General features: G+C 51.7%; 2 protein-coding genes across 2 annotated transcripts; one reads left to right on the forward strand and one right to left on the reverse strand.

Annotated features, from left to right (window-relative positions):
* Positions 1-31,624: 31,624 nt before the first annotated feature.
* On the reverse strand, positions 31,625-34,240 carry LOC100898632 (probable E3 ubiquitin-protein ligase makorin-1). The gene is made up of 7 exons (XM_029110500.1): positions 34,128-34,240; positions 33,573-33,659; positions 32,971-33,114; positions 32,594-32,912; positions 32,286-32,468; positions 31,927-32,208; positions 31,625-31,798 (listed from the first exon to the last, which is right to left on the reverse strand). Exons 1-7 carry the CDS (start codon positions 34,160-34,162, stop codon positions 31,625-31,627), a joined length of 1,224 nt encoding a protein of 407 aa, XP_028966333.1. The 5' UTR covers positions 34,163-34,240.
* Positions 34,241-34,922: 682 nt separating this feature from the next.
* Positions 34,923-38,562, forward strand: Gdi (GDP dissociation inhibitor). Its single transcript, XM_003739846.2, has 4 exons — positions 34,923-35,047; positions 36,513-37,260; positions 37,435-37,838; positions 37,950-38,562. Exons 1-4 carry the CDS (start codon positions 35,003-35,005, stop codon positions 38,088-38,090), a joined length of 1,338 nt encoding a protein of 445 aa, XP_003739894.1. The 5' UTR covers positions 34,923-35,002; the 3' UTR covers positions 38,091-38,562.
* Positions 38,563-60,292: the final 21,730 nt, after the last annotated feature.

Here is a 60,292-nt window from a genome sequence, read left to right on the forward strand (position 1 = left end):
ACCGTGGTGCATTTTCGACTTCGAAACAGAAATGATTAGAAACAGAAAAAATTCAGATTCGGTCGGAAAATGTTGAATTGCTATAGCAGAATAGTTCTCAATCCGCGCGGGGGATCGCGAACCGCGGAAGATCGTGGCGAAATCTTCATCGGTCTCTCCATTCTGGCTGTCGCCCGCCCGATTATCGCGTGTCGGACAGAAGAAGAAATTCATGAGGAATTCCGCTACACGAGTGGCACAGTGGCTTCGGCTGAACTCCGGAGTGACGCAATTATCAGGTTTCTTCCGATGTGGTAGCGAAGAGATTCGGGAACACTTGTTTCGCAAGAATGCTCTGAGTCTGAGCGCCCCCTGACGAGGTGCGAAGAACGTTTGATCGAGATCATCGCAGTGAGATCACTCGAGGCTGATCAGCGTAAGTGTCGCCTGACGCACCCTCAATCTTTCGCTTTATTATGATGGACTCTCAGCAACCGATCGAAAATGAAACGCCGTCAACGCCGTCTCATCGCGCATGCGGCTCCCCTTCATGCTATGCAACATCACGCATCACGCTTAAGTCAGCGAGTTCCGCATCTGGTTCCGCAGATACGATTCTGCAGCGAGCGATCCGATACGGACGCTACTAGTAACGAACGACACGTCGATGTATCTGCAATAAATCGATGATTCTCCTCATTCCTTGCGATTCTTCATATGGCCCTCTAGAAAACGATGCGCGAGGCGCTGGTAATCATGCGCAGAATCAAACCTTCTATCACAGGCATACCTGCCTTGTTCTTGTTGGAATATCGAAACTATCACAACATCGTGTCAGAAACACAACTGATGGTGTCAGACACCTCTGCAGTAACGATCGTTCAAAGTATCCGGCGCGAGTGAAGCCGATAAGCGATCATCAGAACCGCCTCACCGTGTGGACGCCATGGACCAAGCGTTTCCGAGGGTTCGCAAGACCACCGGAATCGTCTAGCAACGAGCGCTGCTCATCGGACATGCACGAGATCCTCGCTTTGCCGAACTCCGGATGTCGATCGTTTCAGCTCGCGATTCGGAAAGGAAAAATTCCACACAGGTAGTGTCATGAGTCATGGCTCATGGCCCTACACTTAGTGGTAGTGGAACGTATATCCTATGATCTTTCCTGATGCTCAACAACCAAGTGACGTTAATTTTCTCGTGCTGTCCTCCTTCGACAACTCATCGATATCGGTCTCCTAATTCAATCTTTCTAGTGATTTCTCATCGATATCTTCCACCGATCAAGGTATCGAAAAAAAACGGTTGTTGTTTCGTTGTTGTTGCTCCTACATATCTGAGAGATTTCCCTGTCCGACACACTCTATAGCAGTTGCTACAAAGCTTGAAAGCACAGGTAACTTCATCAGAAAATGTCTCACCCAAGAACTCCGCCATACGAGCTGTCACTGTCTTGAGATCCCGAACGAAGCACAACCGATCACATACGCTGCAACTGTGCCCGAAATCGTTCTCGGAAAAGACCCTGCCAAAGTATGCAGATGCCCTTTTCCAAACTTGTGCACGTCGGGGGTTCGGGACATTTTCGGGACTGAGCTCTTGTTCGCCCGCAGTGAATTCTGTCGGAGTCGCTTCGGATGACCCACACGTATCGGCAACCAGATGGACCATATCCCTTAGTTCTGAGTTCTGAGGAAATCTCTCTGGCATCCCGTCGGCGCTTTCTATGCAGCGCAACACTTCCCTTCGAAGTTTTCGGTTCCTTTGCCGGCCGGCTTGCTGAGCTCTTCAAACCGCGTTCACGACGTTGCAGAGTTGACACCTTCGGCCGCATGTTGAACTTTGAGGAGGGAGTGAAACACGAGAAGGATGACAAAAAAATGTCTCGTACTCCTTCGTTGTCACGGAGGGGGAGGCATTACATCTCAGACAGCGATGCTGGTCGACGCACGGCCGTGGGTAATTGCGACTGATTACAGATTATGTCCTCATTGCGAGTGAACCCCGAAGTTCTCTTAAGTATTTCGTATGAAGATGAGCATGACAGCGCAGTTCGTCTTCAGATGGAGGCCGATCGGGAACGATTCTATCAAGATACCTGTTTGATACTGGACAATGAGTCACTGTGCTGAGCTTGAATAAGATTCCAAGTTATTCGGCATAACTGTTAGGTAAAATGATAATCGCACGAGTGATTATGATTTGAGTGTCGGATTTCCATGGGTCGGATCCGGGGCCGGCATCTTCGATCCTCGAACAGGGCCGTTGGAGCGCCTCTAGTGCGCTACATGGGTGGGAAGGGACCTCATCAAAAGCCAGGGAGGTGTAGATACAATGAGAGTCGCTGCCACAGTTTCCGAAGCAGACCCGATGAAGTACCACATTGAAAAGCTGTGTCAATAAAACATTCTCTAGTGAATCCATTTTGGCGAACATCGAGGTCTGCGGAGTACAAATGCGCACATGTGACATGGCTGAGTGTATCTCTGACCAAGCAAGGCGTCGGAGACCGATGCGATCGTGCAGTACTCGGCGACATCAAAAGTATTTTATTCCTTTGTGTAGGGGCGTAAGGAGCGAACGGCGAAACGAGTCTGAAACCTCACTGTCGGCGCGGCGTGAGGACGGTGGGATATCGGCTGGCGGGCTGGTTCCCTGGTCCGAGCTCAGAAGTTCACTTCCTCTAGAAGAGTGAGGGGTCCACTCAGAGAGTTTGCGAATGCTCCGCAGATAGATGGCTCAATTTCGCCGCGACGGACTCACTCAGTCTTGAAGTCGTTACAGTTGGTTCTCGTCACCATGAACACCGATCTCGATGAATCCTCAGTACAACGAACGGATTTTTCTTTTCCTCCCCCTCCGTTTGCCTCGGCACAGAAATATTCTTGGAGAATATTCGTTACAGCGAATACAGTCAAGTCTTCCTAAGTTATAATTCTCGGGAGACCGATTTCGGAGAAAATTATAAGTTATAAGTTAGCGAAGGCTCATGTTTTTTCCTGTTCTCCCTTTTCCAGCGATATTTTATTAATATTTCTATGGTGAAAGTCTATGTTATAAGTTATCGGAACGCTGCTGGAAATTGGTTCAAATTATAACTTAGCGAGGGTTTTTAATTTAGGGCGGGTTCAATTTAGGAAGACTTGACTGTATTCATTAAAACATACGGATCTCGCCGGATCGCCGCTACAACCTCGTGTATCACCGAAACCCGTTCGAGAAGGGAGCTCACGTTAGGATCCCATCGATCTCCACAAGAATAGTCTGAGCTCTTAATTTCCTCGTGACTTATCACACATCTAGCCTCTTGTTAGATGGAAGGATATCCACTTACCGCCGAATTCCCGCGCGAAGCAAGACAGCCCCCCCCCCTATCGTTGATCGGACGCGATTTCGAGTTGTGATCTGGAGTTCAACGAGCTTAAGTTCACAGCAAACAGCAAAAAACTCCGACTTCATTTTCCGATCCCGTGATGTCAATCGCTGGTCGTGTATGTACTCCTTCGGTTATATTCTTTTTGAAATCGATTTCTTCACCCGGAGATCGAGGGATTGTGGCGCTTGCTGGGGCCCGGGGGCACCAGCAATCACGTGTCGCAATCACGTCGAGAATGTAAGTTCGTGTTACAGTGCAACTCTATCGTATTTCCTACCTAGGGATTGGAGGGGAGGATATATCCCCTCCAATAGCCAGATACGCCACAGGGGGAGCCGTCTTGATTCAGTATTTGCCCTAGATTACGGGCAAGGAGCGGAAGAAGGTAGGCTTTGAGATCACTATCAGCCCTGTTCTTGCTCACCGAACGGTCCGCGAGCGTCAGTTCGAGTTCGGCCCGGAGGGAGTTTCCCGAGAATGAGTGTTTTCGTCCCTCAGAACAGTGCTGCCGAGGATGAATTACAGCGGGCTTTACAGAGCAATCGTAAAGCTCTTTCCTGCAGGGTCCAAACTGTTGCGATTAACGATTCGTCAGATTCAACGAGAGCGAAGTAGAGGCTTCTCCGGAGCAACGGAAGGCCCTGTGAGCGCATCCCACTTCCGCTTGATGATGAAGTTTCCCGTGATGATTATGATAAATTATAATTTCCAAAACGACGTTATTAATAGCTGCGAAACCCCTCGATTCGCTGGTGGACTATAAATGTCTCGAATGATTCCTGATTGTTCAGAGTAGGACAGGGGCGCGCACAGGATTTTTTTTGGGGGGAACAACCAAAAATGATGACGCGCCTTCTCGGGGTCCATACTTTAGCATTGAAACCGAAGAATTTTGGTAGGGGCCATGGCCCCCTTGCCCCCCTCTCGCAGCAATCGGTAGCGGAGTGTATTGTGTCTTACACAGGCCCAGGCTCTGTGTTCTGTGTAGCTTCAGCCAAAATATCGAGCAACATTTCATGGGAGTCGAATCCGAAAGCGCCGTATCTTCCATATGCAGGGAATATGGAGACGATTCTTGATCCTTTGTCTGATGCTCTCTGACAATAATTGTGAGAGGTCGCAATCGGGGGACTTATCCCCATGCCTTCATGTTTCCTGCTCGTGCAGCGCGTCAGCCGAGGAAGACAAGCAGGGCTCCATCGGAGGGGTACGAGTCCACTCGCCGTCGGGACAAGCGGTCGCCGGGCGGTGATCGGTCGGCAGCGACGACTGGACACCGGGCGGCAACCGGGCGGTAGTGACAGCTGGACGCCGGGCGCCAATCGGTCGGTTGTGACAACTGGTCACCGAGCGGCAATCCGTCGGCAGCGACGAGGAGTGGACGCCGGGCGTCGAGCGGTCGGCAGCGACGTATGGAGCCGGCGACATGTAAGGACCAGGCGCAAGTGGGCGTCGGGCGACAATTCAATGCCGAACGACTGTCACTCAGAATGTGGAAGCGCAAGCGTCCCAGGGAGAAGCGATTTGAGTTATTGAGAGAGATCAAAAGCCGGTTCAGTTTCAATCCCTCATGTATCAATGATTAGACTGGAGCTTCAACGAAGTTATTCGTGCGGGATTCGCCTCTCAGTGTTCTTTGATAAACATTACGATTGGAGACGGGGAAGCTTAGCTCTCGGCGTTGCTAGGACCCGTCTCCGCTTATGAATCGAGGGCGACCGATATATGTATATCTGTATATATATATCTAAACATGTAAAAACAAATGTATGTATGTTTGTCATGGTCGCGTATGCTTTTGCTTTCATACGCCGCGTCCGATAGGTCTGATTAGCTGGGATTAAGAGCGCGTCGTATCGGGGAAGGACAATAGCACATCAGCTTTCATCAGGATGGGACGATTCTCATTATTTCCTCTTTTGTCTGATAATATTGGCCTGACATCTACGACGATAACGATGCTCAGTGTCTTCAATGATAACGATAACGACGTTATCTGGATATACGATATGCCCAATCGATTCAGTCTCCGACGATACCGAAATTGAGTTTGTTGTCGTCGTTTGCGAGAGGCCATGCCTCCGAAACGAAGCTCACACGGACGCTTGAGTCGACGAGCTACGGAACGTAAGACATCGATAGCATCTGAGACGGATCATTGAAAACAGATGCGATCAGAACCAGAACGAGACAGACGGAGGCATTCGGTGGCACATTTCAATGAAACTGAGGATCGGCGAATTTCTAGGTTGAAAAGTAATCGTGTTCAGCTCTCTTCGCCTCGGCCCCGGGAATCGCTGGAACGAAGGATGGTGAGATTGGAGGAAAACCGACGGCGCTCTCCACAGGCGCATTTCGTCGAGACCGAGTATGAGAGGTCGGTAAGATTGTTTCAGAGCAAACTGCGGAGTTGTCGCTCGAGACTCGAGACAACAGGCTCGGCAGGATCTGAATTGCGTAGCATTTGAGTATGATCCTGCTTATAAGGCGCATGCTGTCGTTAAGACCGGTGGGATGAAAGCTGTATGTAAGTTTAGTCGTGCATTGTTTGCGAACGAAAGTCCAGGAATGTGTTTTGCGGGGGAAGGTCGAGTTACTTGAACTACATCCACCGCCTGAGCCTTTATCAACTCTGATGGGCAAGCAAACGAAGGAGTCGCAGCACTTTTCAGCCGAAATTCGCATGTACACTTCATGTCTCCAAATGACATCATTTGGTGCGACAGAAATCATACGAGAGTCCTTATGCCGACCTTTAAAATTCGCGGTCGGGTGTATCACCGACATTGATCGCCCTTGCCATTGCCGGAGGCCGATCATCAGTTCCTCCTTCATCTTATGGGTAACGTGTAGGAACGGGTCGATCAACGATGTCGCATCCATACTGGTACAGATGGGGAAATCGTCGCTTCTTTACAGAAGCCTTCCCATCAGCACGAGAAGATGGTGAAGCTATCCACGATCGCTCTTGGGCGCATGCCAGCTGATGATTATGAAGTTGTCATTAGAGCGGACAAGCATGAACTCCTGAAAGTCAGTCAACTCCGTTGCTCTCCTGGCACACAAAATCGTTTCCGGTAGAGCTCCCGGGGACATCCGATTCCGCCTGAACGCGAGAGTACCTCTCTGCGACCAGTCTCTCACCGTACGTCTGCCTAAGGTTTGGCAGTCCATACCGCGTGATATTCGCGGATCAACCCGAATGCTCACCCGAGTATTCAGGAGATTTTTACTAGAGTAGTACTGGAGTAGAATGCAATTCTACGGTGTATATCGACTATCCTCACAAAATTGTGGGAGTACTTGTCCTTAGCTTATCTACATTCATGTACCGTGAAATACCTACATATGTATATATAAGTATTTTTTCTTCCATGAGGGCTCTAGCAGTTTACTCGCAGCCCCGTCAATACACCAAAACCAAAGCAATTGAAGGCCGACTCTAGAGGAAGCCCGAGCCGCATCGATCAAAATTGCAAATCTTCTCGATTTCCGTATCGAATGATATCGTATGTAACGCAGAGGCGCTCCAGGCGCGCACTGAATGCGCATCCAACGAGCGACGGCCCAGAACGCTGGTCAGGTGTATTGGGATGGGCATGAACTTCAGATGATTGTGAACCGAATCCGTGTCCAGCCATTGTAGGTTCCAGTCTTAAAGCACGGAGAAAGACTTTGAATCGAGTTTCTTCGCGATTGACTTCGAGTGTGTGGCTTGGAGCCGCCTTGAGCCTCGGAGTGGATTTCCCTCGAGCAAGTCCTCCGGGGGAAATCGAGAGCTCAGATCATTCTTGTGGAGATCGACGTAATTCTAATGTGAGCTCCGTTCTCGAACGGGCTTCGGTGATACACGAAGATGGAGCAAAGTATGCGCTGGGGTGTGCCGAGGGCAATTGGCTGTGATCCAAGATCCTCGGCACTCTTGGATCACAGGGGAAAGGCCGCTGCATTTTCCTCCTCCTTCGCCTGTTTGTGCAAGGACCATCCCCCTCGCCAGGAAAAAAGGATTCGTTCGTTGTACTGAAGATTCGTCATGACGGTGTACCTTGTGACGAGATCCCGTTGTATCGACTCCCAGGCTGAGTGAGTCCATCCCGGCAAAATTGAGTCATTGATCTGCGGAGCATTCGCAAACCCTCCGAACGGATCCCCTCTTTCGTCTAGGGGAAGAAAACTTCTGATCTCGGCCAACCCGCCAGCCGATATCCGACCATTCTTACACCGATTTTGAGGTTTCCGACTCGTTTCGCTGCCCGCTCCTTACGCTCCTTCACGAAGAAAAAAGAATAGTGAGGACGTCGCCGAGTACTCCTTGATTGCACCGGTCTTCGACCCCCTTCCTGGTTAGGTATACTATCATGCTATATCATATGTACGCATTCCTTCTCTGCAGACCTCGATTTTCGCCAAAATGGATTCCCGAAAGAACGTTCTACTGACTCAACTTTTCAATGAGATACTTCATGAGGCCTCCTTCAGAAACTGTGGTAACGACTCTCGTTGTATCTACACCTCGGAGGGTTTGATGAGGTCGCGCTGTTACGCCTGCCCGCGAAATTCTCCGCCCCTAGCTTCTCGGAGAAAATCAAGGCGTGGTGCTCAGTCGAGATCATTATTTTCTTACTAGCGAGAGTGGCTCTTCCTCGGCCCGAGAAAGATGCTGCTCTGAAGTTCCCAGGGCTCGCGGGGTGTCCTCTGAGCCCGCTCCCGCGGACAATTAAGGATTTGTACCTTGTGCCGCGTTCCCGGTGGATTTAGGCGAGCCGCAGACGGTTGGCCGGGATAGGTATCATGCTCCGGATATCCTACCCATGTAGCGCACTCGGAGCGCTCCCACGGCCCTGTTCAAGGATCGAAGATCCCGGCCCCGGATCCCACTCATGGGAATCCTTCGTCGATGAGCGCTCGACGATTATTCAGGACCCGCGGAAGTACCCGCGACCCCCGACGCGACCCCCTACGCGACGGTCCACTGACTGAGATTCTATCGGCCGTGGAGACGCTCCGCACACTCGCCCAAGTGCCACGAGAGACAGGGAACCGAAGGGCGCCTAATTCTTAGCTCTCCTAACAATGAGATCATACCCACTGACATGATCTCTGTTCCTTAGTATTGCGAGCCCGCTCGAAACAGTTTTGAATCAGTTCGGCTGCTCCATCCGAAGTCAGGCCCCAGGCGGTAGAGTCGAACAGGATTGCTACTGGATAGTAGGAGACGGTCCCTTTCGGCGGTGGATCGATGCCTATAGAATCACCTTGTCCTGCGGCCCGCGGCGCGACGCCTGTCTGGTGTGGGTGACATGATCGGGGTCGCGACGAAAAGCCGATCCCTTGAAAGTATCTAACATGAGCCAGATCATGAGACACTCGGAAATAACAGATTCTCAAAAAGACCGGTCAAGCGAGGGTTGAAGCTCGAATTTCGACATGGATTCAGAGTCGATAAGATGGGGAGCTTTTCTCCCTAGCATCGGTTGTTAGTTAGGCATGCGGCCCGCCACGTCACACGATTTGGGGTGGGGAGAGTGGCCCCCAGACTCTTCAAGCGACCCCAGCTATAGATTCTTCGAGAATGTGGGCAGGAGTTGTGGCGGATTTCCGTGGAAAGCAATATTTTCGCCTAAATACGGCGGAGGCATCGCTCGGGTCTATTCCGGTGTCACAGACGTGGGTCGATGGCCTTTACTCTTTCTAAGATTTCCCCCGCAACCGCAATCGATCGTACCGGAACAAAGTTTTCTCCCCCTCGGTGGAGCTGCGACAACGCTCAAGGTAAATCAGGTGAACTCTCAAAACTCGAAAAGTCCGCGGGTTCTTGAGATTTCAATTCGTAGCTGTACTGAGTGAGAGGTAATGTGTGTCGAATACAGAGTCGAAAACGGCGCGCGGCGGTTTCCGAGAGCTCAAGATGACGGTCTGCTCTCGTTGGTCTGATGAAGACAACGAAGTGGTAGTGTGTGCCGCGGGCTGCGCTGCTGCGTCAACGGGAGCAGTCGCGGCTGCCGTGGTGCCGTCTTCCGTGATTTGTAAGATCGCGCTCTCTGCATAAAGTGTGTTCGTGCCCTCTGAGCGAACTGACCGAAGTGTGATCGGAGCGTAATCGAAAAATGAAAATCGAAAAGCGAAATCAGTGCTCCTTCTGCGGAAACACGGGAATCCTCAAGCGTGAGTGTCTTCCTCGATTTACTATCAGGAATGGCTCGCCGTATCGGAGTTTGGACTCATCCTGATTGCTGACCCCTCTGGGAGCTTGGGGTGGGATCAGAACTGACCCTCACGCTTTCGACGAGATAGGCGGGATTTCTAGGTCGAGCCGGGTCTAGAAAACCCCCACATCACATCTCGCTAGGTAGGCCCTCCGGACCGGATGATCAGGCGATCTACATTTTGGGAGTCTAATTATTCGAAATCGCGCGAGAGCACTTCTGTTACTTCCCTTCTAGCCGCTCGTTAGATGAGCGAGCTTGCTATCGCTGCTGGCCGACGTGGATAATAACGCGAATTTGCAGAATGAACTCGGCGGATATACCTTTTAGATTTTAGATGGAATAAAATAAATCCGACTGGGTCCGTGGGCTACCAAGTATGGGTAGTCTCAAAATTCTCGATCAGTTTCGCCAGGTATCAGTCCCGAATGAGAGGCGAAAAATTTTGGTTCTCGCCGGTTCTTAGTTCTTACCCGCGGTTCCGACTCAACGGTTCTCGGGTACCCGGGAATCGCGGTTCTCGAAACTGACGGGTATCTGGGAGCCCTAGTAGAGACGTTCCACCCCATGCCGGGCTACGACGATGGACAGCCACAGGATATAGATAGTGGTTTAGGACTTAATAGCGCCTTCCCGAAGAAAGCTTGCTCCATGAGACACGTCTGCCATTCTGAAGGAGGGGCCGTCAGCCAGAGTATGTGCTCGCTCAGATTTCTGATTGTTCCTCGAGGACATTATGTCATAATCCCCCATGAGGGCGTACTTTCCTCCTCGAAAGTTCCTCCTGATTCCGATTTAAAAAGCGGTTCGAATTTCATGCTCTATGAAAAGAGAGGGAGGGAACTGCTCTTTGTGAGAATCGAATGAGCGATCCGGTATAGCTACATCCAATCGATCGTCGGTTCCCCATAGACTGAAACGCACAAGGACACCTCGCTCTTATCGCTCTAACATAAGTGTTTCCTGGAAGAGATGTCGCGCCTCCAATCATGACTTGTGAGTTCTGCCCGATCGAAACAGACTTCCATTCTCTGAATAATAAAATAGAACTGTTTCGATCGGGCAGAACTCTATTCTACTTTTCAATCTTCTATTTGAGCTTGAGTTTGATTTTAATCTCCGGATGCTGTGAGATTCTCCGAGCTCCAGGCTCCTGGAAAATCAAAAGTTTCTCAAGAAGTCCCGCTGTCTGCTTCGGGCTTCGAATGGACAGAAGGAAGCTTTTGGCAATTTGGCATCGCTCGGTCGTTTAAATTCCCTCATTCAGACACCTCAATGGGAATTACACAGCAATCATGAAATCGATGGTGGAACGACGACTGCCTTAAAACTCCCAAGCGATCAAGAATAAGATTCGTCGACTTTGACCGATACCCCTCAAAGCGAAGAGCTATGAGATCATTCTGAGTGAGTCGTTGCGCCGTTGCTTCGCTGAAACTGTAGGCGTTAGCCTCGACTGTTAGATCGGAGCCCCGAGTCTGAATTTCCTCATGCGATATTCAAATGTTAATCAATGGATTGCTGCGAGAGATCGCTCCCAGGATTCCCACTCACTAAAATCCTGAATCACGTTGACTGAGTCTCTTTCCTCTCGACTTGAGCTACCTATTGCATCAAACTCTGTGGACGGAAGGAGACGCTCGAGCCATGGATTCGGTTTTTCAATCAGTGGGCTTAATCTCACGCAGAGCGTTGATGAATGAGCGCTCCGTTTGCTCATGACTCATCTCATGACTCACGAACTGACTCCGTATATCTGCCTCTCGTCAATCAAATGCATTCATCAATGCTGATCCTGCGTTTCTCATCGACAGAGATCCTCAACGGTTGGAATCAGCTCGATCCGGAAAAGAAAAAACACTCAAAATATTGAGCTTCATGTATTAGGTACTAGCGATACCCGTCGCGCTTCGCTGCGACAATCAAATCCCGAGGGTACAACGAACGACAGAGACTGAGATATCCTCCCGGTATTTCGAGAATCAGAGTGAGGGAATCAGGTTTTCGGCTTCCGGCTCAGTCCGTTTCCCCGTTCTCCCGTTTCCCGTTACTTCCCGTTACTCTGGTCTCCCGCTTCCCGGTCTCCCGTTTCCCCGTCCTTCCCCGTTTCCCCGTTTCCCCCGTTTCCCGTTTCCCCCTTCTCCCGAAAGTTTAAGTTCCCCAATTTATCCATTCCTCATACATATCTCTCGCGTCATTCGCTCACTCCCCTCTCCCGCCTCGTCTCTACAATTGTTTGAACTTCGTTGTTCCCAATGTTGCCTGTCCCCAAGAAAAACGAAGTTGAGGAAAAAACCCGAAAATCGGCATTGTGACGTTCACCCGGTAATAGTCCACGGAACAAAACCCACAGAAACCTCCCACAGACCTGTCCGGAGCTGCAGCCGAAATTTCGTGGAAAACCTCTGAAGTTCTAAAGAGTTAGAATGACACAAGTGTACCAACAGACACACTTAGAGATTTATATATAGAGAAGAAGAAGAGATAAGTTCTGCTTTTGGGCACACAAATTATCGAATAAATCCATTAAATGCAGCGAGGTAATTCCATTGAAATTCCAGCGAGCGCGGCTTTCTGAAAGATGAGCGAAGCGATTGTTAGAGAGGACCGGGGCTTTGGTAGAGACGTTCCACCCCATGCCGGGCTACGACGATGGACAGCCGCAGGATATAGATAGTGGTGTAGGACTTAATAGCGCCTCCCCGAAGAAATCGTCCTATAGGAGACAGGTCTACCCTTCAGCCATTCTGAAGGAGGGACTGTCAGCCAAAGTATGTGCTCGCTCAGATTTCTGATTATTCTTCGAGGACATTCTGTCATATTTCCCCACGAGAGCGTATTTTCCTCCTCAAAAGTTCCTCCTGTTTCCGATTTAAGAGGCCGTCCAAATTTCGTGCTCCATAAAAAGAGAGGGAGGGACCTGATCTTTGTTAGAATCGAATGAGCGATCCGGTATAGCTACATCCAATCGATCGTCTGTCCCCCATAGACTGAAACGCACCTCGCTCTAATCGCCCTAAGTGTTTCCTGAAAGAGAGGTCGCGCCTCCAATCATGCCTTGAGGGTTCTTCCCGATCGAAACAGACAGCGCCGACGTCGAGAGACACCGGTTCCGCGCAGTAGCTTCCCATCAGCGTACGCTTGGCGACGATCTGATGCAATTCGATCCCGATTTGATGATTCTGCAAACGTTTTCGTGTCAAGTTGCTGCAGGCGAGGCTGAAAGTACGGTCTTCTTCCCCCACTGAGTCTTTCAGGTGTGTTTCTCGTCCATGCAAAACGCACTCCTTGCGCGCATAGATCAGGATCGTGCCTCGAACCCCCATGGATGCTATCCGGCGCGGATTCATAATCTGTGATCAGTGCATGGTGAGATTCAGAAGATCTTCTTCGTTTTAGGGGAATTGAACTTCAAGTTCTGAGCCCTGGCTACCAACAATGATCATTGAATATCTCAATCGAAAATCCCGCGGCGATACACCTCATGACTCATTCATGATGGCCGAATTCAAAGCTGGTCAAATCGCTCCTTCATCCTCTGCATCCTAGACTGCGGTTCAACCCGTTTTCCTCCCGATCTCGGATGAGATGAAGGAACTCCGCGCGTGTTGATGCTCCCAATGAGATCAATACACCCCTTGCGAGTTCCGGTCGAGATGACATTTCGTTCAGACAGCGGATCTTGTACGAATTCGTGGAATGTTCGCGAGAGCCCTTAAATCGGCGCCGAAGTCCACCGACTCGCGCCCGATATTCGGCGGGATCAGACCGGCAATCTGAGAGGAGACAATCTGGCGCTGGAAATACTCTCTATCATCTGGGATCGCGATTCGTAGGCGCGGAATGGCGACTCTCCTCCTCAAGTTCCTATCAATGCTAATCATGCGTTCCTCTTGGTCAGGGATCGTCAATGGTCAGCTCGATCCGATGAAGCTAGTGACTACTGTTGAAGAGATGGCTCGACAGCTCGGCGTCGAACCCACTCGCCTTTTGATTGTGGACATTTCGTGGATCCTCAGGTTAGGGAGTTTCAGAGCGAGATCGAACATATTGATACAAGGTGTCTCTCATTTCGAGGGAAGGACGCTGGGGGACGAAACCACGCAGTTCCTTTATGCGTTAGCCTCGCCCTCGATAATCATCGTCATCACGTCGCATGAACTCTTCATGCAATCCAGTCTGCTCGAAGATTTCGAGCGCAACGTGCGTTACAAAACGTTGTTCTTCGTTATCACAACGACGAAAACTCGGAAGGCACTTTTCGAGGCTTTCGCCGGGAAGTCTCTAACCAATGCGATTGTTTGGTCGGGAGACGGAACGGCCGGCTCGGTTCGCTCACCGAGCTACCACAATCTAATCGCGAAGAAATCCTTGGCGCCGATCACTGATTGTGAGCCACTGGTGTTTCGTCTGAAGAGCGTTCAAGATGGGATTTCATATGTATTTCGGTGGTTTCAAGAGCTATATGATCACCCTGTACTTGCAGCGCAATTCTTCAGAAGTTGAGAGCCCTTTTATAACTGGCGAGGGACCGGCACCAAGTGGTTACTGGAGAGATCATCCATTGAGGCGATGGGAATATTCGTCATAAGTTCTTCAGAATGCTACTCATATACTGTATCTAGCTCCGTGGGGGTAACCGCTTTAGCTGGACCTTTCGATGCGGACGTTTGGTGTGTGATCGCGGTGAGCGCCTTCATCCTTTCAGTGACATGGTCCTCAATGATTCGCGGGCTGACCTCGAAAATTCTGTCCCACGTCATCGAGAGATTCATAACAGTCCGAGAGATCGATTTCGAACCGAAAACTTACGCCAATACTCTCGTAGCCTGCGTGGCGCTCGCCTTCACGTTCTTTATCGGGAATCTCTACTCTAACTGCGTGATGTCGACATTTTTGGATCCGACGCCACAGTTCCCAGTCACGCATACGTGGCATAACTGTCTGGCAGAGATATATTGCGACCGTATTGAATATTTAGAGGAAAAATTGTCTCGTATGCCCGTGTGCCGGTTTCCGGCGGCGTTCCTCTCAAAAGTCGACAAACCGCTCAGTCGATTCACACCGATCGTGCGGAACGAACCATTCAACGGAGAAATCGAGGGGATGCGAATTTCGAACGGCAGGTTCAGACAAGTTTGGTTGAGGCCACTCTGGACTAGCAAGCTTTTGGGGAGGGTAATAGAGCACGGTGTGCTAGCTTGGAACAGGGTAGACATTCTTGACTCAAGAAGGAGGAGATATAAGCAACGAAGTTCCGATAGGGTCAATGAGAGGGCAGCATGGATTGGTTTCGAGTCAGGACTGAAAAAGCGGATCAGAAAAATCGACAGAGAACTTGTGACTTACAACACGTCAAGGGGATGCTTCGACTTTGAGAGCTTGACGAAGCTCCTCCCGATCTTCTATTGTGGCTTGACTTTGACTTTAATTTCTGGATTCTGTGAGACTGACTTGGGAGCAAGAGAAAGCTTGATGACGTAATGGCGATCCCCAATGTGACGGGAAGATTGTTTTATTTCGAGAGCTTGATGAAGATCCGACGGATTTTTGTTCCTGGCGTAATCCTAATATTACTCATTGGCTGCTGTGAAATCTCCCGTGTTCCTCTTTCCAAGAGCGCGGTGACTCTCGTGGAGCGAATTCGCTACCCGTTTCGGACTCCGAATGGGTCCGCAGTCGTCGCTCTGCGTGGAATAAACTTTGGAGTAGACGGTTCTCGATCTCATTCCTCGTCCACTTTCCCTCTACGATCCGATAAGAGAGAATTCATAATTCGACTATCTGATTTTCTAATTGCTCATTCTTCATTACTCATTAGTAATGAGGTAATGAGTCATTACTAGAGCTCCACTTTCGGCGCGGTAATCGCGGTCGCGACAAATACCGCGATTTTCTCGATTTCGATCGTCTCCGCCGCGAATTGATTCAGACTCTTTAGTACTATTTCTGTGGGAACGTAAGGATCTAGTTCTTGAGAGGATGTACTGTGCCCGGGAGACATCGGAATTAACATGCCTCGGCGCTCGATCGTAGCAGAAGGCAACCTCGACTCGTAGTAGAGAACGTACCCTGATTCGAGGATGACGACCAGGCGACAGCGGAATTTCGAGCATACCTGGCGGCTTCGAATGAACTAGGTAGCTCATTCTTAGTCACCCTAAACTTTCTGGATCAAAGCCTCGATACGATTCCCGGAACTCTCTCATATCACTCTCATGTGCTTGAGCTTTCCCATCATCGCAGCCCAGTGATCTTTCAGTCAGTACGCACATGTTCTGCGGGATTATCGGCGCACTACAAAAGAGACAAAGCTCACGATGTACAATCAACCACTGTATATCAGAATGACCGCTCGTGTTAAAAAAAAACATGTTCGTCGTGTGAAACAATGAAATTATTCAGTTCTTTGTCTTCGCGATGCGGCCTTTCTCTTGAATAACTTTCTCGAGCATAGAATCGCACTTCGAATATCGATATGTATAACGAGCGTAAACCAAAAAATCGTGGCACCGCGATTTTTCGAAGAAAAAGCCGCCACTCCGCCGCGATTTTTGGCCTAAAATGCCGCGCCGAAAGTCGAGCGCGACTCATTACTAGGTAATTGCAATTACAAATGGGTCCCGTTAGCGAACGCCTCGGAGAACGAAGGTTCCGGATAACCAACTTTCCCGAACTGACACCATTGACCCGCATTACGAACCAGTTTGACCCGCTTGAGGAAGTTTCTCGTACTTCTCAGAGAGAATCAAAGCAGGTCCAGGACTTCCGGATTCTCTGTTTTCTTCTAATAGCGCGTCAACCGAGATGCTTGATGCAATCTAGATGCCTGTTTCTCGTTGAGACCAATTTCAATTGTAGCTCCGCTCCACAAACTTTTCGCACAACGAACCTTTCCACGGAACCGAGCAAGTTTATTAACCGAGCCCCCACTGTACTCAGTCAGTTTTTTTCCCAGCCAACGCCCACTCATCGGACCTAGAGGTCTCACCTGACAAGGCCGAAATAACACGGCTTTTCCGTTCGGGCTCGAGGTCGGTACTTGCGGACGTTTGCGACGAATGCTGGAATCTGGATGAAGTCGACCCAGGTCGTCTTGCACACGAAGGGTCGTGTCGGGCCTTCTCAAAATAAACCTCCCCCGTGGAAGGACCTGTCCATGTCCGAGCGACTCGAGAGCCGTCAGTTTTCTGAAATCGGTTGCTCGTTCTGGGGTGCTTCTGCAGGCTGAAACACTGCGTCCCTCTCGGTCTTTCATTTCACCCCGGGTTTCTTCGAGCCATTGACCCTCTTCCTTGCCACAAGAGAACTTCCATGTATCTAGATGGTGTACCCTGAAATTATCGCCCTCTCATTGCAGCCACACACCGTGATGCGGTCTCCTGACTGGAGTGCGTCTCAGCGCGATTTACATGGATAACGTCGATTTTGCCAAGAGCAAACTACCAGTCGAATACACTGCATGCCTCCATCAGAGAGCGATTGGATCCGAGATTCTTTTAGTATCTGGCCGCACGAGAATCGCTCGCAGGGTAAGGCATGCACATATTGTTGTGGAATAACGAAGGCGGTAGGAATGAGCATTTATTCTAGTATCGAGCAGCCTTTCATAGAAATATACCACAGCGCTAGTGGCGCCGTTCCAATCGGTCACGCTACCGAAACCGAACGCCCTCGTTCGAACGGACGGAGATCTTTTGCATAGATATGCCGCGAACGGCTGGACGGATCCCGCACTGCATAGGTCGCCTGAGCGATTTCCCGCTGCACCCTCCAAAGACCCACGAATCGCGGATGGAGCTTCTTGGAAAGGCCACGACGGCCCCGGGTTATTCCAACCAAGACTTCTTGACCATCCTGGAAGGAAGCAGGTTCAACCCTCAACGCATCGAAACGATTCTTCATCCGATCTTGAGCTACCGACACACCGACAGGCTCCGATGACCCTCGTGACGCACTTGTCTCGCTGAACGGGAAAGTATTTCTTCCCGTGGGGGCTCACCAGGCAAAACTGCGGGAAACCCGAATGACATTTCGAAAGGAGTTTCCCGAAGCGATTCACTCATAGTCGTATTCATCGAGAACGCTACCTTCGGAATCACATCTCGGACCGCTGTGTGACCCTCAAGCACGAGGGCAGACAGGCGATCCGTCACGGTTCGCACGCTCCTCTCGGCGAGACCGTTACACTGGGGGTGGCCCACTGACGTACGAATGTGTGAGGTACCAACCCTCTGTAGGTAATCAGCTAAGACGGAGCCACGGAAGCACGTCGCATTGTCAGTAACAGTCGTACCCAGATGCCCAACCGAATCACTTATAGTTTGGAGGGATCGCACGACGAAGGGGGCCGAAATCCGTCCACTCGCGAACAAATGAACTTAGCGTGTACAGTAGTCGACCACTACCGACTACCAACACATACACCGGCCGATTCCCCGGAACGTTGGAAGGGCCCGCAAAGTCCAGTCCCACTTTCTCGAAAGGTCTTGCGGGTGGTGCGACTGGTTGCAGATCGCCCACCTTTTGTGAGGGTGCTTTGCACTGTTGACAAACCTCACAGCCTTTAACGTACTGCCGCACTCGACGATGTAGCCCCCTACCAAGATCGAAGCGCTCCCGAACACGACGTTCACTTCCACGGATTCCCGGATGCCCTGCCATACCGTCCTCATGGCATAATTTGATGACGTCTTTACTTAATGAAGCCGGAATACACAGTCGACCACGCCGATAAAGCAAACCATTTCGAGCGGTATGTTCGCTCGACGGGTTATCCGTAGTCCGAACCTGCTCTAAAATCCGCTGGAAATGCTGATTGTTGTTTTGTTCCCGTTGGAGATACTCGAGCTGAATCGGCGCGATGGTCAGACGGGACAACGCGTCTGCTCTCCCATTATCCTTTCCTATTCTGTGTACCACTTCGGAATCGTAGCCCTGGATGGCCAAAGCCCATCTGATGAGCTTAGGAGACAAATTGGCTTTGCTTCTGAGGTACTTGAGAGAGATACTGTCGGTGACCACTTTGAAACGGCGTCCATACAAATAAGGGTGGAATTTCTGAATGGCCCAGACAACGGCCACACATTCTGTCTCCGAAGAATGATACTTAGCCTCTGCTTTGGTCAAGCGTCGGCTAGCGTAAGCCACCATTCTCTCTTTGCCTTCTAAAACCTGTACCAGAACCGCCCCGAGTACAGTTCCAGTAGCGGCGGTTTGAAGCCTCGTTTCCAAAACATCTTGGAAATGACAGAGAACCGGTTCTTTCGTTATGCGATTTTTGATTTCCTGGAAGACCCTCTGGTGGACCTCTTCCCACTTGAATGAGCCTTTACTTAAAAGATCATATAGAGGCGATGCGACACTCGCGAAGTCTTTGATGAATCGCCGGTAATAGGATGCAAGACCCAAGAAACTTCTCAGTTCTTTGATATTGGAGGGTGCACGCAGATTAGTCACAGCTGCAACTTTTTCTGAGTCGGGTGCGATTCCTCGCGGCGTGACCCTATGCCCGAGATAGGTCACTTCGGTCGCCGCGAGCATGCATTTTCTTGCTTTCAGCCTAAGTCCAGCCTTTTGAATCGACGTGAGAACTTGTCTTAAATCGGCGAGATGACTGTCGAAATCTCTCGAATAGATAATTATATCATCCAGGTAGACCAATGCCATTTTGTACTTCAAAGCACCGATAACTCTGTCCATCAGGCGTTGAAAAGTCGCCGGCGCGTTCGCCAGTCCGGAGGGCATCCTCTTGAATTGATATAACCCATCGGGCGTACAAAAAGCAGTTTTCTCCTTATGAGCAGGATCCATGCCCACCTGCCAGTACCTTTTTAGCAAATCCAGAGCAGAGAAGTAGGTGTTACCAGACAAGCTATCAAGGGCGTCGTCTATTCTAGGTAAGGGATAGACATCTCGTTTGGTCACTGAGTTCAATTTTCTGTAATCGACACAGAAGCGTACTGACCCGTCTTTTTTTTCTTACGAGAACCACAGGTGACGCCCACGGACTAGATGACGGCTCCACAATATCATCGTCGAGCATCTTCCTGACTTCTTCTGATATCACTTGTCTTTGTGCGGGAGCTACTCTCCGTGGCGGAAACTGTATTGGGGGTGTATACCCTGTGGGTATCGAATGTTGAGTCAATTTCGTGCTCGACAATCGGTTTGGTTGTCCGAAGAGGTCAGCAAAGTCCTCCAAGAGTAACGTCTTTACTCTTTGCGTTTGTTGTGGTGTCCGAGTCGTAACTCAGATGTCAAGCGGGTTCGAGTTTTCCCTTCTTCGTGAACCTCCGTGGGTACTCCCACTTCATCCGGGATATGGACTCTCTCTAGCGATCGTCCTTCTTTGAGATATATTGGAGAATCCTCCAGATTGACCACCAAAATTTCACATGATCCGTCTTCTCTCGACTCAACCAGACTGTATGGTGTGATGAATCGACTGTTCGGACCACAATTCAGAATACTATCGCTTTGTAGCGTATTCGACGGTATTTCTGCAGTGACCGTGACATACCGTCTCCTGTGTCTAAAGTAGCCGTGCGTATCTGTCCTGAGATCTCAACCTTCATTTCGAATGGGTTTCCGTTGTCTCCGATGCATTGTACTCGCATGGTTGTGGTCTTCTGAGTACAGGTTGCCGCAAAATGACCACTTTGACCGCACTTGAGGCAGACTTGAGGTTTTCGTTGTCCATTGCTATTTTGTCTGGTCTGATCTCCTCGGTTCCAGCTCGGTGTCTCTCTTGCTCTATCGAAGCGCTCATCTGGAGTGGCAAACTGGTAGTTCCGATGAGGTTCTACAAACTTATCGGCTACTTCCATCAAAGCCTCGAAGTCCTCTGGATTTGAGGCGACGACGAAATTCCGGAACTCCGTTGAGTTGCAGGAGTTTTCGATTTCGTCGATGAGATCCAGGTTGATGAAAGGGATATGAGCATCTCACATGAGAGAGTGTTTCTCCCTGATGAATCTCGTAAAGGATTCCTCTGGCTGACGTTTGCGGCGGTAGAACTCAGCCGGAGACCGTCTTTTTCCTTTGGGGAGCCGAGAAAAGAACTGTATTTTGAAGTTATCCCAGCTGGACTTCGGTCCTACTCCTGTAGTGAACCAGCTCTTTGTGTCTTCATCCATGCTACGGTATGCCAAGCGCAGAGTTTTTTGTTCTGTCCAACCGTTCACCATGGCGTCCATTTCGAGCCTCTTGATCCATTTCTTCGAATTTCTCAGGGTTCGAATTGCGGTAGGTCACTTACGGGGAGGAGATTCTGTAGATTCTCCAACAAGGGTGCCAAGTTTTCCACCGTGACTACTTTCTGTACCACGATGGGTGCTGTCTGGGCGGGGCTATCCCCGTCGCTTTCCATTACCGCTGCCACCAAGTTGTTGCGGAATAACGAAGGTGGTAGGGATGAGCATTTATTCTAGTTTCGAGCAGCCTTTTATAGAAATATATACAACAGCGCCAGTGGCGCCGTTCCAATATGTATTGGAACATACATCCGCAGGAGCGATCGATCTCTCTGAAAGAAATTGTTCCGATAGAGTGTAACCTCTGGAACAGTGCTCCAAGACTTGTCTTCGACTCCCGGAAATTTCCGATGTCCTGATCGCGCTATGTGTTAAAATAAGCCCTGCGCCAAAGTTTGCGCTCAAACTCACGCGATCGTCGCTCCCCAATACAGATCGGAACATCTCGCTCTCATTGCTTCAAGTGTTTCCTGAAAGAGATTTCACGCCTTCCTTATCTGTCCGAGAATATCCCGACGGAAAAGCCGTGCCGGAGGAAGGGCCGTTGAGGGTCGCTAAGTGATTTCGCTCGATCGAATAACACTTCCACGTCGACCGCTTCGAGAGCACTCGCGCTGGAAGCCTATCCGGTGTGTCGACGCTTTCAAGGAGCAAGAAAGCAGGAAAGTATCGGCCCGCGGTCGTTTCAGGATTCTGATCGGCTCTCTCGTGACTTTTGTCGACAAGAGACTGATGGCGAGAGCCACTCCGAGCAAGCAAACTCAGTCCTACCGGATACCTTCCTCCGGAACGGTGTCCGCGTCCGGAAGAAATAATTATGTTAGCTTCTTAAGCTAAGACGTGCAGAGATTCAAAAAGGGTGTACTGAACTCTCGTCAGAGACGATTGCTCACGATGATGAAGTCGCGTCTCCTTCATCGATATATAGCTGTAATCACCCAGCAGGCTATCCTCTTGGTAGGTGTATCATAAGGCTCTCACATTATGATGATTAGCGCGTGCGGGCCTCGTTCGATCTTGTCAATTTTTTTTCCACTACGGTAGGTGCTCGTGAAGTAGCTTCTCATCGCCGAAGACTTGGCGACGATCTGATGTAATTCGATCCTGATTCGATTATTTTGCAAATGTTCTCGTGTCAATCGTGTCCACCAAATGCGAAGCGCACCCTTTTTTGCGCGCAGAAATCAGGATCGTGCACGAACCCCCATGGATGCTATCCGACGCGAGTTCATTGTTTGTGATCAGGAGAAGGTGAGGTTTAGGGGATATTTTTCGTTTCAGGGAAATCGACGCCGCAGTTCTGAGCCCTGGCGATCAACAATCATTATTGAAGATCTCAATCTCAGTCGGAAATTCCGCGGCGATGTACCTCATGACTAGGGCTGTGATTTATATGCACAAAAAACCCGACAAATATGCATGCGATATGCTTTAAAAAGAGAGTCGGATATGCGTTGAAATATGCATGAGGATGAAGGTGGGTGATGTACTTTGAAGGAAGATGCTGGTCACAAGCGATTGTGGTATGTTCATTGAGCTCATCGAACAGAATGATCGTCTGTTGTCCTTGGCATCGATTCGTAACGAAGACTAGACGTCAGCTAAGTCAAGAACGAGAACCAGAATACGATCGTACTGAACATTCATGCAGAAGAGATCGACATCTTCGAGGCTGAGGCTTGTTGGTGCAAGAAGATTTCTAAGCAAGAAGACTACAAAACGGAAGTATTGCGAAGGGTCCGACTTCCGCTTATCGCAACGGAAGATCTTGTGTCTAAGGTCCGGAACTCGCGTCTGATCGCGGCGAATCGCATGATCGAAGCCATCCAGATGAAGGAATGCCAAACGGCAGACCTGCGCTTTAGATGTGTCCTCAAACGCGACCAAAATCTGGCTGCTGGAGAACACGGAGCTCTCTTTCTCACGATCGTGGAACGCGATCCGAATCATTTCGCTCTATCATCTGAGGCCGACCTGGCATGTGTGTGCGAGGCTGTGCCCCCAGATGATTCTTCTCCTCTCGAAATTACCTTCAAAATGAGACCCCACTCGATCAGATCGGCTTCGGAGGGCAGATTTTGCCCAGACCCTTTTGAAACTCAGCCCATGCGCAGTCAATCGGAAATGTCTGTTTGGCGCGAAGCACTCGAGAAAAACAGAATGAGTGAGAGCCCTGTGATGCAGTTTCTGATCCATCCCTTTTCGCTATGGCTCTGACGGCCCCGCTCTTCTTCCATGTACAGTGATTCGTATTCGTCCCCGAAGCTTCGCTGAATTAACCCCTGAGCTGTTGCCTTGTGAATCGCACTTCGGGCTCTCCTGGAACGGAATTACAACTGATTGTCAGATATTATGAGATTCGCTCCATTGGATCCGACGTAAAGTCTCACCCTGGCTGGTAAAAGCCCGATCCCAGGAGTTCCCCCCTTTTTGTGTCCTGCTTGCTCGGGGGGAGAGAGCTTCTCTACAAATCAAATTCTCTCCAATCACTCGACACTGTAGAAGCTCTTTTATCAATTGACGACTGCCGAAAACCGTCGATTCAATCGAGGTTCCGCGTGAACATATTGGAATCCGGAAGATCAACCCTTTCAAGAATCGAGAAGGTTATAAAATCGAGCTTAATTCCCGGAAAGGGGATATCATCTACTGAATTTGAGCTTTTTCCTATTCGAAAACTTCCGGGAAACCCTGACGCTCCGAAACCGTGCTCTTCTGTCGCGAGGTCTACATCCGAGGGCGGCGGAAAGATGGAACTTGACTGTGAGCTCGCAAATCGCATCGGATCTCTACTCTTCGATGCTTCATCCTCAGACTTGACCTTTCTCGGTGGAGGAGGAGCGCTTCCTGCTCATGGGGCGATTCTTGCAGCTTCATGTGACTATTTCAAGTACTCAGAGCCTATCAATTATGTGATTTCATGTACACTCATTATTCATCCGAGTGCGCATCCCAAGCATCATCGAAATCCATCGATACCTAAAATTATTCTCCTCTTTCAGAGCGCTCCTCCTGGGCGGCCTGAAGGAAGCCTCACAGAGCGTCATTACTCTCGAGAGCGTTTCGACGAAAGGATTTAAGCAGTTGCCCAAGTATATTAAATAGCAGCGCTCCCGGTCGCCGCTCCGCGGCGACTCGGTACCGCTGCACTCACTACACATGCGCTGAAGCGGGGAAACGGAAGCGGGGAAACGGAAGCGGGGAAACGGAAGCGGGGAAACGGAAGCGGGAAACGGAAGCGGGAAACGGAAGCGGGAAACGGAAGCGGGAAACGGAAGCGGGGAAACGGGAAAGCGGAGAAACGGGAAGGCGGGGAAACGGGGAAGCGGGGAAACGTCTTCGGCCACTTCAAGGATAAGGCGTATCGGAAGGCTTATCGGCTCTTGTTTAAAGGCGGCAATCTGAACATCGTCTTGTTGTCTTTACTGCATGCGAAGCTATCCCAGATGGATTAATTCAATTAATTCAATGATTCTCCGTCTAAACATGAGCTCTGTCTACCGGACCCGACGACCTCTTTTTCAGGGATCTCAAGCATAGAGAATTTATTGCTAACTGAGAGCCGTCGTCGCCCATTGATAGTCCGTTCGAGGCGAGGAGTGATTCTCCTTTTTCCGAGCGTCTGAGTTCAGGCGCTCAAATAGAAAGAAACCAGATCTCCCGAGAATCCAGCGCATGCGCCGTGAAAAGCTGATTCATAAGTCTTTCGGCTACCTAGTTGAGCAGACCAAAGCGTCGCTTCTCGAGGTGCCTCCTCCTGCACCCGTGACCGACGCTTGACATCATCAAACAGGAAAGCTGACCGACTTGTTTTCGGTGACTGATTCGCGTCGTCCTTCGTGAATCCTGTGAAGTCGACTGCATCTCGCAGACTTCGCTCAGCGTTGGCTCAATTCCGAATACTGACTAGATTAGATATGCATTAGGAGAAAAGACAGAGATCATGTCTGTGGGTATGATCTCATCGTTAGGAGAGCTAAGAATTGAGCCCCCTTCGGTTCCCTGTCTCTCGTGGCACTTGGGCGACAATGCGGAGCGTCTCCACGGCCGATAGAATTTCAGTCTGTGGACCGTCGCGTCGGGGGTCGCGGGTACCTCCGCAGGTCCTGAATAATCGTCAAGTGCTCATCGACAAAGGATTCCTATGGGTCGGATCCGAGGCCGGGATCTTCGATCCTTGAGCAAAGCCGTGGGAGCGCTCCGAGTGCGCTACATGGGTAGGATATTCGGAACATGATACCTATCCCGGCCAGCCTTCTACGGCTCGCCTCAATCCACCAGGAACGCGGCACAAGGTACAAATCGTTAATTGTCCGCGGGAACGGGCTCAGAGGACACCCCGCGAGCCCTGGGAGCTTCGGAGCAGCATCTTTCTCGGACCGAGGGAGAGCCACTCTCACTAGTAAGAAAATAATGATCTCGACTGAGCACCACGCATTGATTTCCTCCGAGAAGCTAGGGGCGGAGAATTTCGCGACCAGGCGTAACAGCGGGACCTCATCAAACCCTCCGAGGTGTAGATACAACGAGAGTCGTTACCACAGTTTCTGAAGGAGGCCTCATGAAGTATCGCATTGGAAAGTTGAGTCAGTAGAACGTTCTCTCGGGAATCAATTTTGGCGAACATCGAGGTCTGCGGAGAAGGAATGAGTACATGTGATATAGCATGATAGTATGCCTAACCAGGCAGGGGGTCGAAGACCGGCGCAATCAAGCAGTACTTGGCGACGTCCTCACATTTTTTTTGAAAGAGCGTAAGGAGCGCGCAGCGAAACGAGTCGGACACCCCAAATTCGGCTAAAGAATGGTCGGATATCGGCTGGCAGGCTGGCTGAGCTCAGAAGTTTTCTTTCCCTAGAAGAGTGAGGGCATCCGTTCAGAGGGTTTGCGAATGCTCCGCAGATAGATGACTCAATTTTGCCGGGATGGACTCAGCCTGGGAGTCGATACAACGGGATCTCGTCACATGGTACACCGTCATGACGAATTTTTAGTACAACGAACGAATCCTTCTTTCCCTCCTCCTCCTCCGACTGCCTCACCCTAGAAATAATGTTGAAGAGCATTCGTCACAGCGAATACTCATTACTACGAACGGATTTCGCCGGAGCAGCGGGGATCGTTTCACCGAGATTCCTCTTTAACAGGCGAATGGGCCTGTGGTGTGTTTGGGTGGGCGGGGAGGGGTGCGAGGGGGGTGGTCCTTGCGTGAACAGGCGAAGAAGGAGGAAAGTGCAGCGGCCTTTTCGCTGCGATCCAAGAGTGCCGCGAATCTTGGATCACAGACAATCGCCCTCGGCACACCCCAGCGCATACTTTGCTCCATCTTCGTGTATCACCGAAGCCCGTTCGAGAACGCAGCTCACGTTAGAATCACGTCGATCTCCACAAGAATGATCTGAGCTCTCGGTTTCCCCCGGAGGGCTTGCTCGAGGGAAATCTACTCCGAGGCTTAAGGCGGCTCCAAGCTACACACTCGAAGTCAACCGCGAAGAAACTCGATTCAAAGTCGTTCTCCGTGCTTTTAGACTGGAACCTATGGCTGGACACGGATTCGATTCACAATCATCTGACGATCATGCCCATCCTAATATACCTGACCAGCGTTCTGGGCCGTCGCTCGTTGGATGCGCATTTAGAGCGCGCCTGGGGTGCCTCTGCTAAACCATATCATTCGATACGGAAATCGAGAAGATTTGCAATTTCGATCGATGCGGCTCGAGCTTCCTCTAGAAGTTGGGTGAGTCGGCCTTCAATTGCTTTGGTTTTGGTTTATTGACGGGGCTGCGAGTGAACCGCTAGAGCCCTCATGGAAGGAAAAAAACTCATATATATTTCTCGGTACGTGAATGTAGATAGGCTAGCAACAAGTACTCCCACGATTTCGTGAGGATAGTCGATACACCGTAGAATTTCTCTCTACTCCAATACTACTCTATTAGGAATCTCTTGAACTCTCGGGTGAGCATTCGAGTTGATCCGCGAATATCACGCGGTATGGACAGCCAAGCCTCAGGCAGACGTGCGGTGGGAGACTGGTCGCGGAGAGTCATTTTGGTTCGAGGTAAATGAGAAGCGGTCTGTTTCCTGGAAGGTTTGACAGGTACTCTCGCGTTCAGGTGGAATCGGATGTCTTCGGGAGCTCTACCGGAAACGATTTTGTGTGCCAGGAGAGCCACGGAGAGATCAGACAGTTGACTGACTTTCAGGAGTTCATGCTCGAAAGATACATATATCTGAGACGTTGTCCCGGCGCTTTCGCTCGGGAATAGCCCGAAGGGCATCGTTCTGGAAAATCTGAACCGTACGAACAGGGTCTTGTAGACCATGAGAAGACCGTCGATAGGAATACCAGAATATTTGAGACGTCGGAGAGCCGCAATAATTGCGTAACATTTGGGTCTAATTGTGAGATCACTCGTGGGTCCCCTCCAGGTGACATTCGAGTGGAGTGTCACGCCCAGACACTCCACAGTGTCCGGTAGAGCGGAACGTGAAGCACTCAGCGATAGTGCGGGGATTAAGCCGGTACACCGACTACTTCGGAGGAGTACCCCGGCGGTTTTATGCGCATTCATCGTCAGGCCGAAGGATTCGAAATTCTGATTGTCGTCAGTATCGGCCAGTGCCCGCCCCAGGTCAGAGTCGCGCTCCATGGACCTGATACGAAATATCAGCGTGGTATCATCAGCGAAAGTGACCACCCTGCAGTTCATCTTCTTGCGGAAACTGAGGGGACAGAATTCATGTATACAATGAACATGAAAGGTCCGGCGACAGAACCCTGGGGAGCTCCCAGATCGAGTTCGAGCCACTCGGATTCGACGTCATCGGCCTGTGCTGGTTTTCGTCGGCTTGTGCTGGTTGTCGTCGGCCCGATAGGTAAGATTTGAACCAACGGCAGGTAAGTGGACAGCAGCCAATCTGCTCGAGCACACTGAAGAATACAGAGGACCGACAGGACTCTGATGCCGCGCCTTGGAAAAATATGAATTTCTTCGACGACGGGCGAGCGGCAGCGAGCAGTCTTGGAATCTGAGTCACTGTGAGGTGATTAAACTCAATTTAGAACGCGTGGAGGCGAGCTTAGGTTGGGGCACCGGGCGCCCGCGCCCTAACCTCGGTAGAGCCTCAACGCTGACTCAATTGGGGTTTCAGCAGAACAACACTCGTGAAGAACCACCTCAAAGAAGGTCATGGCATCGATTTGCCCAACATCGAGTTACCATGTACCGTTGAACTGCTTTCGAAACACCTGACGCTCTCGCAGTCATGGTTCACCAGAGAGCGCTCGAGGCGGAATTGCGCTCAGATCGACAGCGCTCGAATTGAATACGCTGAAATTGGATGCGCTCTATGCGGAGCTGCGCTCAAATTGACTTGCGCTCAAATCGGGGCGAACCGCTCGAGGGAGTCGGGTCGGCCGTGTCGGCTGTGCCCATGACTGGCTCCGTGACAGACAACACACCTAGCCTCGGCCAGTGAAGGTAATCCGACAGCGCCATGTGTTCCATATCCAGGGAATGTGGAGACGATTATTGATCCTTTGTCTTATGCTCTCCAAGAGGTCGAAATCGCGGGATTTACCCCCATGTCTTCATGTTACCTGCTCGTGCAGCGCGTCAGTCGAGGTAGTCAATCTGAGCTCCATCAAAAGCCCACCACGGTGTCTGATGCGACGAGAAATTCCGATTCCGCGGCTCTCCATCATTCATCTGAAATATTGTTTTCCGAATCGATCTCCACATTCGGAATTGCAGGCTGTAAATTCCTTGTAAAGCCGTTTATGATGAAATGAAATTACAACCACAAAACCATTTCGGACTCTCTCGGGATTCATCCTTATTAGAGAGAAGCTTGTTTAGTAGATCAGGATAGTCCTACATTTCTTCAATTGCGTATCTTACAAGTAAACCTCCACTTTTGGTGAATCGCAGAGCTGATCCTGCCTTAGTCCATCTGATTCCTCATCGAAAATTAGGAAAAAAAACGGAGTCTCCCGTGCTGACCGCCACAGGAGCCGGAGCGGCGAACAGGAGAAAGCTTTGACTTCAATATGGGGGTATATGGGGCAAGTTTCGCATTATGAGCCGATAACATCCTGTAAGAGATCCTTTGAATGCATGATTATCCCACGAGCTGGAAAAGCATAGGGGGAGCCCCAAATAACGATGTTCGTCGATCACTTCATCATTTCACTTCGAGTTTATCCTCTATGATCATGACTCATGAAAGAATGACACTATGCTTTTCCAGCATGCGTGATCAAAATGCACGAGGAAAATCTCGTCTAGGATGTTATCGGCTTGAATTGAGAAACTTGCCCCAATAAATCCCATATTGAAATTGAAATTTTCTCCAGTTTGCCGCCCCGGCTTCTGTGGCGGTCAGCACGGGGTACTCCGTTTTTTTTCCAAATTTTTGACGAGGAATCCGATGGTCTTAGTCTGGATCAGCAGCTTTGCGACTCACCAAAAGAGAAGGTTTACTTTTTAGTCAACCGAGAGGAAAGGAAAGTTTGGCCTTCCCTGCCCCGCTGCTCACATGGGAGTCGTCTGGAGCGGCTGTGCTTCTCGGACTCGGTGTGATTCGAGGTATATTTATTTATGCATGTAGTTGCAGGGAACTCTTTCTCGATTCGCTCCAATGAGCAAGCCATTGGGATCGGGCGAGCGACCCGCACCGTCGCGACGTGATGGAACTCGTATTGACTACGGTCACATGGATCAACCCAAATATCGGTGGGTAATTGAATTCTCGTCTTCTTTCTCCTGCGTTTTTTCCCATCCCAAGAAATGTTCCTGTGGACATGCACCCTCTCAATACAAATCGATGAAAGGAAGGAAAGAGACCTGCGTTGTTTTGCGACGATTATGACGATTTATAGGTATGGTATCGAAAAAGTGAAGGCAATCCTGAGTCTGCTACTCACGCAATTCTGATTTGAACTCTGTAATCGATTCTCTATTCTGATGGAATCACATTCAATGGCAAACGGATCCGACATCTGGAGGTAACAAATGCATAAGAGTTTTCTTCGACAGCTCACACGAATCGGGAGAGAAAGCCCTGTGTAACCTTTTACATTCATTCACCAGTTTCCGAATCTACCTCATCCACCTCGATCTGTAGCTCTTATTGCTCTCGTTCCTTGACTGTCAGAACGAGCTCACGCGCAGTCCTTCCCCTCGATTTCTCCTTCGAGCATGGCTCGCTCATGCTGGAGGGTCGAGAGGTGCGCTATCTTTCCGGCGCTGAGCATAGCGTTATCGGAAAGAAGCGATTGCGTTGCGGAAGTTTCTTGTTCACATGTTGACGACGAGTGGCTTCCTCTTTCGGTCCGTGGATTCTATATATTGAAAACCGGCCCCTTGCTGAGCCTAGCGAGCACCCCGAGGCCGGTCGATCACAGCTGGTTCCAACGATGCTACGCGACCTTTGCGAAGATACGGATCCCGTGTGTTCCCTCGACATCGATGGTCGCGCGGCTTCTCTGTATCACTCTATGTATACACAGACTTATTCTTCAAGAGAGCTTTGGCTATTGAGATGGGTGTCGACGATGATTCGATTCAACCCTTACTTCAACTCAACGCATCCATGTTGTCCTCGGCGAATATCTGAATTTGTGCCCTTAGGGTTTCTCTGAGCGACTCGAAGTTTCTACTGATGTTCCAGGCACCGTCAACGCCATCACCAAATCGATGGACACGTTCATCGATCTCTCCTCCAATACTGGCATGGCTACAATCCTTGATGGTACTAGAATGACAAAGTGACCTGCCGAGGAAGCAGACTCCGGCAGTCAAGGATCTCCAGTTTTTCGACGGTATTCTATGAAGGTCGGGGAAGCTTCCCTCGCTGTCTTCAGGTGCATTCGATTCTCGACCTGAGAGAGATTATTTGCTTGTTGCTCTAGATTTCGAGGCCGACGGCAAATGATATGACTTCGATCGCGATTGATCGATGGCCTCCCGACAATGACATGAGAACTGAACGGGGTGGAGCCGCTTCTCCCACTCAGTGGAGTAGTTTTTTTGATAGTGATGATACCGAGATTTCCCTCCGGCCCCCCCGAACCGCGCCGCGGGGATAGTGCATTTGACGAGATCACAAGTCTCTGTCGAGGACATCGTTTTGCCGCGTAAGCTCGCCCACAGAATCGAATGACGAGTCGGTCTCACTTGGAGATCGTAGAGTCCTGTATACAGGACAAGGGAACTGAAGATCGTCGTAATTACTTCAAAGAGCTCAAACAGCCGAATTCCATCGATGCGAGCAGCACCGAGCGATGCGACGACTTGTCTCTGCCTCGCAGTTTAGATTTGCACCGCGTCCAGATCGGGCGACGGATGCTCGGGAATCGGAAAGTGAGCCCCAGCTCGGACCTCGAGTGATTAGATTCTGCTCACACTCATACACAATTGTTGACTGCGCTGGCAGTTCGATTCATCGGGATTGGTGTCGCGGTCGATGCTCATATCCACTGATGCAAACGATTTGTTGGCTCGACCGTAATGTACTGACTTGGTTTAGAATTTAATAGATTCAATGTATCCTAGCGTTTTGCTCCTAGCGTTGATTTGGCAGCTCATGTCGTCCGCATAATTTCGTTTCTGTCGATCTTCGTTCAGTGAATTGCTCCGTCCTATGATGTTAGATCACACGATGTACTCAGTCATCCTCTCTTCGATATCTGACGGCTCGCCTTGTTATGATGCTTTCTTGTTTTCTTCACGCAAGTTTCCCGATGATTGACTCGTTGATTGACTCGCTGGCTGAGCGGGGGATGACGGTGGACGAGCCTCCTAATCAGGAGACATGTCATCGTCGTCGTCGTAATCATCGGTGACGTCGACGTCATCATCCTCATAATCGAAGTCGAAAGAGTTGTCGAATGAATACTCGAACGAGAAATCACTGTCCATTTCGTCTCTCGACGGCATCATGACGTCGTACATTTGCATGACTAGCATATCAGGCTGCAATCGAGGATCGGACGAGATTAGCTTCCTGCGGATGAGGCTCCCGTTGCGAGATTCGATATGTTCCCACGAGTGCAGAAGAATAGTGATCAACGTGGTGGCTTGAAGGGCAAAATGACACTCACTGCGAATTCTTGGAAATGTCCATTAGCGTCGTAACGACGCCTGGTCGTCGGAGGTCCCGCATCCGGCGCCGGTGTCCCGTCCGGTAGGGCGTGCTTGTAGAAACATTTGTTGGCGAACGGACACGTGCCCTTCCCGCGATTGAAATACTTGCAATCCTTCGAGGACAACGCGTTCTTGTAGCCAGTGATTAGAGCGAGCTTGTCGTCGCCACCTTCCACGAAATAGGCCGACGGCGTGACAAAGTCCGATGGGGTTCTACATTCGGGACATCCTCGGGCCGACTGAAAACGGAATATGAGTAGGTACTTGAGCGGACTTCCAGATCGCGCAGCCATTTTATCCGAGAGCTCCTAATCACCTTGACGTCAACGTTTTTCACTTGTCTCCACCGTCGGATACAGGTGAGGCAAAAGACGTGGGAGCAGTTTTCAAGGATCCCAAATCTCCTTGAAAGCTCCGGTTCTTTGTCCAGAACGATGTCCATACAGACTCCGCACTGTAGTTTCGCTGAACGGGCGATCGCTGCCGCCAATTCCGCGTACTGAAAGAATAGGACAAGCGTCGGAATCGTACGTCGAGTAGGTCGGTGATTCGGGAAGACCGCGCACCGCGAAGATATCGACTTGAGAGATGGGACGCGGTTGCCCACGACAGACATCCGTCTACCTTTTCATGAGTTTCCCGACAATTCTTCTGATGTTGAGTGTTCAGCTCAGGGTTGTGTGGATGGAGGATGTATTTGCTACAAATCTCACAGAGATCGCCATGCACCGCTCGGCATCTCTTATCTGGACAAACTCCCGAAATCATATGATATTCACACAATGGGAGGCCTGCCAGGCGGGCTGTTTCCGCGTCTTCCTTCGAAATCGCGCCACGAACTGAGTCCACAAATGACTTGCCCTCAGTACGCACTGAGGATGTGGAGCCTGAGGACACGTCGGAAGTCGTAAGGAATTTTCCGGAGTATTGTGGTAAGTCCATTCTGCATCACCATTGAGGAATGGATCACGGGACTCGAACTCAATTTCCACCTACATGACGGACCAGCGGAATGAGGGTTCTGGTTGACGTCGTTTTTGAATTGTCTTCCTTTGGATATCAGCTCCTTGTTGCCGTTCGAATGCTTGCGTATATGGTCGTAACGACAGCGAGCGCCGTAGCGGCAGCTGCCTTTTTGAAAGTATCTGGAAAAAGCAAAGTCATCATTTTCCGCAAGCTCAGTAGATGCTCCGTGCATGCTCATCGCTAGAGGCCTGCTAGCCCTCCGCGGTCGGATCCGACCTCAAGAATAGATATCGGCGAAACCGGTCACGGCATCCTCCCTAGGGTGATTCATCGCCCGAAGGCTGGCGCTGGACAAGTTCTGTTTATTCCGTTCGCTGTCAGATCGGATCCTCTGCACACGAAACCTCCCAACGATCTCAAGACTCGCAGCTGATCCTCGCCAAGAGCATCGTCGTCACGGCATGGGCCTTCCCCCAGCGCATCCGGCTGAGCAACTACTCGTATAGCGGAAAGTCGACAGAAACCAAGTACATACTGGCGAACTCAGGAAAACCAGAAATGAACGGAATCAACCTATGAGAGGGCGTGAGAACAAGATGCGAGCGGCAGAATTTCGATTGCCCAGCATGTTACTTACCGGCATACATTGTCCACGATCCCCGTCGTTCTGTCGTGGGAAAATCGGCACTGGTCGCCATCTCGGCACGTATTTGAAAGGAAGTATCTAAAAATGGGGAGCTTTCTATTTAGGGAGCATATGCACCAGTAGCTGAAAATACTGCAGAACTAGGTTACGCTAGGATATCGAAGCACCGTTCCCTGGGAAAAATCTCTCTGCCGATTTCCCCGAGAACCGTCGACATCACGTCTGCAGAATGCACGATTGAATCGGGCAGCCGTCTAACGCAAGAGCCGGCAAAACTGAAGAGCATGTTGAGTCTAGTTGTCGACTCAAAAGTTACATGAAGCTTCGGACACGATCCGGCGGAGACCGTACGCGACATCCCCCTCGACAGTCCGCCGAAGAATCGGTCATGTGAAATCAGGAGTAAATTAAACAAAATCAAGTTCGAGATGACAAGCAACACGAATAACGGATAGCTTTCACTTGTGGACCAGGCTTCAATATGGCTCCCCAGCGAGCCGTGTAAACTAGACCGAGCCGTAAGAGAATTACTCGAGCGAAATTCACCTGCACAGGATACTCCGAGTGGAGGCATCAGCCATCCTGAAGATGCCTTTCCCCTTGGTTTCACCAAATCTCCTAATTTCGAGAGGAAAGTGCTTCAAAATGTCGACGTTCGTCGTCTCCTCCCTCGGGTGAAAAATTATGGAGCTTGAGCTGGTACTACGAGATGCGAAAACGACGACGACGAAGCTTAGGCGTGGCGCCGAAATTCGAATCCGCGCCCCATCCCTCGATTGCCAGAGTCTCTCCGGATTGATCTGAGCTCTGGATTCAGTGGATGCAGCCACAGTGAGGAAACCCTTGCCTCGGGTGAGAAGACGCCGAGGATATCTCTCGGGAACTCGAGGAGCTTGAGCATGATCCTCGAGGACGGCTCTGAACGATGCTTCTATGAGTGAGGGACAAGTATTCCTTCCGATCTCCCGAGACCATCGACGAGTGTTTTTCTCGTGGTTCCCCCACTGATATTCGTCCAGGAAGCTCGGAGCGCATGCGTGCAATCCAGAGAACTTCCTCGTAAGAGCGTAGTTAACGACAATGATGTCTCGTCACCCATGCAAATCGAGAATCAGCGAGCGTTCGATGGAGAGCGCCGGTCGATCTCGTGAAAGTTTCGCCGCCTCTGATCAATCTCGGATCGGTCCCGGATTATTGACGAATTATTGACGTCTGAGGACAGAGCTCGAAGATGACGGCCATAGATGGCGATGATGAACACCGACTCAAATTTTTCTTTTCGAATTTTGGCGCCCTCTCGGTTACGCAGTGACGAGCTTCTCTCTCGTTTTAGGCCACCAGTCATATCCCAGCTGTGCTGTCAGTGGGTGGGTCGCAGCTTGACTGATTTCTGCCGTTAGTTGCACGATCTTCGATTCGGAATGGATGAGGAATACGATGCCATCGTTCTCGGCACCGGACTCAAGGTAAATTTTGTCGAAAACCGGAGCTTATCACGTGCGATTCCGACTGGTTCTCATGGACACCAGCATCGTGGCACCTCTTCCACTTCCAATCACCACCCGGCAGCAATCGAAACCTCCACGCGATCGTGCACGCTCGCGGCAGAGACAGGGTCTGCGTGACGGCAAATCAGATTGCACGCAGATTGCGCGCCTCACGAGCGCGGCGTACAAACCCTGGAGCGGTTCAAGCTCGAGGAATAGGGACAGCTCCGCCTGTCGTAAGCCTGCGCCGGTAATTGACGTTACCGACGAACATCCACGAACTGATTGAGGGAGTTTCTTTCCGTGGAGCTCGCCGGAAAGATAAGAGCCTGCTACCATTCGCGAGTCGCGACAGGGTAGGCATTGAAGTGCGATTCAACGGCCAAACCGCGGACTCACGGACGTAGAGCCGATGGGAGACTCGGCCCCGGCATTATGGATGTTTCTGATCGTAAATCATGGTCTGACGACCTGCGATGATTCTCATCCCGGTCGTTGCGGCAATTCCCGTGAGGAGCGCTCGGACGATCTGTACGGCTGGAGGGAACTTTCTCGTGCTCTCATCGCTCAGTCACAAGGAGCGATGCCCTCGGGGTTCGAGAATCTAGAACAACTCCATGAGTTTTCCTGAGCAGCAATCGATCCGACCTGGAAGATCTTACGGCAAACCGTCGCTCAATAAGAGGGAGGATTCAATGCTTGCGAATTTTCGCCATGAAGTCGCGTTCGAGATAATTGTCCATTCCGACCGGCGCATGTGTGAGAGGTTAGGCCTCGTTTGGAACCGGTGGAAGTTCGGATTGAAATGTCCGATGCTGGATGCAACTTTGGGTCAACGTCTGCTCTGACGATGACTCATGGCTTCTGTCGGGCTGCCGCAAGTTACCACCGTGCGCCCAGTGCGTGTTGAGAGAATTCCTTTTCTCTGTATGGAATTTTCTAGCACGACCCGCTGGCGACCTCACGGTCAGGAGGTGGACTACTCCAGATTGCACGTACGGAAATCCAATTCGGAGTAAATCAAATCGCTGACGAGAAAGACTTTGAATTCCAAAGCGGACTTCCACGACGAGAATTTCTTTCCGAGAATCTAGCCGACGGGCGTAGCCGGTCGCCATCTGGATGCCCTTCCGTCGATTATTTCCTCTCTTTCTACCGAATGATGGACTTCGTCCACTTACGCAGCTTGGGCGCGGTCGTGATGCTTCCAACCTCCCTAACGTCGATAGAACCTCGACTGGGAGCATATATTGTGGGAGGCTTTTTCGAGCGGAGGGAATCGTGAGCAGGAACTTCTGATGGTTCCACCGATGGAGATCGAAGACTGTCGTCTCTCCACGGTAACGCCTCCATCTGCGGGACTGGCCGCGGATCTCGAGAAGCTCATCCAGTCTCAAGAGAAAGTCTCGGCACTCATAAATGCCCCCATGCAAATTATTTCCAGGAATGCATCCTGTCCGGATTGCTCTCCGTGTCTGGCAAGAAGGTCCTCCATATGGACCGCAATAAGTATTACGGGGGTGAGTCCGCGTCCATCACTCCCCTCGAGGATTTGTTCGCTAAGTTCAACATGCCCGTCGAAGGTCTGAACCTGGAGGAGTATGGACGCAGCCGCGACTGGAACGTCGATCTCATTCCCAAGTTTCTGATGGCCAACGGCCAACTCGTCAAGCTCCTGATCCATACGGGAGTGACTCGCTACTTGGAGTTCAAGTCATGCGAGGGATCCTACGTCTACAAGGCCGGGAAAATCCACAAGGTGCCGGCCGATGAGAAAGAAGCTTTGGCTTCCGGCCTGATGGGAATGTTCGAGAAACGTCGTTTCCGGAACTTCCTGGTCTACATCCAGGAGTTCAACTTTGACGAAGAAAAGACCTGGAAGGATGTTAATCCCAACATCACCACTTCGCTTCAACTCTACGAGAAGTTCGGTCTCGACAAGGATACCCACGACTTCACTGGACACGCTCTCGCCCTGTTCCGTGATGATCTCTACCTTGCTCAGCCCTGCGGCGAATTGATCCGTCGCGTCAAGCTCTACTCAGACTCGTTGGCCCGTTTCGGTAAATCTCCGTATTTGTACCCACTCTACGGACTCGGTGAACTGCCCCAAGGCTTCGCTCGGCTCTCCGCCATCTACGGCGGAACTTACATGCTGGAAAAGCCCATAGACGAGATCGTACTCGAAAACGGTAATTTTCTGAATTGAAGGAGTGCTCGTCACTTATGTATATGCAAGCATTCGACGTTCGACTGACTGTTCAGATAATCTTCAAGCATTCGAGACAATCTCTTGGAATGGATTTCTTCCATCGAGTCCCCCGAGGGAGAATAACATAATCAGGAAAATTAATTCCCATCGACAGGCAAAGTTGTCGGAGTGAAGAGCGGCGGTGAGACTGCCAAGTGCAAGCAAGTATTCTGCGATCCGACCTACGTTCCGGACCGTGTCGAGAAGACGGGCCAGGTGATTCGATGCATCTGCCTGATGAATCATCCGATCCCGAACACCAGAGATTCTCTTTCCTGCCAGATCATCATTCCTCAGAAGCAAGTCGGCCGCAAGAGCGACATCTATGTTTCAATGGTGTCCTACACTCATCAAGTTGCTTCGAAAAACTGGTTCGTGGCGATGGTCTCGACAACCGTCGAAACCGCGAACCCAGAGGCTGAGATTAAACCCGGTTTGGACCTCCTCGGTCCCATCAAACAGAAGTTCGTCCACATCAGCGACGTCTACAAGCCCAAAGACCTCGGCGAGGAGAGCCAGGTGAGTCCGCGTTTCTCGAGACGAATCCCTCTCCAGGAGCACACTCGCTCATTCACGGAATTCGCTGCCGCGATTCGCGCGGACGCCTGAACTTGTTCTTTTCTGTTCCAGATCTTCGTTTCTCAATCTTATGACGCGACCTCTCACTTCGAGACGACATGCGCGGACGTCGTAGACACCTTCCGACGCGCCACCGGTGAAGATTTCGACTTTTCCAAAGTTCAACACGATAACTGTGAAGTGCTGGAATAGGTTTAGCATTCAGTTGTATCAAAGGGAACCTTATAAAACATGTTTGCTACCGCCATCCCCGCCGCCGCCGAATTCTCGACCGAAAAATGAAACAGTGAACTGGCGGAGGAAGACTCCGGAACGACTATATGAAAATACTGAAAAAGAACAATATACACAGAACTCGATATCAATTCAAACAGTGGAGAAACGCTCCACTTCACGACGCAGCCAAGCGATATGCAGGGGAAAGAAGCAGGGAAGCCGGAAGCAGAAGCCCTGAAAACATTCTCGACACTTACTACAACACTGTCCGTGGACAAGCTGGGCGACGGTATCCCGGTATCATCCATGTTTTGATAATGCCGAAAGCAGCAGCATCGAGGGGAAGCGAATAGCCGTAACATTCACACCCATAAAATAACTCCATGGAAAATTATTGGCTGGATATTTCATTCTATAAATATCAACGCTCGAGAACGACGAGAAGAAATGCGCCTGTGTGATCAATGAACTCTTTCCGATACGGAATAATCTCTGCATCCTCCAAATCAACAGGTCGTCCCTGTTACGTCTTTCTTCTACCCTATGACCGAGCCTCTAATGCTCATCGACGAAAACCCACTGATCAAATACATAGTCCGTTTCCCCCAGGAGAAGATATATGAATTCAATGACAGGTTTGAGTCTACCATTCCCGCCAGCTGCCTATGCGAGCGATGATCCCCCAGTACAGAGCATCTCTCTTCGATTCGATCGTAGGAGCGGGCGTCGGTCGCGCAAACCCCCCGTTCGAATGGGTGCTCGCCGACGAGCCCTCGTCGGTGTATGAGCCGCGATGTTGAAGAATCGATTCGTTCGTTGTCAACATGGCACCCCGACCAAAGTCACTTGGTACTTGAAAATTTACGTACATGAATTATACGAGCAAGCGGCGTCGATGCAGGCTCGAACAGGCAGAGGTTCCGCCGGCGTTGAGCGTAGGTAGTTTCATCGATATGAGCGATTGGAACGTTTCTTGAAGTGCTCACGTTTCGACCGGCATGGGAGCGCGCACCGACGTATGCGCTCAATGCTCGAGGAGTACGACGAAAAATTCTGAACCTATATTTGTGTTTCGACACTGCCTGAGAGAGAAACGGTTGACCCGTCATAGCTCGAGGGATGGAGCCTTAGCGAAGAGCTCTGTAGGGCGACGGGTTCTCTGAGTGACACTGAAAGCAGCAACGACACGGAGCTAAGGCATCGACGATGTGATGATTAAATCGAGTGGGTTCCTCAAGTTGGTGATCAGGCCGAGGGGATGAGGAAACCACGGAATGAATTTGATTCCGATGGAATTATTCAGAGACTTCGCAAGCAATCCGCCGATCGGAGCTCCCGATGAGGCATTTGTTGCGGATCCTTCGGAAAAACTATCCCGTCGCCTACGACTGACAGTCTCGCGTTTCGAGCTCCAATATGAAGCCGCTAATTCGTCTTCACGGAGGGGCGCGGTTCCCGTACCGATATCGAAATCCATTCTGTCGTGAAAGGATTAGAGGCTCATTCTGTTTTTTCTTTCGCGGGGCTTGCAGTCAAAGCCTGGCATCGTATGACTAACCTTGTAGACTGAAATCTGTGCCGTGACTGGTAATGATTATTATTATACGTCTGATTATGAGTTTCGTGTAAATAAACTCTTACTGATTGGGTTCGGTGAAAGTGTTTTCCGCGTTTTCGCTGCAACCGGCGGATCAGGGTGGCGCCGGGACCCGACGCGACGAGACCTGAGCTGTCTCTCCTTCTCAGTGAGAAGACATCCGTCCTTCTTACAAACGCGTCATACGCGGATAAGCGTTCCAGGGAACACCATGGTATAGTGGGGATAGTTTCCTCGACCCCCGAAGACGTTGACGTCAGAAAAATCCCCATGAGAGCGCCCGGGAGTGTCTTCAAAAGATCCCGATCTCGGAAACTTCGATCGGGCATTCATTCGGGACGATCTCGGTGGATTTGGCAGGAGAGGGAACTCGGATTGCAGTGTGGGAAGCTCCCGATCGAGGCGCGAGAATTTAGAAGTTCGCTACGTGGGAGGGAACGGAAGAGCGGCAGATCTCTCGGATAACCGATTTTTCGGTGCTCTCCCGGCGGAAGAAGACTCACGGTGGACTCGCGGTCTACGTATGTTTCACTGATCACAGCAGGGCTCGTCTTCCTCCCATGTCGAGCGTGAACAGACTAAGACTCCCGGCCGGACGAAGGGGCCTGCCTCGATGCTCCTCTCTCTGGACAACCTTCATCGTCGAATCTCGCAGACCTCAACATCATCAAGAAATTCTAAGGATCTTTCTTCATCGACCGGCGCCGTGACTCGGTCCTCTTCCGATCTCGCGAAATATCGATCTCAGCCGTAGAGCTGAAACTGCTAGGTCTAACGAACCCGGGTCGTGTAACGGCCGAGAAGGATTCGGCCTGGGGAGTCGCTGCGATCTCGTGTTACCGATGGAGACAGCCTCAAAATCAGCCGTAAGATTGGTATCGAGTGTCGGGACATCATTATTCTCTTTTGGCATCGCGCGCTGTAGAGTGCGTATTTCGGCTGACGGAAGAGCAAGAACATTAACGCGGCCAACTCTACATTGGCGATAGTGATGTGATAAGCGTCGACCTTCTCGCAGCAAACCGATTGCAGGGTAGAGGGTCCGATGGTCCCGTACCTGGATAAGCAAATCGCGGGAGGAAAAGAAGAGATCACGCAGGAAACATCCTCAGCTCGTGGAAGATGAATAATTGTCAGATTTATCCTCTTCCCTCCCCTTTCCTCGCCTGCCTCACGCACATGGTCTCAAGGCTGGGGATCTTTCACGGCGTTTTTTCCGAAAATCCACGTAATTTTTTCGGCCCCGACAGACTCCCCTTGAAGATTTGCCTGAACATGCCGTGAATAATCTGAACTTTTGGCGCGGCCGCGCCGAATTCTCAGGCGTACACATATTAATCCGCATCTAGGAGGTGGGATAGAGAGGTTTGTGATGATTTGATTATATCAATCACTGACCATGAAGAGAGTCTGTGGCCGAGAGCTCCCCCCCCTGCTCGGAAGCGGAAGCATTTCCCGCAAGGAGCCCTCAGAAACTTTCGGAGACGGACTACGCAAAGCTTTCACAACTACGCAAATCCGAGTCTTCGGAGAGAACAATTCAAGAGATTGTAGGTAGTCGACTCATGAATTGCCCCGAAGATCGACCCGAAGATGACCGCTCGCCTGAGCTGTGATTTAATCCGTGATCAGCTGATCAGTGAGGGGAGATACGCTCATATGTAGCAGTCAGATCCAGGGATCGGCAGATCCAGGGGAATGATGTTCCCCTGTCTTCGTGCCGATGGCCTTCTTCGCAAGTCGTACATGGGTCAGGGGTCAGGAATTCACGGGGACCCGCTCCTGGGCTGTCGATCAGACCTCCGCATCCGAGGCTCCGAGAAACAATTGAATCAGCGAATCATGTATCATACTCTCCGGACTGGGATAATTCGCTTCCGGAGGGCTTCGACGGGGACGTCAAAAGTATCCGCAGGCCCATGCCCGGCTCAGGCGGTTCAGGTCACGTATGATTTGAAAGTTTGCTGGAGCAACATGATTCAAAGTTGTCTTATGCAACATGTTTGGTACGTAATTTGCTCGAAGTTCGGGGTAGCTTCCCGTGTGTTCCCCGGTAGCCTGAGTGAGCTCAGAATTAATTCCTGAAAGAACTCGACGCAATCATTCTGCTCCAGTGGTCAGGGCGAGCAGAGTTAGGCCGAAGTTTGTTCATCGACTGAGCGAGCGAGGGAACCTACCCTTTAGTCTTAGCTGGCTTAAATCGTAAACTCCATATTTCAAAGCTTCCCACCGTCCGTCGGTCCGTTGGTCGGCTGGTCGCTCGCTGGTTCGCTCTTTGGGTACGGAGAGCGAGGCCTCATTATCTCGAACGTGCAGCTGCCACGGTGGTCCGGAAAATCAAACAAGTAAGGAATAAGTAGTGGTGGGGTTGAGAATCTGCTTATTGAATTCCCGCACGAGCGAAAGTAGCGCTCCTCGGCCGATGTTTCGAAATGGAATTTATTCGCTCATCGCGAATTCCCCCTCCTCGAGCCTCAAATACGAATGTCAGCGAGTTTCGGACAGATGGTTCTCCGACCCGCGGAGGGCTGATATACATCTCGAGCTCCTGTGTTTTCTTCCAGCGGGAGACGCTAAAATCGGCACCTGAGCTCTGTCATGAGTATGGCCATCTCCTCATCCGCTCCGGACGAGGGAGGCATCGGGAACGAGGCGATTCCGTCTCCTGAGCCGTGAGCATCGGGAGAAGGGGAGGCTCGAACTCGTCGTTTCTATTGCTGATGCAGCAGATTCCGCTAATTTCCAGTTAGCGTGCCTGCTCGGCATCGACGGGTGCACTGTATTCATCAGGATATAGACTAATCAGTATGCGTTTTTCGTTCAGTATTCACCATGGGATCCGCGCGACCTGCTTCTTTTATGACAAGTTTTCCTGCAAAGGCTATACCACGCAGCCTGTCGGTTCCCATCGCGTGTGTGATCTTCTTGGCTGCTCGGTGCTCCTTCCGAGGTATCCGCCTAGTTCTCTTGCTGTTTGAACATCCGAAGCGTTCTCTCGGCCTTCTTTTCTCAAAATGAAAAAGAAACCGCAGCGCTCGCGGGTCGTAAAACTCGAGTACCGCTATTCGTTCTCCTCCAACTTCAGAGTTCAACCTTTTAAGTTGAGTTCAATTGCGATTTCCATCGTTTATAACTCTGAGTTTTACATCTGAACCCCGGCGGCGGAGAGCATTCTCTCTGCGCGAGCGAGGCTGCGAAAGTATCTTTTGAGCTCCAAATACAGTTTTACCCAAACGCTGCTTTCAGCGTCGGAAGGCATAAATCTTCAGACAGTGCGTGAAAAGATTCGCCGGCTGCTGGGCTGGCAAACCAAGTGATCGATACGAGCTATCTCGAACGATGGTTCTCTGTGCAACAACACGGAATCGTGTGCAAGCGACTTAGCGGCCGGTCAGACGGAGCCTATGAGCTGACGGGCGACGACGACGCCGCGGCGGGGGGAACGCCTAAACCAAGAGAGCGGACCGCCATACATCATGGTATGCCTCCTGGCCGGTAATGGAAATAGCTCATGTAACGGTTCCGAACAGTGGCCGTATGGTTGATGATATTTTTGTGGCCTGAGTACATCTCGTACTGTGGTGAGGCTCCTCCTAATCCTCTTTGGGCTCCATTTCCCCATGTGCCAAGAGAACACTTGAGTTCCTTCGACTCGGCGTCGCTCTTCTCACCATCTGGAGGTGGGGAATACTTTTCATCGGTTCCGGTACGTTAGGAGTGTTTCGACGTATCACGGGTGCCCTCTCCTCGCTCGGGAGAATCCCGTCTCAGGGACAATGGCTTATCGATTTCTGACCTCTTCACTCCATCCGACCGTGGAACTCTGAGCGTACAACTCGCTGCATTTTTTCCTCATCGATTGGACACGACGCTCGGTCTTGAAAATCTCCAAACAGAAGACACCGCAACTTCGGTCGGTGGCCACAAGGGCACGAGCGATCGTTGCCTCTAGGTGATGAAGTGATGAACCATCAACGTAGAAGAGAGAGAGAGCCTCCAGCAGCACCGTCTTCCAGATGAAAAACAGTCTCTTGCGAAGGCTTGCTCGTGGACCGCCGCCCTCGGTGTAGCCACCAGTCACTCTCTTCGGAGGGCTCCGGGCTCGCCCGTGTGCCGTCTCGCCGTCAAGAAGAACGGAACAGGAGAGAAATGTCAAGTGTGATTGCTTAAAGTTGCTGCCACTGCTGCTTGTCAAGGCGAGCGGCAAGCATCCTCAGTCAGTTGTCTTAGAAAAGCTCCACAGCGGAAATGGATGCTGACCTGTCATCCAACGGACCAATGTCACAATTCTTCATTCTCTTGATTGAGGACGTAGACAGAACAAATGTAATGCCGTAATTGCGCATTACATCTGTTCCCGAGTTCCCGAGTTGAGGGTCCGAATCTCACCTACCCTACGATTTGTGACTCATTAGTCCTCAAAACATGAATGCGATTCAGATGGTTCGTCATTCATCGAAAATCATTTGTTCGACATTTAAGGGGAGAGAACCCGTAATTGGGATTGGACGATGTCCTCCGCTCCGGCGAGCTTTTTCGAGCAGCTAAATAGGAATCGGCTTTTTTCGCGAATAAACTTCAGTTTCGCATGACTAGATCTTGCCGGAGTCAAAAGCCGTCATAACATCCTGGTCAATCATGAGCGTACTGGCAAGGGAACATAATTCTCCAGGCTGATGCGTACAATTCCCAAAGTATGGTGTCAACTTGGTTTTTCCTTCATCAGGACTGCCTGTAGAACGACGATCGGAGCTTCCCAGCTCCGAGTAAGATCGAGATCTAGGTACTCGCCCTTAGATCCCACGCTCACAATCGACCGGGGTCGCGCCATCGAGAATGAGGCAGCGGGAAATATACGATACGGCGTCGCAACTTTGTGGCAATAAAATCGTCAATCGACGATAAGGGATGGAGTCGGGGAGTTCGAGCGCTCGGACGAACTGGCTGCGCAGGTCAGTGAGCGATTCCGAGTCAGCCACTTCGAGACTCCGCCGAAATTCAGGATCAATGCTTCAGCCCATCCCCTGGCCTTACCGCACGGGGCCGCGAGGCGCTTTCGCAGGGGTCAGGTATGAACTATCGGCGCGGCGCCTGTGAAAACTTCCAGTTGACGGAGACTCGCGAGCGGAAACGGAGAAATACCGTCGTACAGCAGAGTCTGCGGGCTGACGTCCGGTGAGCAGAGGCGTTTCTCGAAGCATGGTACAATTGCGAAAATTATCGCCTGATTCGTTTCGACATGAGGATTTCACCGAGTTTGTGATATGATCGAGTTCCTTATGGACTTTGATGGTGACTCGAAAAGACATCACGAATATCTTGTACAATCCGTGTGTGATGAGGCGATGAGCGATGGAGTGATGCCATCCTTTCATCGAGTCATCTACCGAGATTTCTGGCTATGAGGCGTTCATTTCCTACGCTGTGCTCGAGCTTCAAGTCAGGCTCGAATTCAGAGCCAGAGCCTCGTTACGAATTCTCCTTGTTGACGGAGCAGTTTCCATCATTGCGCTTAGTTGCCACTGTTGGCTCGGCTCGCAGAAGAATTGTTTCTCGCCTGACTTCCAAACCCCTTCCTCGATCTCCGCGGAGAACTTTTCCGCTCGCCTCACTTCCTCCTTCGACGATAGCAGCCGGCGTTGCCTGGACGAGAACGGGCAGCATATCAGGCGAGGTTCTGTCTGTCTCTCCGACGGTGTGTCTGTCTCCCAGTCTGTCCGCTCATACCGCTCTCTCTCTCCGTCGCCGTCTCGAGTTCCTCCCTAATCGGTTTCCACTCACGCTTTCCGATTCGTCGTTTGCGACGCGTTCCCCAACTATTTGCCTGCAACGGCGCAGAACTCTTTTCCTCTGCTCTTTGTAGTTCGCTTTTCACTCGCTCTCGTTCATTCTGGCTCCGCGGCCCCCGACGTCGTACTGTGGCCCGCATCAGCCTCTTTCGGAGTTCCTTGCGCTCGTCGCCGGCCGTCTAAATCAGCAATGAAAAGCCGTTTGCTTTCAGCGACGGAGAGAAAAGAGCTTCCTCCGACGACGGTTTTTTTATTCTCTTTTCTTTCCCCGGCTCCTTCGTTTCCCGTTTTTGTCCGAATGGGAACCCCCGTCCAGGGCCTCTTTCGTCCGCGCGTCCGTCGAGTAGTCTCGGTCGTAGTGTCGAGGACAGGGAAAAGGGACCGAGTCGGCGGAGGGGAAGACGGCTGGAGGGAGGCGTACCGGGATGAGGGGTAATCACGTTAACCCTTACCAACGGCCACGCTGCCATCTCCTCCCCCTCCGGCAAGCTTTCTCCCTTCCACGATCGTTCGGTTTATCTCCCTGCTCGTCGTCGGCCTGGAGCAGAGTGCGAGGTACAAAATAGCTGCCGCTGCTGGAAAGGAGTCTTGTGGATTCGTCCCCCACGTTCTACTTTGTTGAGCCGGCTGCTCCGATCTGACCGCACCGGATAGATTCCTCCTCGGCTTCGTTTTGTTCAGAGGCTTTCATCAATTCCAGTGATTTCGCCACGTTCCCCCTGCTCCACTCGGCGACGCACCCCGATCCCGCGGCAGATCCGGTGTCAATCGTAGCCAACCGAAGGCCTCAGTTAGGCGTTGGTGCTCCCACCCTCGTCGTACTCGCTCAGAGTCTCTGCCCAACTCGCTCGCGCTTGCCAGTGGTAGTAGCATGTGAGAACGTATAAACGTCAGCCGGCCACTGGAGCTGCTGGCTCTATAGTGGACGAAGCAGTAAAAGGAATATTTCCAAGACGGGAGGCACGACGAGGAGGGTCGGCGGCCGGCGTCGGTGTTGGTAGAGGCCGAAAAAGAAGAGGGAGAGCTTTCTTCTTCCCCTCAGCCGCCTCCTCCCCTGACGCCTGGACGAACATAAGACTACCACTCACTCAGGCCATCCAGCTTTCCAGCCACATCGGAGCTTGCAGTAAACGGAAGCAGGTCGAGGTATTCCCCGAGCGGGAGAGCGAACAAGGACAGGTTTCCACCGACCTCCAGCTCGTCACTCCCGATAGAGCTTGGTCTCTTGCGTTCAATGTCAATAGGTCTACGCTCATGCGCATGTCCTCTTCCTGACCAGTCGTTCGACTCCCCAATCAGATTCGACCTTAGCGAGCCTCCCCTCGAACGGTGTGGTTCCTCTTTTGAGGTGCCCTAACCCACTTATGTCCCCCTCACCGATCGGGATTCGGTGTCCCCTCCAGAGTTCGTAAGGAGAAGCACTTCGACAGGTTGGTCATACCGTAGCTTTTGCGATCGAGCGAGAGCAGGCTGAGTCATGCAATGCTTTTGTCCCAACGCTGGGATTTCTGTCGAACATAATAGGACCAAAAAAAATCCGTCCCAGAGTACCTCCGCTCGAACACCTCATCGTTCTCACGACACCGTCGCGCAACCCACATGCGTACCGTAGAGTCTCCGGTCGGCATCAGGACAAACTGGGATTAGGCTCGAGGAACTTCCGACGGAAACAAAAGACATCACACGCCTCGAATATTAACCTACTTGACTCTCGAGCGAACGCCCGTACCGCCATATAGAGTGGCCCGCGTTTCGACACGTCCATTGTGCAAGGAGCTTCCGAGGTAAGCGAGCGAGCGAACTTCGAATCGCTCACTCAATTGTCGTCTTTTGGATGGATCGATTCTTCGACGGTCGCTAGTCCTCTCGCCCGTTCCGTATATCTACATCGAGCCTGCTCTTCGCTCATCTCCCGAGCGCTCGAGCTAGAATTCGAAAGCAGTCGCTCGGGACTCTTGCTAAGCACTAGGTCAGTGGCCGTGGCAGCGCTACCCGTCGCTGATTCCGACTCCTTGCTCGACTTTTGTTCCCGGTCGTTGGTCTCGGCCCACACGACGTCGGTCGGTCGGGCGCGCCACCACCCGCCAAAACGCCCCCTCCCGTCCCTCTACTACGTCTTGCCCAGAGCCGACTCACTCAGTAACTTCTCCATGGGTCGGGTAGGTGGGGGGCCGCGGAGAGGGGCCGAGGGGGCGGCGGAGAAGAGCCATAGGATGGAAGGGTGGGTTTGCCGGGAAGCCGTGCAGCCAGCTGTTTGTTTCGAAAGCTGGGACCGTTTCGATGCTGGCTGCGTGGTGAGTTTATATCCACGAATGAATGAATGAATGAAGACGCGAACGGCAAAGGAGCTTCTTGATCCTCTCTCCCTCCCTCGGGGCTCGCTCCTCGCCTCGCGTGCCCTCGCTCGGATGTTGCAGTTCCGCAATCGCTTTTATTGCGCTCGCCTGCCGCCCATGCAACAAGAAGAGCACTTTGGAAAACCAACAGCCTTAGCAGAAGCAGCGAAGACGAACAAAAACCGGCGAGATGACTGGCACAACCGCATGCTGATAGAATCGACTCGACCGAAATCCAGTTTTTCGACATCGTCTGCGTTTCTGCTCTCGTCTGTGTTGCGCTTGCGTCCTCGTGGCTTTCAACTTCGGGCAACTACATATTACGCTGACGTCAAACAAGCCCGCTTCTCCGACGACAGTAAAAAGCGCGCGAGTAGTCGAGCGACGTCTGACTGAGGGTCATGGGGGAGGTTTTTGGACAGTCTTGCAGAATAACAGGCTCGCAACAGGCTTACGAGCGCAGCGGCACAAGGCTCACGGCACGACTGCATTGTGCGGCATGCCACGCTGACAAAAAACTCGCAAGAGAGTTCGCCGAAAAAGTGGCAATAGGCTCGCTCGAGCGACGGCTCACAAACAGTAGCGGAAGGTCGGTCGACCCCGACGCTGCTCGGGAGGCTATCGGTCAACAAATTCCGAATAAGCGAAGCCTCCCCCTCCTCCTTTGTTTGTTGTTGTTAGCGTGGCGTTTTGCTGGGTCGCCCTGGGAGCGTTGCTGTCGAAGGCAGCTGGCCGGCATCCTGCATTCACCATCTGCAGGCGAGCGGCTGCCATCCAGAGTTGCTGTTCTTCCCTTCTCGTGGCCAGCCGGCGGCTCGCCCGCCCGCCCGCTTGTTCGCCCCAAGGAGTCTCCCGCAGTTGAAACAACGCAGATCGAGGATTTCAGTCTCGATATCATAAACAGCGAGCGAAACTCGTTGTTGGTCGTGCTGCGGGAAGTGCTACTCGAGTAACGAGAAACAGTTGCACGAGAACAGGGCGTGCGATCTTCCTGTCTGTATTCTTGCTCATCCATATCTGGGCTCCAGTACGCACCTTCTTGCGGGCCCCGGCGACAGGGAGAAAACTTTCGGCAGATAGCCCCGAACAAAGCTCTGGGGGATCCGATGACGGAGTGAATTTTCTCGAAAAGATCGCAAAGGCCTCTCCACTAAAGGAAGAAGGGAATGTCCTTTCTTTTCCCGTTTCCCGTGCATAGGAAGCCCGTCCTCTCCGTACATGGGAGATACGAGAGTTCACGACTTGCGATCTCGTTGCTGCTCGCGAGCGAATTAGTCTCGACAACGAGGGAAAGAGAGATTCCGAGCTGCGGACGTTCTATGCCTAAGTCGGTTAAGTATCGCGAGTTCCCGGAGCTGCATCAGGAGACCCGCTTGACCGACTTCAATAGTCGGGCAGCCGACTTCTACACTCGAGCGCACGAGCAGCTCGGTGAGGGGATCCGCGGTCCTCGAGGAAGTCGGACGGTTGTGTCTCTACGACAGTTTGTGGCCTCAATGGTCGATCGCCTCGTCAGATACCTCGACGTGGCTTCGCCCATCTCCGGGGACTAATTAATAATTCTTATGAGGAATACTCCCCATCCGTGAATGAAGATGCAAGAACACTATGCTGCTGGAGCTGGACCTTTTCGTGACCTGAACGGCGGAACGAGTTTCGTGTCCCGTATCTGGATCTTCACCGAGGAGGATCTCCTAGGTTGGATAGGTCGACACTGTTGCTGGTCGCTAAGATAGATGATGATGACAATGATGACAGTGGGCAGTAGCCGATGACAGCTTCGTATGTCATCAAATTACCGATCGAGAATTAGTGAGGGAAGGAGGGAGAGCCCGGGACTTGACGTTCCGGGATTCGAATGAATCTGACATGCTGACCAAGTGCGAGGGTGATCCTGGTCCGGTAAACACCGTCAATATGATCCGATGTGCGGTATTACGGTAGTTCGATAGCAATAGTAAGAATGTTTTCCTTGATATGCGGGAGCGAATAGAGATGAGCTCCATTAGCATAAGAGCGAATTCTCGGATTTTCGAACGTAGTAGCTCCCTCTTAGCCTGCATTCGGAGTTTTCTCTTTGCGTCCCAGTCGGGTTTCCTTGTCTCCAGTTCTCGCTTGAACGCGACGTTGTGGATGTATTCCATCAGACTCTTCGCCCTCATTCGAACAGTTCATCCGTCAGTCGGATCAATGCTCGTTCGGGACCCCATACTTACCCGAGAGTTCTGGTGGCGCCCGACCGGGTCAGAGCAAAACGCTATTTGCTCCCCGCATATCTTCCTGATTCTTCAGAAAGCTTATGGGCTCGAAGTGATCCACGTGGTATTCCCCGCTCGATGGACTCAATGCTCTATGCCGAGTTTCCATATGGTCCGACGTACACGCCCCAAAGCTTCTGGAGTGATTTCTCAGACTCCATGAAGTTTCTCGCAGAGACGCACTCTCAGCCCCCAGCTCAGATCTCCGAGGGGCGGAAATCTTTCCTTATCGAAGCGAGGGATCCCTAGGAGGTCGGAATGGCTAACGATAGGTTTCTTCATCGTCATAGAATAGGGGATCGCGCGCCTACGGAAAAGTGTAAGTAAGTGGGGAGGAAGCGTGAAGTCGGTACAGGTAAAGGTGAAAGTGGTAGTTGCGAGAACAAGCTTGACAAGACTCCGAAGACTCCATCCATGGAGAGCCGTGTCCATGAATATTGTCGTGAGATTGTCGTTGAATCGCGGAAAATCTGCATCCCAGAGGGCCCAAGCGTTAAATCATGCGTTGTTAGAGAGGCTTGGGTTCCCGCTTTTCCGTAGAAGCCTCGCATATCACGCGAAGCTCTGACGAGAGGCTTCGAATTAGTTCGCTCGACTGCTCGATTCTCCTGTGAGGGGATGGAATGCCATGCGCAATACCTCATCTGAGCGGGAGCCTGTCGTTCGATGAGCTACCTGTTGTTGGGTGAGTGCCAAGAACTTCTGACTCAATCCTCGACTCTTAGCATTGACAATCTGGAGGGAGGATATCCATGAAGATCGAAAATGCGGCGCTTTGTAGAGATGTGGCCAAGGAACTGACGAAAAGTCCAGTCTAACTATCACGAAAAAAGTTGTAAGAGCCTCTTCCAACGATTGGATGAGCTGTCACGTCTCAACTACGAGAGCCATCCCACAGAGATTCTGAGAACACTGTAAGGTTTGGAAACTATCTCGGAGATCAGGAATTGGTCGGCGAGTTACAACAGTCGACGTAGACGGCAGAGAAGGGTATCCGATCGCAATCTCATATTTTGCGGAGATTGGTCTGATGACCGAGCCAGCTCCTAGTGGACACCTGATTTGAATACGGAGTGATACCGAACATCAAGGAAAAAATATCAGTTCAGGACCGAGCTGGAAATCGCGGAGAGGTTGATCTTCAGCCGAGCGATCGGAACAGACCATAGATCAATTTATTCGTAGATGCCGAAAGCACAATTGTCACTATGACCCGGAATAGGTCCCAAGAGCAACGGCGGGGGAACTTTTATTATCGGCTGTCGACGGTATGAATCGATCTTTCAAGTATATGACCTATGGATACCGGTCGAGGAAGAAATCTCCTTTCCCGGAGACCACTCATATAGGAGGCCTAATACTTAAGTATCGGTGTATCTCTTCATCTCGACCGGAGACGCGTCCACAAGTCGTATCCAGGAAGAATCTTATCCGAGCTGCTCGATGCCGTCGGGCTCGGGCTCCATTGGAATCACCCTAATTGGAAGGCCAGAGCAATCCCGTGTACATAGAATGGCTCCAGGACCCAATCCTATGAGAATGGTTGTGCGAATTCGTGGGCGTGCAGGTTCGGTCGAAGCAGGCGCCTCCCCGATGACGATGCCAGGCATTCCATGCAGTGGCAACTTCTTACACGCGTTTGGTCACGTGTCTCCCGCGAAGGAGAATCGTCTTCGGGAGATAATTTAGCCGGCGCTATGGCAAAGTTTTCTGATCGCGCTGACCGCTGATGTCGAACTTTGCGAACCACCTGCCAATCAAAGTTCACTGCTCATAGATTCGGGTGCTTCATACAATGAGCCCGTTCGGAGCACATGGATGCATACGTTAAACATTTCCAACATATCCCCCGCACAAAATTCACACGCACGCAGTCTACGAGATGTCTTGACCACCTCCCGGGCTCAATGCTGATAATATTGTGGGCTAGGTGGGCGAAGTGGAGCACGTCTTCCAGAAGACCTTTCAGTAAGAAATCATATACGACAAGGGAGCAAGGAAGCGGACGGAGGAACGAAGTGACTACTCGAGACTCAAAGAAGCAGACGATGAGCGGTCGAGCACATGATTGAACATGAGCCGAAGACTGGGGTTCATGGAACGCATGAATGATATGCTAGAAGCAATGATTCCCCTTTGAGTAATTCCCGGTTTCGCATAATGCTGGGCATGGTCCCTCGAACTCCCTGCGGGGCCGGCGCGGCGGCTGAACTTGTGGGAATTCTTTTCTACGTTCTTACGGTCAGATCCATCGGGGTAGGGATACAGTTCGTGTATTCCTTTGCTTCGCGTCGAATCGGAGTAGATCTCCCTCGCTCATATGCTCTACGAGAGTCCCATTTTTCCATCACCGGAGAGATCTACGGGAGTACTCCCTCTAATGGTCACCCGCTAGTTATGTGGTGGCGGAGGTGATGCTGATCACACCTGTGAGCACACACATGGACACACATTCAGGCGAGTACACTTACAAGGCTCGTTCACCAAGTTTTGTGGACTCCACCCGAGCGAGCGGCCGTCGGTGCTGGCTAGTCCTCACTGAGTTGCTTAATGATCAATAAACAATTAGGGAGCTTCAACGCTGCCAGCTTGATGGGAGCAGCGAGCGAGAGAGAACAAGGCAGGCACGAAGCACATTCAGCGTTCCACCGAGTGGGGGCAGCCCGGAAGTGAGAAGAGATATAGCGGCGGGACCTTAATGAGGAAGCTTAGATCTTCGGCTTCGAGGAAACAGCAGTGAGCGAGCGAGTGGGCTCCACCAGCAGCAGTGTCGTATATCATCCGTTATGGGAAACCGGCGAGCGAGCATCCCGCCAGCCAACCAACCCGGCTCCCCTCATCGTCGTCGACGACGACGTCGGCAGCCCCGGGCTGTCTATATATCTCACCGATGCGATGTGAGGCGATCCGTTTGAGTCCGTGGGAGCCTGATTTCCAACTCATCGCTTACTTCGTTCCCTCAGCGCCGGCCGCTGCCGTGGCTTTCAGCCTGAGACGGACCACCGATTCGGGCTCAGTGGGTTCGTTTGAGTCCGCCTCGCCCCGGACCGAGAGAAAAAAAGCGTGAAAGTGGCCCGGACTTCCGCTGGATTCTATTCGGGGGCTGGAGATCGTATTTCTTTATTTGATGCTGTCGCCGTCAGTGTCGCGGCGGAAGCATCGCTCTGGGGAAAGGAACACGCCTGCTCTTGCTGGGAGCGACGGAAGAAAGAGCCTTTTCAGACATTCAACCTGCAGAAGTTCTTTCAAAAGACTTTCAACCCCCGGCCTGATCCAGATACTACCTACCTATTACTTCCCTGGAATGGCCACACCACAGAGAAGAAACGCTGTAAAGGTTCACATCTTGATTCATCATCGATCGTCGTAGTCGAATCTTACCGAGTTCTACTCCATGGATCCTGACAATCGTCCCTGGCGGTTCTCGCCGGGTTTTCTCGCCGGATTGATCATCCCAAAACCAGTTGAGTGACTTCGGTTTCGTGGTCGGGGGAAGACGAATTCTTAATGCTCTTGGCATTCACCGCGTGCCTTATTCTGTTCTCGTTGTACATAAGGACACTCAGTGGACACCGAGAGTCGCATATTATCGTGAGTGGCCGCTTCCGTGGGCCGAAGTTTCGAGGAGAACCTGAATGGGAGGATGGACACAAAAGGAAGCATTGTAAATTGGAATTGGGATGAGAATCTACTCCAGCTCTATGTAGATCTGAAGGATCGAGGTGCGAGATTCCGCCTCCTTCATTCCATGTCGTAGTTTCTCTGAACTCGTTACTCGATCGCTGAATAGCTCCATTGCACTGAAAGAGAGCTTCTTCCGCGCGGTCCAAGAATCGGCAAGGCGCGTTTCCCTCCCTTGTCGTATCTGACGACAGAAAGTCCGAGAGTATTCTTGGAGAAGTCATGCAAGCTGAATACTCGTACCATTTTCTCTTTGCCCTAACAATTTTCGGCTTAGCTACTGCTCGATTGTTTTTCAGGGTGCGAGGTGCGACTCATGAAGGAGACTTCTCCTATGAATCTGCCTCGTGTATTTGGAGCTCATTCCCGTTTCACAGCCAGTTTCTCTTCTCGGGGATTTTCTTCGGTGAGCTTCGTTCGGCCGGCGATGCCGTTCGAGACTTTTCCGGATTGAAATCCCAGGAGTCCACCATCGACATTTTCCGAACGCGCTCTTCTGACAAGCTAGTTCCATTGCTGGAGCGTCAGGGGAACACCAGCGCCTCGGCCCCGAAGTAGCGATTGTCTCCTGGCAACCGATTGAACCATCGCCTCTTCATCCGGGATCTGGATAGAGCGTTAGCGCTGATAAGTTCCAAAACGGGATCGGGCCGCGCTCGGCTACGAGCGTTCGGATGTTTGGGACACGGGGTTCGGAAACGACTTCGCACCAACGTATGAAACTCAGCAGTCACTTTTTCTCGCTCGCGATCAAGCTGCAGCTTGTTATGTACCCCTCGGAGAATTGCCGGTTCGCTCGGTTAGCGAGATTAGTTTCGAATTGACTGGTAGCTGCCTGGCGGGCTCGCTGGCTGGCTTGCTTGCTTGCTTGCCTGAACGACTGGTTGGCTAACCGGCTCTCTGTGCGCAACACAAAGCGAGGGGCCGTAGCCCGACCGACCGTAAGCCAGCATCCGAGTCGACATTCGGCTCAACGGCGATGTCACCTCGGATAGTTCCGATGTTGATCGCCGAGGATTGCGAGGTCCGGATGCCGAACAATCCGATCGTCTCTACATGGTACCTACCGCTCGATGTGAGAGAACACTCAAGACGTTGCATCGGCCAAAGATGGGCAAACCGATCGCTCCCAATGCAAAAGGCTGGCTTGGCTGGGCGACCGAGTTCAGAACTCTGGACTGGTTCTCGAGCAACTCAAGTTCGAAAGCAAGAGTATTCACTCATCGTTCCCTTCTTCAGCATTCTTTCACTGAGCACCATCTGCTCAAATCTTCCTCGATCACGCTATCTGGCGAACGAGACTTGCTTCCGAGAGATACTCTGGTAATACACACAGAGAAGGAGATAGATTTGGGTTTTCAGTCCAAATCTCCTCCGCTTCCCATTGAAGATTATGCTTAGTCATCCAGGTAGACAACCTGATCTCGCCGTGCTTTTTTTCCCTTCATCGAGTCCTGTACACATTCCTTGATTGGCTTGCTCTCCTCAGAGCTTTCTTCTTCTCCCCTCTTCCAGGGAGCGCTCCTCTCGCTTTGCAAGGCTCACGGGCTCGGAGCCCGGGTCCGGGATCGAGCCAATGTATAAACACGATGGAAATTAATCAAATCCAAGACATGCGACGAAAAATGGTGGAGGGATGAACGCATGAATCATGGATGTCAATTGAGCTTAATGCATCATCGGACAGATCCGAGAGGGACCGAGCAAGCGAGCGGGCGGTGGGCGAGCGTCCCTTTTACTTGATTCTGCGACTCCGAGCAACGATGTCTGTCTGTGTGACTGTTTGTTGGACGAGCGGGCAGGCAGGCAAGCGAGCGGGCTCGGGACGGCGGGCGGGCGCCTCGACGGGGAGACAGAGATCGAGCGAGCTAGTTGGCGCTGCACACATTCATCCACAGTGGTCCCCATCCCGGGTGTTTCTCTCTGAAACTCGCCCGCTCTCCCGCACTCCTTGTCTATCCTGAGTGTCTCCCTCCAGCTATGTTCCCTGGGGGTCGTTGGTCGCTGGCTTGCCTGTTCGGGTGGATGCGTAGCGACTGACGCAAGCGAACCGCTCTCAGCAGTCCCCGAGAACAAAGGACAGCGGATACATGAGAGCGGAGTCCCGAATGAAATTTCCGATTCGGTTCTCCGCAGTGACGAAAAGTCGCATTCTCGTAGATTCGGACTGTTCTGTATTCAGGGCCGGTAGTCGAAGGCGGTCCGGGGGGGAACAATCGGGCTCTGGGTACGCTAGGGCTACAATCAGAGCCCGCCGGAAAAACTCCTTCCCGAAAGTTCCTACCAAAGTGACGATGATGATTCATTATCGTCATGATCTTCATGAAGAGACGTAGAGTACGCGATACATTGCCTGACTGTTTGGGCGTAATCCGGAGCTTCGCACCTCCGAGCCCGTTTACTTCTTATATCACAGGAGGACGGGACGAAGCTCAATATATGCTTCAATGCTTCCCGACTCCTGGATCAGGGACGAATATTCAAGGTATCTCTCGAGCAAGCGGAGGCATCTAGCGAAAGGCCGCAGCCAACAGCCTCAGCCGCATCTTCTCTCACTCAGAGCTCGCTCCCGTTGAATCTCGAACTCCGAAGATGACGTTTCCACTTCGATCTCGACAGAGAAGAGGCTATCTCGACTTGTAAAATACGTTGGGGAGAAACTCATCACGATCCCCGGTCAGATGGGACGGGATACGGAAAAGGACCGAGTTTCGGACAGAGTTCCGGAACGAGCATTAGACTCAACACGGGGCCAAGGCTAGTGTTCTCACTCCGAGACCTTTTCGAGAAGATTGATTGATCTCGTAGAGCCCGCAGGAAAGGTCCCACGACCGTGGTCAACGTACCTTCTTGCAGCATCCTCTCGCTCACTCGAAACGGCGAGTATTCCTGTCATGGAACGGAATGTCGATTCCAGCACTGTCATCCGATCGATAGCGATAAGGACTCCGTCCAGCGAATCCAAGGCGCCTCTCACTTTTTCGGGCCGGCGAACTATGATTTCCCAAAGCGGAGGAAATTCCGCTTACGTAAACGACGTCGAACATGTCAGAATCGGAACGACCAGCGAAGACACACTCCGACAGGAGCCCATACAAGTCCACAGTGCTTTAAGGCCGGGATGAAGGCAAGCACTCCGACTGCTTGTATGTCTCACGGTCCTCATCGTCCTGCTCTTCTGCTCTGTGAGGGGTTGTGCGCGGCGACGACGACAACGACAACAGCGGCAGCGACGAAGAGGAGGAGGACGACGACGACGACAACAACAGCGACAACGGAGGCGGCTTCAGCGGCGGCGGCAGCAACGATTTCAGGGGAGAGACGAGACTCGATACAATACACGGAGCACCGCTCTCGCGCTCTCGGCGGTCGTCTCCCATAGCCGCCAGCTTGCCTGTTCGCTCGGACCGGCCGCTCAGTCGGCGCCGCCACCGTCTCTTTCTCACGCGCTCACTATGCTGCGTTCGTTCCTTCCTTCATTCCATCCCATCTGAAGTCTGCTCCAGCCTCTCTCTGGTCGGCCGGCCGGGCGAGCGAGCGAGCAACCTACAGACAGAAAGGTGGACTGACAGACGGACGAGCGAGCGGACCGATCCGCCGGCTACCCTCGAACCTCACAGGCAGGCACACACTCTCGGGCACCAAGTTGCTTTCTTCCTCTCGTTTTTTTTTCACCCGCTCTCCCTATACCTCATCGAGTCGACAGTCTCGAGCGGCGACGAATTCGAGAGTGAATTTGTCTTTCGCTCGCTCACGGTTCTTCGCCAAGAGGGAGGAATTCCAGGAGCAGTCCCCGGGAAGAAATTCCGGGCTCATGTGGGGGAAAATCAGAGACTCGTTCCGGAGAGATTACTCCCACCCACAGCAGACAGTTTGTCCAACACCACCGAGGGAAAGCTCCCTCGGTCTTCACGCCATGGTGAATCTTTTCTCGAATCGCTCGGTCCTCAGACCGCTCTATCGATCGAGTCGTGCCTGTTCTCACCGGGAATGAGCGAGAATTCGAAGAAACGAATGGATAAATGGCCACACGGATGAGTGGACAGATACAGCGGTTCGCGATCATCATCGACATTGTATCCTTGAGGACGACGACCACGATAATGGGAGGCAACGTCGAATCTCAGCCAGGGTTTGTTCGGGCACGAGTGTGGCTGCTTTAGGGGGAGCTATGTGTGTTCACCATTGCTGGTGGCCAGCCACGTGTCGTGAGCGTGTCGAGATGCTCTATGGGCTTCACTGAAGCGGGGAAGAAGCCGAGGCGGAGGAGAGCCGACGAGCTAGCGCCCCGATATGAAGGACTACGAGAGAAGAAAGATCTCATGAGTAGCAGAGCGACAAGCGGGACAGGCGAGCCCCCAACCCCGAGCTGGAATAGTTGGATGGATGGTGGCAAGAGGGCACCATTGGACAAGGAATGCGACTCTTTCATTTCAACCGTCCACCGACAATGGTAAGCCTGACCGTGCCGAATCCGACCATTTCGATGGTGGCTACACAATAGGAAGGGCAGTGTGGAGCCCTCCTGCTCTCGGTCATGGGTTTCATACCTCCACCGTCTCCCACAACTCGGTGAAAACGAGCTCGGACGAGAAACGAATCGGAAAACGATGGTCGACCCTTGCGCTCGCAAAACCGAAAAAGTCGAATTTCGTCGGTCTCCACGAGCTCCATATCGGATGATGGAGCGGTGCATCTCTCGAATGGGATCGATTAGAGACGCTAGGTGCCGGACGAGGAAATGATCGAATTATTGTCACTCCTCAGGAGGAACAGCGTCTCCCTTGCTTCGCGTCGACGGAAAAACCGCGTGGTGCTGGTGCTCCCTGCACGAGCGTTCGTAAGTTCGCTCGTTCGCTCGTTCGTTCGTCCATCCATTCGTAGGTCGGTCGGTTCATTGGATGTTGGGACTGTTCATCCGACCGGACGACGAGCGGTTCCCCAGCACGAACTCGCTCGTTTCTTTCCACATACAAGTTGGACGGGGAACAAAGAAGTAAATTGCTCCGTTTGTACCCCACACTTCGTTTGCCCGGCTCTCGCCGGCCACGACAACGCCGCCGCCGCCGCTGTATCTGCAGTTGCCCTCGCTTCATCCGCTCCTCTCCTTACAGGTCGGAGTGGATTAGGCAGGCACCTCAGAGCAGATCTCTTCTCCGGCATTTGGTTCTTCTTTGCTCTCTCGCCGTCATCGTCTCCGTTGTTGTTGTTGTTGCCGCCGCTGCTGCTGCTGTCGTTGTCTCCGTTGTCCTCTTCCCATGCAGCGGAAACACTTACTGCACAGTTGGACGTCGACAGTTTTTTTTCCACGAGGATCAAGTTGTCGCCGTTGTCGCTGTCGAAACGAACTACTTCGCAGCGGAGCAGCTGCGGATCCCAGCCTTCAAGAGAACGCAATTTAAACTTTGAGTTCCTTTTGTTCGAAGCCCATCCCTGTCCTCGGTCGGACGGTTGTCGAGCTGTCTTCCGCCGAGGGTTCGTTCCGCGCCGCGACTTCGCCTTCCCCAGAGGGCATCGTCAACTTTTGAAGACTGTTTTGGATGGTCGACGTCAATTTGACGAGCAAACGCTAAAAATTCAGATAGGAGACCTCGAAGAGTCAGCAGCGGCCGCCGAACACCGTTCCGAATTTCGGTTCGTTCGCTCTCTCCTCTCGGGATCAACACGTAGTTCGCAGATGAAGGCAGATCGCGCAGGCACGTCACGTTTCCGATAGTCTCGTTGTTCGCTTCGTCTGGCTAGTTTTCATCATATCGTCGCGGGCCGAGCTCAGAATACTGCAAACGCCCTCGCACTGCCATTCGGCGAATCGCTTTCCACATAAGAGGTGTTGGTGTGCGCATTACGTCTCAATTCGAGAAATACCTGATTTTGCAGTTGTATCCTCAAACCGATCGGATGATCCGAACATGGCATTGTTTGCATAGATGGGGTGGTGCCGGTCAAACACCGTCGAGATATGTCGTATGTACATATTACTCCCAATTCATACGGGGCTGTCCGTCCGGGATGAATCGCCGGTAGGTCTCTTCCACGAGGGAAAGCGTCGCCCGTTCCATAGTCGGTGAAGATGGAACCAGCCTCAGAGCCAAACTCCCATCGGAACCCCGTGCCTAGTGGGGGTAGTGGGAGCAGGCCGGAGGTAGCAAGTATCGGAGCTCAAAGGTTTCAATCGTCGTGCGTTCGAGCGCCGCATGCGGGTGGGAGGTATTACCGGGAGGAAGCCTCGCAAAGAGCTGCGCAAGTGGCTCGAGAAATCAAATGATGCCGAACGAACGGCGAAGTCGGGGACCTCGTCCCTCTTCCTTTTTTTCCACCGTTTTTTACTCTCTCTCCCTCTCCCTCCCTTGGCTGGAGACCAACTGCGGAGGCAGGCGGGGAGTCGAGGCGGAACGATGAGGAAAGATAATTTCCTCCTCTCTATTTGCCACGTTTCGCTCCAAGACGTACTGCTTGGGAATCTACTCTTCTATCTTCTGATTTGCTTCCTTCCCCTTCGACAGTCTACGGTGAGCCG

Source organism: Galendromus occidentalis, unplaced genomic scaffold, assembly GCF_000255335.2.
Source record: "Galendromus occidentalis unplaced genomic scaffold, Mocc_1.1 scf7180000076600, whole genome shotgun sequence".
In the NCBI taxonomy this organism is placed as follows: Eukaryota; Metazoa; Arthropoda; class Arachnida; order Mesostigmata; family Phytoseiidae; genus Galendromus; species Galendromus occidentalis.

What these genes read in the sequence shown, in the direction of transcription:
- Gdi (XM_003739846.2), top strand. Translation starts at nt 35,003, where the DNA reads ATGGATGAGGAATACGATGCCATCGTTCTCGGCACCGGACTCAAG. An exon ending in CGAGATCGTACTCGAAAACG is followed by an intron (nt 37,261 to 37,434) that starts GTAATTTTCTGA and finishes TCCCATCGACAG; the next exon opens with GCAAAGTTGTCGGAGTGAAG. An exon ending in ACCTCGGCGAGGAGAGCCAG is followed by an intron (nt 37,839 to 37,949) that starts GTGAGTCCGCGT and finishes TTTCTGTTCCAG; the next exon opens with ATCTTCGTTTCTCAATCTTA.
- LOC100898632 (XM_029110500.1), bottom strand. Translation starts at nt 34,162, where the DNA reads ATGGCTGATGCCTCCACTCGGAGTATCCTGTGCAG. An exon ending in GTCGGGAAACTCATGAAAAG is followed by an intron (nt 32,469 to 32,593) that starts GTAGACGGATGT and finishes CTATTCTTTCAG; the next exon opens with TACGCGGAATTGGCGGCAGC. An exon ending in TGAAAAACGTTGACGTCAAG is followed by an intron (nt 32,209 to 32,285) that starts GTGATTAGGAGC and finishes TTCCGTTTTCAG; the next exon opens with TCGGCCCGAGGATGTCCCGA.